Source organism: Cryptomeria japonica, chromosome 5 (genome assembly GCF_030272615.1).
Source record: "Cryptomeria japonica chromosome 5, Sugi_1.0, whole genome shotgun sequence".
Classification (NCBI taxonomy): Eukaryota; Viridiplantae; Streptophyta; class Pinopsida; order Cupressales; family Cupressaceae; genus Cryptomeria; species Cryptomeria japonica.
Window position 1 is genome coordinate 744,300,603 of NC_081409.1, and position 72,089 is coordinate 744,372,691.

General features: G+C 35.8%; 1 protein-coding gene across 1 annotated transcript; it reads right to left on the reverse strand.

The window, feature by feature from the left end:
- Window positions 1-8,292: 8,292 nt before the first annotated feature.
- LOC131064101 (ankyrin repeat-containing protein ITN1-like) lies at window positions 8,293-50,116 on the reverse strand. The gene is made up of 4 exons (XM_057998126.2): window positions 49,417-50,116; window positions 49,232-49,321; window positions 48,687-49,135; window positions 8,293-9,185 (listed from the first exon to the last, which is right to left on the reverse strand). The coding sequence occupies exons 1-4, from the start codon at window positions 49,856-49,858 to the stop codon at window positions 8,343-8,345; spliced, it is 1,824 nt and encodes a 607-aa protein (XP_057854109.2). The 5' UTR covers window positions 49,859-50,116; the 3' UTR covers window positions 8,293-8,342.
- Window positions 50,117-72,089: the final 21,973 nt, after the last annotated feature.

Sequence of the window (72,089 nt, forward strand, 5' to 3'; positions counted from 1 at the left end):
AAAATAGACAGTCCTGGAAAATGCCTCATAGATGTTGTTGCATATACTAGATAGAATGTCCTATAAATTTGAGAGTAGTTGGCACTTTGGTGAGATGTTCACATATAAAATCACTTATTATTAAGTAAGACACTTGTTATTAAGTAATAAGAAAACATTATCAACATACCAAGGATCTTCTATGAATGATTGGAGAATGTATTGTTGGTAGTTGGTGTGAGGATCAACCTTTGTCATTATTTGTGATAAACCTTGTCCTATTACAAGCTTCATAGGCTACCTTTAAAGATCAAACTCTTGGAAGATTTCACTCACTTTGCATCAACATTGATTTAATAACTTGGTTTGGCACTATGGAAAATATTTTGCTTCTAAAGGTATATTGTATAATTTTTTTTACATCTCTAACTAAGGCAAAGGCCTACTTTTCCAAGGAAGAATATCTTACTTCGACATTTTTGAAGGGTGAAATCATAAATGTAATTTGTATCTTCTCCCTTCTTTTCTCTGTGTGGGGACTTTTGCACATGAATGTAATAGAGTGAAGTCCAATAGATTTAGAATGGTAGTAAATAGTCTATACTATCCAACACTAGTTCTTTAGAGATATATTACTTCATTTGAGTGAATGCATCCTTGTATTTTTTAGTCCATTAAATTTTTTCTTCTTTCTTCACCATTTCGATGAGTTACTTCATTGTCTCTACAAAACCAATGACAAATTTTATCACAAAGTCGATCATTCCAAAGAAAGAACTCATCTCTTTTTCATTTCTAGGTATCTATAATTTTAACAATGCTTCTAGCCTATTTAGGTCAATGGAAATCCCCTTTTTTAGATATCACATGACAATTAACTTTCCTTAAAAACCCCAAACACACACTTCTTAGGATTGAAATATATCCCATACTTTTAGCATCATTCAAATACACTGCATAGACGAGTGGGGTGATCCTTTGTATGTTTGAAAAGTATAGCTAGATAATCCATGTGAATGATAACACTTTTTTTAATTATTTCTTTGAATATTGTATTAGTTGCCATTTGGAAAGTTGCACCATGATTTATCAAGTCAAACAACATTCTTTGGTGGGAAAAAGTACCACATTTTGTAGTAAACATTGTTTTTATTGTATTTTCATACTTTAAAGGTATTTGGTCATATCCTGAGTAACCATCAAGAAATGATATGATCTATAATCCATTTACTATTTGTAATACCTCATCCAATTATGGGTGGGGGTAATTGTCTTTTTGAGATGCTCTATTCAGGTTTCAAAAATCTACACATAACATTCTTTCTCCAATTTTCTTTTAGGCTAGAACAAGATTTGCTACCTAGGTAGAGTATCTAATGGAAAATAAGACTTTGACAATAAGGAGTTTCTAGACTTCATTGAAAAGTAAAGGTTCTATGATTGGATCCATTGGCCTTTGTTTCTATGTAAAAGGTTTTGTATAGGGCTTGAAAGGGATGGTATGAGCGATAAAAAAGGTATCAAAGTTTTTTAGATCCTTATACCCCCATTCTATCTTACCAACCTATTTTTCAAGTACCTTTATTATTTTCTCTCCCAAAAGGGGTGTAGGTTTTTCCAATAAAAACATCATTTTCCTAACAATCATCTTGGTTGAGATCACACTTTTCATATCCACTTCCTTCAACATTGGTTGGTGGCCTCTCTTTTATCCTAAGTTCCGAGTCAAAGATTCTTTCTAGTGGGTAAAAGTACAAAGCTGTGTCACACTTTTATAAAGGAAATGGTAAATGTTGATTTAAGTTTTTAAATTGAATCAATAGAAAGTGAAATATATGTTTTGAATTTTGGAATGATGTAAACTAATATAATCTATATTCTTTTGTGTATTTTATATTTGTAATTTTTAAAAAAAATTTAAAAATGATTTGAATATAGTTTTGTATAAAGTAAACACTGTAATTTAGTTGTTGATAAATAAAATTGAAGTTACACAAGCCACTACACTTTATTTAATAAATTTTACCTTTTTTTCTTCATTTGTTTGTGTGTATTGATAACTTGAAAGTTTAGTGCATGGATATATTTTTTATTATTTTTTATAAATTTATATTTTTCAATAAATTTGAAAAGTTGTGTATACTAAAATATAACTCTTTCCATTTGCTGCCACCTTTGTTCATTACTTATCCAAATTAGAAAAGAATTATATCATCTTGACATCGAATCTTTCCTCTTGTGCATCATATTTTTTTCAAAATTTTTAAATAAATTTTACTATTTTTTCTAGTCAAGATAATCAATCTTATATTTAAGTGTTGATGACCTACTTTCAATAAAAATAAAATGTAAAATATAAAAAAATAATTAAAATATTAAAAGATATATTTTGAAATATTCACTTGTATATCTATAAAAGGGTATTTTTACATTTCCATTTTTTTTAAAGATGTAAGAGTTATTTTTTATTAAAAAGTAGCTTTAACTAGTAAACTGACCTTTTACGTAGCCAAAAGGCTATCAATAATTAAACACAAACCCAAAGGCTACAAATAGACCAAGTAGGGGTATAGATCCCAAATAAACAAAGTCAAACAGGTTAAAAAAACTTGTCAAACTTGCAACAACCCAACCCATCTGAAGAGAGGGGAGAAACACTCAAAACTTGATGAAGAGGAGGGGGGGGTGTTGGGAAAGGGGGGTAGATTTTCCCTTCCACCTATGACAAACAACCATCCGAAATCATTGTCATTAGAGATATTCAAAGAAAAATTAGGTGGGGAGGACTCCACGGAGTTACTGCCAGACTGCTACTACAAAACAACAATAGATTATTGTTGTAGAAAAACAAGAGTAGAACCACTAGGAGAAGAGTGAAGCTATGGAGCAAGAGAAATAGATGTTGGAGACATAGGGGCAAAAGATTCCATGACAATAGTAACATCAGCAGTAAGGGGCACCTCATCTCAGGAGGAGACATCATCCTCCAAAGAGGAGTCGACAGAAGTAGACCCAGATGTATTAATCATCAAGTGATCTTCAGTAGCATCCTTCCACCAAGTAGCAACACCTCTATGGTAGGAGAGACAACAATTTGAAGCTAACTGAGCCATTGAGAAGAATCTTCAATAGCAAAAGAGGAGGCCATCATAATCTAATGATTGAGTCCATGGCCTATCCTCAACAATCAAAACAACATCCCTAGGGAGGGGTAAAAATATGTCAATGTCAATTAACATACAGGCAAAGGCTAAATGACCCATGAAAGTCATGGCACAATCAACCTTCAAGAAGGTGCCAATGGAGTTACAGATGGCCTCAAAGAAAGGTCCTATAATTGGAGGGGAAGATTAGGAAGGCAGATCCAAACCAGATCAACAATAAGAGGTTCAGTAAGGGGGTTGAAGGAAGTTGTCGAAAGCTTAATAGAGAGAGAGTGATCTCCCCAAGCCCACAACTTACCCAAAACCAAATTGCGATCAAGAGTAGAAGTAAATGAAGCAATAAAAAAGCCTTTAGCATAAGATAAAAAATCAATGCCATGAGAAACTAAAGGTTTCCAAGAACCACTTACCCAACAATGAAGGTTTGGAAGAGAAGGCTAGAACCTAGTAAATATACAAACCAAAGCACGATGTTGGTAAAACAACATTTTCCACAACCTCCTTTCCACAGACCACAATAGGGAAAGTCTTGGCACAAGGAAGAGGATGAATACCCTTGTGGAGATGAGAAACAACTCTAGCCATACAAGCAAATTTATGCCTAGGAGGAACGACATCAAGGATCTTGGAACTATGCCCTGGTCTCAACACCCACAATAATAGTAGAGGAAGGAGTTTTTACAATAACAACAATAGATGAATGACCCCCTGGACCATCAGCATTACCAATTGGAGCCATAATATGAGGAGATGAAGTAGCCACAGCTCCTACCGAAAGAGTTACAAGAGAGGAGGGGGAATCATCCACTATATGGGGAGCACCAGTAGCCACCCAACCCATAGCAGGCACATTTCTCCCATAATACAAAAAAACCACAAAGCCAAGTGCAAGTGCAATCACAGACAAGGAGGAGTTTGCAATGGTCAAAACATAGTGAGTAGGATAAGTCATTTGAAAAATCTCTCACTTAATATGTTGCATAGGGAAAAGAGTAAGAGTTGTTGAAACATTGAGTTTTTCAAAAAAAATTAAAATTGGTAATTAGACCCAAAGTGATATAAAATATATATTTAGTAGACACTTCTAATTGAAAAAGTTATGGTCCATATATAGCTTATCTATAATGAATCTATATAGACCGTATGTTTGACTAAAATTAATTTTTAAAGTTATAAAAATTAAATTCACTTTTGCTGATAAGCTAGCCTAGACTAGTGCAACCATCCTCTTTAGGATTATATTTGTTCAAAGATTTATAATTCCTTCTATATCTTCATCTTCTTTTAATGCATCTCTATCTTCTTTCTCAATGATTTGTTCATCGAAAACTTCAGTATTGGCTAAGAAAGTGAGGATATGCTTATCATCCTCAAAAACTTAGAAAAATTGACATTATCAGGAACATTTGGTGTGGGATCCAACTCTACTAAGAACCACCTAAATTTAGATTTAGTCATTGGTTCTAAACTTCTCACAACTACAACTAAGGCATAAGATATATGATTCCATCTTTGAGGCATGATATCTATGTTGAATGCATCAAAATCCTCTATCAATCCCCACACCCTATTTTTGTAAGTAGTCAACCTTTTGTCATGGCAAGTATACTGACTCCTTACTTGACAATAAGTTTTGAGTCTCCTTGGACCCTTAGGCATCTTTTGTTCTACTTTAGGTAAACAAGAGGCCTCTAACCAACACCTTGTACTAAATAAAATTGTTGGTGCATCCAAATTGTAATATATATGAGGCTAGGAATGCTTTTCCTGTTAACTTCTTTCTTTCAATTTGGAACCATCAAACTTCAAAACCAAAATCTCTACTTCGCCTATCTTGAATTTGACTTTCTTTGCATGAGTACGTTTTCCTTCTTTCTTTTATGATGGTTCGATGATCTTATCATTTACCATTATCTCTTCTTCTAATGATGGTAGGACTACTTCAACTCTCTTTTACGATGAGATAAATTATTCTTCAATTTGCATGATCATGATCTCTATACGCTGATCAATAATTGGTTTCTTAGCATATGCAGTAAGTTGGTCAACATCTATTGAAGTTAATTCTTTCTCAATTTCTCTTTTAGCTACACTTTCCTCTTCTTCTTTGGCTATGTAGTAGTCAGTTTTTTCTTCATGAGGAGGTTTCATCATTCCAGTGATTACAATTTAATGAATGCCATAGGTCAACACTAATTGACCTTGATGTGGTATCCTACACCATTAGGTAACAAAAGGTCACTACTTTTTACAATGTTTTCCAATAAGTGAATGCCACGAAAAAACCTTGTAGAGAATTCCTCAACCCTTTTGTCCTAGTCAAACCTTTCACTGCTTGATGATTCTAAACTAGAGCAATAGAGAATTTTGAAATTTCATTAATTCGAAGACACTTGGTCCTATTTCAAAAAAGGTGACTTAATTATGTTTGTTGTATTCATTTACCATGTACTTGAGTCTAATGTTCACTATCTATCCCAATTTGGATAGTACTTTAGGAATGTCAACAACTTGGATGTTGATGTGTCATGCTATATAGAAATATACACCAAGCCATATACATCCTTTAACTATCCTGTCATGTTCACCTTAGTTTTATCAAGTTCTTAATGGGGGTCATAGCCAACATTTGACATATGGAGTAGGGCATTATGTTCCCAGATGCCCCTAAATCTATGAGGCCTAATTGTGTAAATTCTTTCCAAAAAAATTTATTCCTAGTTAAAATGAAGGGGCCTCAATCTTCGCTTGATGCATCATTGTGTTTTCATTTTTAATTGTAACAACTTGGGCTTCATTAATCAAGAGGTTGGGTTGGTGTAAATTTCTCAATAATGTTCATCTCCGTATTTTGGATTGAATTCTTAACTTATTTTAGAATTAAGAAGATTGATCTCTAATTATGGATGATGAGAGTATGAGAGTTAGAAAAGAGTTAGATGGCTCACTTAGGGTTGGATGCATGACTATTTTGGTCAGGGTTCTTCTCACCCAAGTATTTAGTTGGAATATAGAACATCTATGATACATCATATGCAATAGGCTATGTAATTTTTTATATATAATAAAACAAGGATGTATCTTCTCCATGATAATGTCAATGGAGTAAAAAGATAGGTGGGATCCTTTTTTAATTGCTATCTTATTCAATTTCATAATTAATTGAAAATGTTAGTCTTTTGCACTAGTTAGTTTTAGAAATGGACAAGGGCCTAAAAATAAAAAATATCCTATGAGGTAGATTTGAATACATGTCAATGTGATTTTATGAGTAGGAAGCATGAATAAAGGTGGGAAGGCTTCTAATATGCTTTGTGAGTTAAGATATGAAACTGTAAGTATAATTGAGTGCAGTGGAGTTTTTATTTCTCCCCCACTCCAATATAGATAACTTGAACATTTAATTTTGGTATGGTAGAAGGATGAAAAGTTTTATTTTTTCTTAATATCTATGAAACTCATATGATAATGCTAGTTATATATTTTATATGTATATGGAATAGGATAGGTATTGGTTTTTATATATTAATAGATTGGAAGTATGATTGGTTTGAAATAGTTATTGATGTCAAAAGTGAACTTCAAGTTATGGTGTTTTAAATGAGCTTTATCAAAAAAATATAATAGATAGGATATCATGTCAATAGTCTAGTAAGTTAGAAATTTTCTATTCATTCTTGGTATAAGTGGTATTTGAAATGTTCTTAAGATTATGGATTTTATAGATTTGTTATATAAGGGTTCTTTTTTATTTGGAAATATTAATAATGGTAGAATAATGAAAAAGATGCAATATTTGTATATGATGTAAGGATATTTGGTCCTAGATCTAGAAGTGATCTTGGTCGAGGCCTCATAGAATATATTTATTTAATAAAAAATCTCTTTGGATAGAACTAGTGTACCCCATGGTTACTAGTATATAATATTATACTCTTTATATTGCTCCTAAGTGCCTTAACCAAGGTGTAGTAGATTTTTTTTAAATTGTAAACTAAGAAAATAAGATAGAAATAATTTTATATATAAAATTCAAATTAAATTTAATCCACATATAAAATTTTGCAATCATTAGTTTGACATATTGTTAAATTCTTTATAATTTGTTATAATCATAAATATATGAGAAATGCTTCAAAAATATATATTTTAGTGGCCCCAAAAAGTACAAAAGTGGCACAATATTGTTACCCATAAATTAATCTTTGAATACCAAGGCATAACTATAATTCACAAAAAAATGAGTTTTTAGGTTGGCTGACAATAGCTAGTGAAAATATATGTGAAACTTTTAAGTGCGAGACAATGAATGAATCCTTTGACATGGGTGCTAATGTAGGCTAATAAATTGTGTAGATGAGAATAAAATAAGGTTGTATACATAAAAATAAATTAAATAAATATGGAGCAACAAGGGAAAGATATTAGATCATTAACTAAACTTAAGACAAGAATATACTACTTATGATCTATAAGTATATAAATGCATTCTATCAAGCTAAATTTAAAAATAAATACAAATTACCAATTTATTTAAAATACTATACTATCAAAAAAATTATTTATAGTAAATGTAAACAATTAAAGACATATTTGTACTATTTTTTGACCAGGTAATTAATTGTATTAGATCATTAGCTAAAATTAACACAAGAATATACTACTTATGATCTATAAGTATATAAATGCATTCTATCAAGCTAAATGTAAAAATAAATACAAATTACCAGTTTATTTAAAATACTATACTATCAAAAATTTTATTTAAAGTAAATGTAAACAATTAAAGATATATTCCTACTATTTTTTGATCAAGTAATTAATCGATTCATCTTTTTTAACAAATTTAAATAAACCACAAAGAAATGTGTCACTTGTTTCATTTGTTTCTAAACTATTTTTAAAAAATCATTAAAAGTTACCATGTAAAAAGTTATGAAACAATTAATTGATACTAAGAATTAAATTTGACAATTGATTAGATCAATTTCATACAATTTTTTTTATAACCTTTACCTATTAAAAAATATCCTTAAAATTCTATATCATATCTTATTATAAAATTATATGAATAAACAAATACATGTAAAAAAATCCTAAATAAATATATCCAAAATCTCTTCAACTGTTATAATCTTCCACAAATTTTAATTGTGTTTTATAACAAAATTATACAAATATGGCCATCAAATTGAGGCCTTAAATTACATGTGTTTCACCCACAAGGAATCTCTCTCTTGCAAATGTAAATATAAGAATAACTAATGTGACCATAAACAATGGAAAACACACGGCGAGTTTAGAAAATTCAACTGTCCTCTGCCGCTTAAAAAGATTATAAAGAAAAATCAAAAGCGGCATGCCAACATAAAATGCTGAGATGATTGCAACATCAAGCTCTCGTGTCAAAAGCGATTTATACTTGTAGAAATCTTTTTTATGCGTACTTTTCAAATTCTTATAATTAGAGGGTACTGTGATGATAATAGTGGCACTCAGGAATGCTGCTGTCGTCCACCAGATTGAGACTATCAACGTCACGACTGACACATGGGACAATGCCAAAGTTCTTGTTAAAGAAGTGTCTCCCAACAATTGTCGAATCAACCACGCGACAACCACTGTAAAGGAAGTGATGAAAGCTGCGATGTCAGAGAATATGAAAATTTTGAAAAGTTTATGAAATACCATCTTGGCAGCCCCATAGTGTATACTCTTTTCGTCATCCTCAATTCCCCCAGGGATTTGAAAGATGGCCGCAAATGTGACGGTGGCAATGAGCGATGCCACTACTATTTGTGTATTGACAATATCTCTGTCTCCCCCTTCATTCGAATCATTGGCATCACTTGGAACAGAAGTGGTATTAGATTTTGGCATGACACTGAATCGAATGCCTCCTGCATCTTCGAGTTTCTGTTTGATGATGGCACAATTGGGGTTGTGATGAGAAGCTGCAGACGCTATGTCAAGTGCAGTCAGATTATCATTGTTCAGGGCATTCACGTTTACACCTAGACGTGAGACAAGGTATTCCACCAGCTGCACTCACCAATACTTTATATCTCTAACCATTCAAATAAGCCTCCTCACAAAGCCTATTAAAATAATTCATTGGTGACCCCATTTATTTTATTCCTTGTGCCTACTCAAAGCAATCAAAGACAACAATCTTGAGAAACACAAAAAGTTTACAATGGTGTGACAACATATAATTAGGTTCTTTTTAGGTGCTTCAATTGAAAAAATATATTATATATTCAATATTTTATAGATATGAGGAAATATAAAGGAATAGAATTAAATGTACTTAAATAGAAGGATATAGTAATAAATCTTGTAAATATTTTTTTAATCAATTAATAATAGCTACTAAAATGGACAAAAAAGATCAAATTAGAAATTGATTTTAAAAAATTTAGAAGACAATTTCATGGGTGTAGAATCTATTCAATAGTCATTGGAATGATTCAAGACCAAAATGCACTAGAATTGATGTGGGGATGGAATATATGGGAATAAGTATATGGATAACCATAATAAACTGATAATCAAGATGAATGCATCAAAATATGTTGTATGTAGATAAGTGGAGATAAATGTTTTCTAATCCATGGTAATGGAAATAAGTAATGCTACGAGGGAATGATCTTAACATCACACAACATTTTACCATTTAGTGATATATATAATTGCATTAATCCATTCTCTCAAAATTGGCACAAATCCTAAATGAAAAGTAGCATGGGAATATAAATTTTATCATTGAATTTTCCTTGCACTTAGAGGTCATGTGAATCCTAGAATGTTCATTTACAAAGTAGGTAACACTTAAAAACATGCATCTAAAGTAAATATTCAAATAGAGAAAGGATATTGGGTCCATGTAAACAACCGACCCATCTAGATCTCATTGTGTAACTATACAAATTCTTTATATGAATAAGTGTCGAGATTATCATTTATAAAAAGTTTATTACACATATTCATAGAAGGTAAGTTGATATAAAGAAAAATCCCTAGAGTCCATCTTAGGCTTAAAGCCCAAAGCATAAAGCATAGAAAAAAATATAAAGCTACTAAGTAGCAATAATAGTAGAGGTGGGGGAGGAACATTTGGGTCATCTAGATTTCCCCATATGTCAAAAAGGTATGAAAATCCCATGAGAGAGTGTCATCCATCATCATCCCTTTTCCTTCTTTTTTTCTTCTTCAATAGCATAATATGGTGAAATAACAATTGCTAGTCAATGAAACATATATTGTTCCAACTAATGGGAACCACCACTAGTAGCCCACCCAAAAGTTCCTCCTACAGGTGGTAGGGAGGTTGAGTATCTATGGTCATCTTACAACCAACCTTGATAAACATAGTCCCTTCTCATAGTTGAGGAAAAAACCTCAAAGTAAGTGTCTTGGGTACCTTGAGAATAAAAATACTTCCATGATGATGCTTTTGAGGAGGTTAGAAAGCCTTGGAGGGAAAGGGAGATACATAAAATCTAGATATAGTTCTCAAGGAGAACCTATAAGTCAAATGGCTCAAGTGAAATTTTTTTGGCTTGCAAGTGAATCTTCAATAAGACATTAAAACATACCATAGTTTTATAAAAAAGTGAAACATGTCAATCAACAAAAATTTTAGAAAAATGGATAAATTTTTATCTTTCTATATCATAAAAAAAATATCCACCCTAAATGCATGCTAGATCTAGCTAAATTTTTGAGGTTTTTGAGGCCAATCCCTTAAAATAGCCATGTACAATGAAAAAGGCTCTAGAATAAAGAGCTTGAAAAATCATGGATCAAGGTTTATAAGTTCTAAGCTTTTCAGTAAAACCAAAATAGGTTCTTAAGTAACTTCAACTACCTATTGAATATAGAAGCCTACGGAAAAGGATACACCTATATATGGTGAAAAGTGAATAATGGAAACAACAATATTGAAAGAATAAATGAATTCAACCACAAAACCCTAGCCTAGAAACAACAAAGATCTACCATAACATATGAAGATTACCTAAGACAATGCAAATCAACAAAATTAAAAAGATTATACCATCACATGTCCACTAGAGTTTGAATCTCCATTCTTCCTATCTCCATTGATCTTGCTTGATATATTTTCTCTTAGATTTTATGTGTGTACAAGAGCTCAATAAAGAACGGAAATGTGGTTGATAACCTGATCGCAAAAATGCTTGATTGCATAAGATTGATTAGAATGCTTCAGAGGATTGATAATGAAAGAAGCATCCTCTTATATAGAAAACACTGTAAGAAATGGAGGGATAAGATTAAGAGGTGTAAAAAATAGATGGTCGGCTAGGATTAGAGGTTAGGTAAAAGAAATAAGAAAATAATGAGAGGATAGGTAGTGTAGGAATTAAGAGATGAATGACATGTGTCATGGGTAGAAAAAGGTAATGATTTAATTAAATAAATAAAGATTTATTTAAATAATAGAAGAAGTGGGATAAATTAAATAAATAAATTATTTATTTAATTTAGGGAGAAGACAATTTAAATAAATAAATGTATTTATTTAAATGAGGAAAAAGGCTAGAAAAGGATAAATGAATTAATTAAAATAAATAAAGATTTATTTAATTAATAGAAGAATTGGGATAAAATAATTAAATAAATATAAATATTTATTTAAATAGAGAGGACAATTTTAGGTGTCTATATTTTGCCCCTCTTTGAGACAATGCATCTTGTCAAGTTGTTTCAAAGAAGATAAAATAAACTGATACATTGCCCCAAGATTGGAATGATATGCCCCCTTGAGAGATTGGATGAAAATGTTAGAAAAGATGGCAGACAATCTCTCAATAAGAAAGAAAGGCAAGACAAGGACTGACAAAATAGGATAGTGACAGAGTCATGTGATGTAGAAGTCTGTCTCGGGAGACTAGGGCTAGGGTATTCTATAAAATAGACTATGAGGGAAAACATCCTTATTGTCATCCACACACCTAAGAGATCAAAGTGTAGAGAGTGTAGAGAGCACTCAACAACGATGACATTGGTGCGCAAATTCGATTGCATTCACTAATATCAAAGGCCAATGGATGCAGAAGAGCCAGTGAGTACCACAAAACCTCCTTGGACCTTGGTGCATTAATTATTGTCATAAATGCATGTTCGGTAGGTCAATAAATGCATATTAGGTATGTCTTAGAAACTTGTCAAGCGGGGCAAAAGTCATGAAGGTGTGTCTGTGTTGGTGCTAGGCACACCTAGGTAGGTTAGGTGTATCTATGTCGAGTGTAAATGCGTCTATGGTTTCAAAGGCATCCATGGAAAATGCGAGTGCGTTTGTGAAATGTTGGCATGTCTGTGCAGGGCAGGCACATATATGCAAGACAAAGGTACGTCTGTGAAATGTAGGCACATCTGTGAAGTATGTAAGCATGTTTATGTCACGAATATGCATTTATGTCTTTAAGGTCAAATCAACAGTTATGTGGTAAACATATTCTATTGATTGGATAAGCTGCTGAGAAGATACACTCAAATAGGACCTTTAGGGAAGACTAGGATAACAGATAGGACTAGGATTAACAATTATGTGATAGAACATACGTTGCCAATCAAGAAACTACTCAAGAGGATACACTCAAGAAAAGGCCCTAGGATAGGATAGAGCAAGGCACTTTGTGATAAATAGGGAGTACCATAGAAATTGACAATTCTGTGATAGAACATACATTGTCAATTGGATTAGGCTGAAATCAACAATTTTGTGATGGGACATATGTTGTCAATTGGATAAGGCTGAAATTGACAATTCTCTAATAGGACATACATTGTCAATTGGATAAACTACTCAAGAGGATACACTCAAGTAGGTGCCCTAAAAGATAAGATAAAAGCAACACTTTATGATGAACAGGGAGTAATACTAGGATAGAGTGCCATATGATAGATATAAGCACTAAGATAAAAAAGGAAGCACTTTGTGATGATGTAAACCAAAAAATCGAACCCTAGGTGGTCCCCCACTCCAAGGAGAGAGAAAGGAGGTCACTAGGATTGACGTTTTTCACTTAGGAGAGACTTTACATTCAAAAGAGGGGTTGAAACTCACAAGATCCAATCCCACACAATGCAAGATTGAATTCTAAATGAGTTTCAAGGGTTGAGAGAGCAAGGATACCCTCTTTTGTAAAGAATGTAGATAGAAGCATTGAACTAGGAGTGTATGTGAAAGTAAGAAAGATTCACTTGTAGATGGAGATAGAGACACGGGATGAAGCTACGGACCTGAAATTAGTAGTAAAATGTCGAGATGATGCTGTCCTACAAGTTTGAGAAAAAGTTGATGGGACGATGGCACCCGAAGTGCACACGGTCCTCCGAAAAATTTGTGAAACGAAGGGGGATCTGTTCGTCTCTGCACAAGGATTCCAGATCTTCAATTACAGCTGCGTACCTGCAACCTACACACAGAAAAGAGAGAACGATTGGGGGGTTAGGGATTAGGGGTTTGCCTTCAGGTCAAATCCCAGTTTTGGAATTAACCAAGAAATGAGAATGCTGTAAATGTAAATGTTTGTAATGTAATCAAGTACTAATACCTTGTTGTAAGAATGTTTGTATTCTTACATGCGAAGGTGTAATGATGTTGTATGTTGTATGTTGTATGTTGTAGGTGATCTCCTCTTCAATGGTTGAATCCTTGTCTTGAATGCAACACCTAGCCTTGAATGGAGACCTAGAATGCTCAATTGCTTGAAGGAATGCTTGAATGCTTGAATGTTTGAATGTTTTAATGTTTGCCTATCGCTTTTGCCTCTTGCACACATATGTTTTTTCTTCTTTTTCTGGGAGGGGAAATGTAGTTTATATACTTGTCAATTAGGGTTAGGAGACTGATTTTTCTGACCTTAGGCTGACCTAGAAGCATTATTTTCCAAATTGCAAACTTGAAGACCCGATGCCCAACAAGAGACCGGGCCCAAAATAGGGCGAGGGACTAGGGTGCTGGGCACCATGGTCCCACCTCCTGGGACAGCAGGGTGCAAGGAGGATCAGGCCAAGGTGTAGAAAGATGCAGTTTTTGAGGTCGTAAACATGTTTCAGGGTCTCCATTCAAGTTCAACATTGCACCGCCATCGTGAGGACCCAAATGCAGTCGAAATTACAAGTGTCACAATTTTACGATGCTATATTTAGCCCCCACTTTAGTGGGAGTATAAGCGTACGCCCATACTTCCAGTAAAGTACAAGGAAACAACATTGAAAGACTTTCACCACGTCAAGGAGGCAAGATACACCAAGCCCCCAGTGGACTAAGGATCTTACGACTTCGATTGACAAAGTAAAAGGGAAGATCAAGAGGGAGAACCATGACTGACAGTAGTACGGTTCCCTCACTATGAGTCATGCAAGAAAAAATACCAAAAATTTTCAAGGCAAAGCTAAATTCACCAAGAAACAAGTATCCTGAAGAGATATGGATGGAGTGTATATCCCCTACATTAAAGTGATCGCACATGCCTCATCGGGGGTGATTGCTTTAAGGTAGTGATACACATAAGAAATGAGAAGGGAAAGGAGCATGTTATCACAAAGATTTAGCCCCCAAGTGTGAGATAAACCCAAGGATAATAGACACAAAACACAAATCATGAGGTGACTTTGCTTTCCTTGGGGTCAGTATGTTGTATGATAATTCATGTATATCATATGTATGTATGCATAATTGTTCTTCATTCCCCAATCAAGGAAGGTCACCTAGAAGAAGGGAACACATGTGTCTTTTGAGTCAACATGAGAGAGACCAAAAGAGATCTCAATGCTTTGCATCATCCTCAAGTAGACAACACTAAGGACAACAAATAGAAGAATGAGAATAACACATAGAAGAAGTAACAAAAGATATCAAGAGAGGAGGAGAGAGTCTGTTGTGCTAATGAACTAGTCTAGCACGTCATCCACCCCCCGATCTTGCTGATCAATATTTCGGGAAGGCGGGAAACACTCTAGAGGAGGAACATCCAACACAGCAGATGGAGCTATCACAAGATCCAAACAAGGGCTATGTTCATGTTCCAAGCCACGTTGTTCTTGTCTAGGAGCTAAGATAAGTGCTTTAGAAAATTCGTTAGATAAATAGTTATCAATATCAACATATTAATATTCACTATCAGAAGCAAGAGAAGTAACATTTTCATCATGAATAACATTTTCATCTCTATCATCATCAAGATTTATAAAAATAGGATCTTTAACCCGCACAAGATCAAAACCATCATGCATCTTATGCTTAGGATATTTTGGCTCAATTTTTGGCTAAGGAGAAAATGGAATAATACTAGCTGAAGGTGTTTTTGGGGATTGTAACGTTTGAGAAGCAGCTGCACGAGCTCTAAGATGACGCTTTCATCGGCGTTCACGTGCAGAACGATTTCATCTAGTCTTAGTAGGAAGTTGAGAAGATTGAGGAGGAGGAATGTTCTCATCCTTATCACTTGGATGTTTAGGTTGTGGTCTCTTAGGTTGGATAATAGGAGAAGAGGAAGGTCTCTTCTCTTTATAAGAGGAAGGAGGAGGAACTGCTCCATATAAAGGAGGAATATTTGGTTTAGGAAGGAGACCAAGTCCATCATGATGAGGAGGTATAGGTCTACTTTTAGAAAGTTTATTAGACATAGACATAGTCACATCCATAGGAATGGGTTGGGAATCTTCTTGAGGAAAGACATTAGTTTTATCTTTCAAAGGAAGAACTTCCTTCTCAAGAATGATAGGAATATCAAGTTTGGGTGTTCGAGGTTCACTTAGAGATAGGATCATATCTTTTTTCCACTTTTGATAAGATTTGAAAAGATGATCACTTCGCGGTGGAAGAGATTGGAATTGTTTAGGCCAAAAATAATCAATAGGAATGCTACAAGTTCTTTCAGCTGGTTTAAAGAGACTATGATTGACAATAACAACTTCACCATTATGGGGAAATTTCAAACACTTGTGAATAGGAGAACCAATAGCTTTCATGGAAGATAGCCAAGGATAGCCTAGCTTCACACGAAATTGTTCGGATGATGGAATAATAGCAAAGCTCACATCAAGGGATTTGTTATGGACCTCAATAGGTAATGTAATATAACCAATTGCAGGAGAAGAAAATACATCAAATAATTTCACAACCACATTTGTTTTGTCATAGATCACTTGATTCAATTGCAAAGTAAAAAGAAATTCTTCAGTAATAACATTAACCATGCAAGAAGGATCGATAAGCACTCCATGACAAGGTGTATTCTTGACTTTTGTAACTATATATAAAGGACCATCAGGTGCCCTGATAGTTTCACTAGAATCAAATGTGATGGAAGGTTCTTTAGGGATTTTCTGCTTCTCTACAAAGTTAATCAAATTCGGAGTCATAGACACAAGACCATCAGGTGAGAAAGAGGAATCATTAGTCTCAATCACATTAGAGGTATGAGAAGGTAATGGATCAGTAAAAATCTTAAGATTTTGGTTAGGAAGAGCTACAGATGTGTTGCCTTTATTATTCACACCTGAAATAGAGATAGTATTATTATCAATCAAATCTTGAATTTTACCCTTTAAAGCAAAACATTTTTCAGTATCATGCCTAGGTTGACGATGAAATTGACAAAAAGATTTGTTATCAAAATAGGGTGAATTAATCTTTGCAGGATCTATTTGCTTTATAGGAGGGAGAGTAAGCACATTTTGTTCCAATAACTTATTCATAATACCATGCAATGATTCATTCAAAGGAGTAAACTCTCTTTCTTTCTTGAAAAACTTAGAAATAGGAGGCACACCTGATGTTGCATTCACATTATTGTTGGTGATGTTTTCATTGAACTTAACGAACCCTCTGTTTGGTTTAAACTTCCCAAATGGTTGTTGACTACTATCACCCTTATCACTCGGAGCCATAGGATTCGCTTGTTCCATTTGACTCATAGTCAGTTGATAATTGTGAAGAGTTGCACACAACTGTTGGAAAGAAGTAAACTCAGAAAACAAAAGTTTTTCTCTAATATCTTTTTGTAAATTAGAAATAAAGATTCTTTGAATATCATTGTCAGGTACTGGAAAAGAAATTTGAGCACACAAATGCTCATATCTACCAATGAAATCAGTCACTTTTTCTTTAACACCTTGTTTACAATGCATTAAATCAATCAAAGTAACTTTAGGACTTATATTGTTTTGAAATTGTTGAATAAAAGCATTTGCAAGTTGTTGGAAAGAAGTAATAGAATAGGAAGGCAAGGAGAAATACCATTATAGAGCCTTATCTCTTAATGTTCTAGTAAACAGTTTTGCAAGTAACCTTTGGTCATGAGCAAAATCGGTACATATTGTTTGAAAGGTCTTAACATGTGTTAGAGGATCACCTTTACCATTATAAAGCTCCAATTGCGGGATTTCAACATGCTTAGGGGGAATAGCTCAAACAATGTCAAGAGAAAGTGGGCTTGCAACATCAAATGTGGGCACACTAAACTTAGATTGATTCATAGAGGCAATTTTGTGGTTGTAATGAAGAGACAGTTTGTGCAAGATTGTTAATGGTCACTTCAGTCGAAGAGTTCACATTAGACATGTTAGATTGTGATGGAGGTAATATGTTATTGAAAGAAGGTATTGATTGAGAGTAAGGTGGCAGGACACTATGATAGTTAGTCATAGGAGATGATTGGAAAAAAGGAGCACTACAAGGAGGAATGGAATGGTTGACTGAATTGCCCCCTTGCGTCATGTTCATTTGTGGAGATGTAATAGGGACACTCATTGAAGGAATGAATGAAGAAGTTAGATTGAATGAAGGAAGAGGGTTGATTGAAGAGGAAGGATTGCCCCTATGACTGGTGATCATAGGTGGAATGTTTTGTATTGAAGTAGTCATTATGTTTGATGTAAAAGTAGGTATACTAGCAATAGAAGTTGTGAAAGGGATAGAATGATTGACTTGAGTAGGAGGTTCTGTATAACCTAAAGTTTCTTCACAACTCTTCATAGGCATCACATTCAAATATACGATGTGTGCAATACTACGCAAAATATCAATTCCATTCTTATCACTTTGAACCATACATTTTAGACCCTCAATGAATGAAAGGGCTTGACTATCGGGGTATTCTTGAGACATCCATTGCTGAAAATCATCAAATTGGTTATCCAATTTTGAAAGTTGTTCTATAGAAACTTCATGGAGAGCTTCTTCATCATTAAGAGGATTAGAGGAATTACCCGTGTCCTCATTAAAAAGGCCATTCAAATTAGGTTCCATCTCCTTGGTAATTAAACCTTGGAAAGACTTAATTCTAAGGCTTCGTCTAACGGGAATAGTGTAAGTAGGGCTTATTGTTGTAAAACTCATGCACTAGAGAGAGAGAGAAGATTTTGAATTTTGAAAAATAAAGTTGGCAAAATTGAACAATGAGATAATGATTATCCAATTTGAACTTTGTGAAAGAAGAGGGAAACACAACTTCCAAGAAAGGTAGGCACAATTGAAAAATTAGGGCCAAGGGGGGTAGCTCTTAATTTTAATTGTTATCTTGAAAATTGAAATCTTGAATTTTGAATTTATTTTCGAATTTAGAGGTAGCAAATTTCAATAAAATCAGTCAATCTCCTAGATTTAAGCTGTTAAATGCAATCATGACAATCTCCCGAAATTTCAAAAAAAATGTTGGGGACCGTGGCGAACGGAGTGCACACGATCCTTGCAACTTTTTTCAAAATTTTCAGGGATGAAGGTTATGATGATTTTAAAGCTAATCTGAAAAAATTGAGTGATTTTATGATCTGTAGATAGGCCAAATTAAAGTTGCAATCTCAAAATTGAATCCTACCAAGATTGTTGAAAAATGCAAAATTTGAATTTTGAAAAAGAGAGGGAAACTGAAATTTTGAATTTTATGATTTTAGAGGGAACACTAAAAGCAATGCAAGCTTTGAAATTTAAAAGTTGACTCAATTTCATGCAAAATTCAATTTTGAAAGCGGAAATCAAAGTTGTTGCAATTAAACACTTAATTTCAAAAGTCACAAATTGCAAAAATTTGAATAAAGCACTGAAACTTCGAATGAATGCTAACACACTTTTTAGATTTAGGACAGTAAGAAACACAATTTCAATTTCAACAATTTTTGAATGATTAGAAGCCTTAATCCAAGCAATCACTAGACCAACTTTGACTTTAATTTTGAAAGTGTTAGAATTGATTAAATCAGCCAAGATTCTGGATTCTAGCAGAAAAAATACAGTAAGATCTAGCTCCCGAAATTTCAAAAAAAATGTCGGGGACAATGGCGCTTGGGGTGCACACGGTCCTCGCAATTTTTTTCAAAATTTTCAAGGATGAAAGATATTATGATTTTGTTGTGGAATCCAAAGTTACAGCCGATTTGGAGGTGTTTTGATCAGTGAAATCATCGGTCAAAGGTTGAATCAAGAGGGTTTAAAAATTAGGGTTTTGACACTTAACCACTTAATTTTCAGAATTAAGGCACAAATATGAATTGATAATTTGCAATAGAAGGGTAGATCTGAAACAAGCATTAACAATTAAACATTTCACAAGCTCAATTACTAAAAAGAAAATTTAGGGTTTTTATGCAATTAACCTCTAAGATTTGCAAAAGATCAAACATGGAAATGTATTGAAGAAATTTTTTTAGATCTAACCATGAATAATTAGAATTAGGATGTTCACGTCAAGTTCACCAAAATGTAAAGTGGAAAATCGAACCCTAGGTGTTCCCCCACTCCAAGGAGAGAGAAAGGAGGTCACTAGGATTGACGATTTTCACTTAGGAGAGACTTTACATTCAAAAGAGGGGTTGAAACTCACAAGATCCAATCCCACACAATGCAAGATTGAATTCTAAATGAGTTTCAAGGGTTGAGACAACAAGGATACCCTTTTTTGTAAAGAATGTAGATAAAAGGATTCAACTAGGAGTGTATGTGAAAGTAAGAAATATTCACTTGTAGATGGAGATAGAGACATGGGATGAAGCTACGGACCTAAAATTAGCAGTAAAATGTCGAGATGATGCTGTCCTACAAGTTTGAGTGAAAGTTGATGGGACGATGGCGCCTGGAGTGCACACGGTCCTTCAAAAAATATGCGAAACGAAGGGGGATCTGTTCATCTCTGCACAAGGATTCCAGATCTTCAATTACAGCCGCGTACCTGCAACCTACACACAGAAAAGAGAGGACGATTGGGGGGTTAGGGATTAGGGGTTTGCCTTCAGGTCAAACCTCAGTTTTGGAATTAAACAAGAAATGAGAATGTTGTAAATGTAATCAAGTACTGATACCTTGTTGTAAGAATGTTTGTATTCTTACGTGCAAAGGTGTAATGATGTTGTATGTTGTATGTTGTAGGTGATCTCCTCTTCAATGGTTGAATCCTTGTCTTGAATGCAACACCTAGCCTTGAATGGAGACCTAGAATGCTCAATTGCTTGAAGGAATGCTTGAATTCTTGAATGTTTGAATGTTTTAATGTTTGCCTATCGCTTTCACCTCTTGCACACATATGTTTTTTCTTCTTTTTCTGGGAGGGGAAATGTAGTTTATATACTTGTCAATTAGGGTTAGGAGACTGATTTTTCTGACCTTAGGCTGACCTAGAAGCATTATTTTCCAAATTGCAAACTTGAAGACCCAATGCCCAACAAGAGACCGGGCCCAAAATAGGGCCAGGGAGCAGGGCACTGGGTGCCATGGTCCTGAGGGACTAGGGTGCTAGGCGCCAGGGTCCTGAGGGACCAGGGCACTGGGCGCCATGGTCCCACCTCCTGGGATAGCAGGGTGCAAGGAGGATCAGGCCAAGGTGCAGAAAGATGCAGTTTTTGATGTTGTAAACAGGTTTCAGGGTCTCCATTCAAGTTCAACGTTGCGCTGCCATCGTGAAGACCCAAATGCAGTCAAAATTACAAGTGTCACAATTTTACGATGCTACAGATGATTAGGGAGTACTACTAGAATTGACATAGTTGATTTGCTTGATTGTAGGAGGACCTACTGATGCTGGAGTCATGGGAGAGATTCCCTTCGACTCAAGGATTATGACCAAAGTTGACATTGGAGGATAGAGTAGTAGTTGAGGCCATGGGCTTAAGATATATTATGTATATGCCTAAGTTTTATGTGAACATGGGATTGCTAACTGCATTAGCTGAGACATGGCACTCAGAGACATGAACATTTCATTTACCGATGGGTGAGATGACAGTCACCTTAGAGAATGTGTACAGGATACTATGGATACCGATTGATGGGGAGTTAGTTCCTTACGATCAAGAGGGATATCAGGAGGCATTGAGATGAGTGTTACAGGATCTAGGATAGGAGATGAGAGTAGGACATGTGGCCTGAGATACCATGACAGCGATAGGATTGGCTCTACCAGCGGTGCTGATAGGAGTTATCAGTGGGTTCCTCTGTCTAATCAAGGTGACATGAGGGTTATTTGTGGGATGGGGGAGGACTCTGGAGATATTGGTGATAGAGCACACCAGTTTTGCATGTGGTTCGTGTCTACTGGCACACTTGTATTATGAGCTACATCAGTTTGTGTATGATGGATCAGCAGGATTGGGATGCGGAGTGACATTGCTACTGGTATGGGCATATGAGCATCTTTTGGTTACACGGTTGATACACTATAGAGGCAGAGGACATGGGCATAGTTATGTGCATTTGTATGATGTCATTACTTACCAGCCATGGATTGGGAGGGCTAGAGTACTAGCGTCGAGTGATTGATGAGGTAGATAGTGTGGTATGGAGGCCTTACCGAGATTGTGAGGAGTGGGAGGATGATGCAGTGGAGCTTCCATACATGTTAAGGAGTAGGTACCTAATTGGGCGGATACCATATGTTATTGAGTGACAATTGATTGACAGAGTATGCAGGCAATTTGGTAGGATACATCGGATGCCACGTGGCTCAGGGATGTATGCCCGAATAGTGAGAGATCAAGCGCATTTAGGTCCATTACATTCTTATGATCAGGAAGTGGTACAGATGTAGGAGATGGTTCCCATGCCTTGGGACATTTGGGCAGATGAGGAGGACGTAGGGATGGATGTTGAGTATAGCACATATTGGGCAGAGCATCCATTTCCACAGCTGATAGATCTAGGAGAGCCGATAGAGGGTGATGGTGGGGATGGTGGAGACGATAGTGGGGATGGTGGAGGTAGAGGTAGATGACAAAGGTGAGGTGTAGTAGAAGAGAGGAGGTTAGCTCAGAGGAGAGATGGAGGAGAGGAGAGACTGACTCATGTTAGAGGTGGACTACCTTTATAGGTGCTAGCAGTACAAGTTCTAGGATAGGGACAGGGACAGGGATAGGGATAGCCACAGGGACAACCACAGGGACAGGGGGAAGAGGGAGGAGAGGAGGAGGATGAGCTACTATCCTTGAGAGAGATCTACCAGGGATAGGCAGATGAGATTCAGGACCTAGAGAGGGATGGGGCGAGGCTTAAGAGATAGCTAAGGGACACTGAATGGGAGAGAGATCAGGCTATTCAATGCTACATAGAGGCTGAAGTAGCACTAAGGGCAGGTAGGTAGGCAAGAGAGGACACTAGGGCCATATATGCCTATGTTCTACGAGTAGGGGAGGAGATAGCCTAATAGACATACTTGTATTATGGAGCTATACCATCGGATCAACGAGCTAGGAGCTTCCAAAGACCATTGTGAACTACGATGACCACTAGAGGGAGAGACAAGAGACAAGCATCTAGTGGTGGGGTCATGGGTCCTCCACCACCACCAGATAAAGGGGGCATGAGAGATGATCCTAGGGTGGGGACTTCCAGGGCTCAGACTCCGTCAAGACCAGCTAGCTCCGAGGGAGGGAGTTCATCATAGCCTTAGAGGGCTCCCTATGTATCAGTTTTTGTACCATTTTTGTATGATGATTTAGACACCTTTGGGTGATTATGTAGCCAGATGATTTTGACATCATTGTATCATGACACTTATTATTTTTAAGATATATATATATATATATATATATATATATATATATATATATATATATATATATATATATATATATATATATATATATGAGATGATTCATCCTTGCAGCAGCTATATGCATATGTACCTATGTAATGTCACTTCTATGTGATACATGTGTTTCTATGTGATGCTTATGATATGGATGCAAATGATGAAATGCAATATATTTTTGTTCTTTAATGTTTTATATGTTATGAAAATGCAAATGTGTGAAATGTAGATGAATGTGATAATGCAAATAACTATTTACATGATAAAAATGTAAAATGTACTAACATGTGTTGTGTGCATGATATGGTGCAATATTGATATCTATATGTATGTATGGAATGCTAATATGTGGTAATGCAAGTGCAATCTACATGAAAGGAAAATATTTTTGGCATGTCATTATACTCAGTCATGTGATAGCGGGCTACATGGACTGAAGAAGGACAATGGAGGTCAATCAAGAAAGGGGGATGAAAGATAGAAGATATGGAAGTGAAAGAGCTTCTTGTGCTTTATCATCATTGAGCTTTATTATGGCAAATAGGTTATGAAAATCTAGATATAGGTTCGACCTAGAAAGTCATTGTACCCGTTTGTATGGAGATCAAACAATTAAAAACAAGGAATGCCCCAATTCATACTAGACTCACAGTGTCCTCATATCCTTGGACAATTCAGAGCATTACTAAGAGATAATCCACATACATAAAAACAAAAGGTGGACATATCCCATCCTCGCCTTTCTAGTCAAAGACATCTTGGAGATAAAATCTCTAGTCAAAGACATCTCATAAAAGCTAAAAGACATGTCACCAAAAGATAAAATCAAAAGAAAACCAAGACTCGACACCAACATCCACTGTAGTCCTCAAATTTAGTGTCTCTTGTCACTTGTATAAGTTGATTTGATTTTAGTCACAATGTTTACTTTCAGAAAAAGGATAGATAGCACTGAACCATAATGCTGTCTAAGTCTATTGAAAGATTTAACTTGTTGAAGCCCATTGTTGGTGTGTCTCATCTGAAACGGACTGAATCCATGAAACCGATACTTTATTGCGGAGAAGATGAAACTTTACTACGGATTTGTGATGCAAGTGCTACTTTATTACGGATTGTGTGTGGATAGACTAAAGAAAACTGGAAGAAACTATACTCCTCGGAACGTGTGATGCTCTCAGTTCCACACCCATCACTAGACCTAGGATTTGCCTTAGCCACATATAGGAGCTGATTTATTATGGATGGAAAGGAGTGAAAAGGGAGGTTTATTATGAATGGCTAACCAATCTTAGGTAGATCAACAACAAGCCATGATGGGAATGGGTATGTTTGTTATGGATGAATAGGCTGTGAGTGTGTGCAAAGTGAAACGATGAGATTGAATCCTAAAGGAGGGAGGAGCAATCTCTCTACGCATCGCTTTGGTAACCCAGTTTTCACCATGGTACTTGCCCAGGGTGCCACCGAAGTGGTTTTCACCATTGGACAAATTTATTTCTCTTCTTTTTTTGATTTTTCAATTTTTTTGTGTCACAAAGTGCCTGTTTGCCAAGTTTTCACCAAGTAATGACTTTTTTAATATTTTTTATAATTTTTTGATTTATTTTGTATTTTTAATAATTTTTTGATTTATTTTGTATTTTGTATTTTTGATATTCTGAAGAGCTATGTGTAAAACCTGTGAAGGTGCATGTTGTTGATAGGATATTCCAAAGGTTCTCCATCTGGTGTTGAAAGCTGATATGCATCGGATCCATAGACTGCTATGATGACATAGGGACCGAGCCAATTTGGTTCAAATTTTCCCCCCTTCTCTCTATCTTGCTGATTTCTAGGATTCTCCTTGAGAACTAAGTCACCCACCTCAAATATGTGAGGCTTTACCTTATGATTGTACTTGCATCATTCCTTGACTAAATGATGTGTAGCTCAAGTGACTATCTTCCTTGATAAAGGAACTAAGATAGAATTACTAGCATGTGGACTACATTCACCCATATGCATGTCACCTAAAGAAGTTTGGGCATCCCTGGCAACAAAATCTCTCGAGGAAGCTCCATTAAAGGTCCATAATGTATCATAATAAAGAAAAGGATGTGCGAAACAAGTGGATGAGGAATGAAGGCTTATGATTGGGAAAAGAAGTGAAAGTATCATGACATGATGGAGACTTAGGATGAACAAGTATGCTTTTTGACTTGAAATTTTAGAACTTTTGCCCCCAGTTATTTTGATATTATTAGAGATCATCTCTTGCTCTTTTTTCTTCATAGTATTTTTATCCTTGACTTTGATTTTTGCAGAGTCCAATAGCTTTTGATTTTGATTTGGACTAAAGGCCTTTTCTTTTTTTTTGACTTTTATATTTTTCTTTTCAAAGCTTGATTTTTCATTCCCAATGAGTAAGGGATTTTTTGATTCTTGTTGATCCAAGTCTGGGAAAGGAATGGAAATGGAATTAGTGGATGAAATGGTAAGGCTATAGGAGTTCTCAAGAGGGTTGGTGATATGCTCAATAGATTCTTTTTTGGAACCACTCTTAGGACTATTGGTATCAAGAGTTGTCTGCACGACTAGAGGAGATTTGCATTTAGACTTAGTAGCCACAATACTAGGTGGTTCACACCCAATATCTGCTATCAATTTTTTATTAACAATTTGAGATAGACAATTTAGGCCAATTGATGCAAATGATGAAATGCAATATTTTTTTGTTCTTTTATGTTTTATATGTTATGAAAATGCAAATGTGTGAAATGCAGATGAATATGATAATGCAAATAACTATTTACATGATGAAAATGTAGAATGTTCTAACATGTGTTGTGTGCAGGATATGGTGCAATTTTGATATCTATATGTATGAAATGCTAATATGTGGTAATGTAGGTGCAATCTACATGAAATGCAAATATTTTTGGCATGTCATTATACTCAATCATGTAACCAATTTGCAATCATCAAAACTAAACTTATTCAACATCTCCTTTACATACTTGCTTTGAAAGATAAAAATTCCATTTTTTGATTGAATAACTTGCAAACCAAGAAAGAAGGGTAACTCAACAATCATTGACGTTTCAAATTATTTCACAATCTCTTTAGCAAAACATTTACATAAATTATCATCTCCTCCAAATATAACATCATCAACATAAACTATAACAATTAAAAACTTATCTCCATCAATCTTGAAATAAAAATTATTGTCTGGTGTACCTTTCTTGAAATTCTATTGAATCAAATACCTATCCAATCTTGCATACTAGGGCCTCGGTGCCTGTTTAAGATCATACAAAGCTTTCTTCATTCTACATGCCATATCCAGATCCTCTACCAATCGGTGTCTATTTAAGACCATACAAATGTTTCTTCATTTTTCATGCACACCATATCTAGATCCTCTATAAATATGAAACCATTTGGTTGCTCAATGTAAACTTCTTCTAGATCTCCATTACAAAATGTCAGTTTGACATCCATCTGTTAAACTTTAAAATTCTTGTAAAAAGACTATTCTTCTCTTTTCTGATCACACATTTGGTGCTACTAAACAACAATTAATATCCTTTTGTACACATTGGACTAAAACTTAACAATCTATATCTTAATCCTTTAACATAATAAGCATTGTCAATTTTATGCTTACCATCAATAGAAACACTTCCAATGCCTCAACTATCTACACCATCTTCTCTAGAAAACTTCACTGATCCTCCATCATACTTCTTGAATTTAATAAGCCTATCTTTAACACTAGTTATATAATTTAAACATTCAGTCTACAATCCATGTACTTGGTTCTATCTTATCATGCAATAAAATCTTTACTATTCTCTCTTCATCTGGTTCCTTCAAAGCATCCTCCTTATCTTCAATTGTTAGAAATTGGGACTCTTCTTTTGAATCATCATCAAATTTATCTTCTGATGTATGATCGTCAAGAGAACATAAGCCCTTATTCTCCCCTTTGTTAAAGTTACATCTCGTAAACTTGTTTTCTTCTCATCATCATTCGGTCTCTTATAGTCTTCTCTATTGGTACAATTAGAAGCATAATATCAAATTCTACCACAAGAATTTTTTTTTAGAGGTAACTTACCTTTTTATTTTCTAGTGCCTTGTTGTAATCTTCTCACCAAATTAGCTTCATCTTCGTCTAGATCTCCACTGCATTTTGGATCATCATGCCTTGAAATATTAAATTTCACTTCTTTCTTTTCTCTTTTCTCTTCTTCCATTTTTGAAATCTCATAGGTTGCTAAAGTACCAATAAGTTGATCAATAGTATAATTACTTAAATCATTTCTCTCTTCTATAGAATATTTTTGTGGCTTGTAGGATTTAGGCAAAGTCAACAAGATCTTATGAGAAACATCACATTATTCCAAATGTCCACTCACATCTCTAATGCCTTCAACAAGATGAGTCACTCTATGACTATAGTTCTCAACACTTTTGTCTTTGGATCACCTTCATATGCCAAACACAACTATGAATACTCATACTTCTACTTAAAATTTATCAACCTAGCCTGCTCTGTCTTCGGATCACCTTCATATGCCAAACATAACTTTTCCCATACAACTTTTGCTTCCTTCAATCATTTTACCCTTCCAAATATTGAATTACTTATGCAACTGGAAATTATTTCTCTAGCCTTCACATTAGTCTCCTTCCATTTCATCTCATTTGGAGTCCGAACACCACCCTATAGAGGTGTATATTTGGTTTAAATGATTTCCCAAATTCCATTCTACAATGTCTTCAAATGTGACTCCATTCTCTCCTTCTAGTACAAAATGTTTGTACTATCAAAGATCAAAACTTTGTAATGCACATCCTACTACCTACTAGATCTACCTAAAGTGATTAAGCTTACTCTAAAGGAACCTTGCTTAGATACCAATTGTTGAGCCCAAAGTAGGAATCAGAGGGGGGGTGAATCACTCAAAAATAAAAATTAAATGTAGCACATAAATAATTAAACTTCAACACACATCCAACAAATGAACACCAAGCATAACATTGAAAAACAAAAATAATTATAAACTTTTCTTTGAGAAGATGGGTAGGAATGAGTGAGCTACTAGGAATGAATGAGATAGGGATTTTGTGGGTGAAGAATTAGGTGAAGAGGGTGAGAATGATGATGCATATGGGTTGGGAGAAGGGATTTTCTTTTCAGCCTTGCTTGATATTTAGCCCTACACACTAGTTTTTCTTTTGGTTGCAGTTTTTTGAAGATCTGGGTTGTCTACGATGGGGAAGGAGGTGATCTTTTCCTCCTATTTTACCTTGATCTCCTTGGTAAGGGTTGGGAACTACAATATTTTTGTGGGTGTTGGAGGTAGGGCTATGTTTGGTTACAGGAATGTGTGGTAGTGTTGGCGGGTGATCTTGGCTTTGCATGTGATCTAAATGCTTTGCAGTTTTGGAGACGAAAGTGCTAGTCTTTTGGGGTTGGGGTTTTCAATTTCTTTGTTTGGTCTAATACAAGTTTCTCTCTACTTAGGTTTTGTGGGGCTTCCACTCTTGTGGGTGGTTTGGCTACTTTGGATGGTCTGTTGCTGTTGTTCATTGGTTTTTTTGTGTGGACCCTTTGTTCTGTCCTAGTTTTTTCCTTGGTGAGGGTTTTTCATTCTATGTATGAGGTGTTTTTCTCTCCTATGGAGGTGGAGTGGCAACATGGGTTATGGGTTGTATTTGAGCTCTCTAGTCAATTGGCCTACTCTGTTTCTTGTCCTATTGAGGTGCCCCTCTCTCCTATTGAGGTGGAGGGTAGGTGTGGGAGAGTTTCTCAGTTGTTGTTGTTCATGTTATTGGTTGAGGGAGCTGATCAAAACCCTCATGGTTTTCTTCATAGATGGTTCTGGGTTTACGATTTTTCTCCTATTTCCCAAAATGGTTTAGTGGTTGGCGGAGCCTGTTAAAACCCTCTTGGCTAGAATGCAGTTCTAGGACAAAAAGTCATTTTCTAGGCCTCAACAGGTTGTGGGAGCCTTGTAAAACCCACTTTCTTGTTGACTTCTGTCCCTTTTTGTCCTATTGAGGTGGAGAGTAGGTGTGGAGGAGCATGTTGGTTGTTGCAGTTTGTGTTGCTGGTTGAGGGAGCTAGTCTCAACCTTTACAGTTGGTTCTAGGTTTACAATTTTACCACTGTGAACCAAAATGATTTATTGGTTGTGGGAGCCTATAAAACCCTCTTGGCCAGATCATGCATATAGGAAGTGCAGTTGTTTTATGGGCCTTAGAAGGTTGTGGGAGCCTTGTAAAACCCACCTTCAAGGTTGAGGGAGCCTGGAAAAACCCTATGTTTTTAGGCTTTTTTTGGGACTGGCTAGTTGCTAGCAGTTTTCAAGGGCCCAATCTGGCCATTGTTTGTGTGGTCTTTTGTGTCTAGAAGCTTCTATTATTAGGATGTGGGAGCATTGTAAATCTAATTAATTGGGTTATGGGCTCCTGGAAAAACCCTTGATTTCTGTTGAAGGTTAAGGGAGCCTTAACAAAATCCTTGTGCTTGTGAAAGGCTTTGGCCTTCTACCTTTCCATCTAAGTTTCATTGATTTCACTTTGTTGCTAGGCTAGTCTTAGGCTACTAATTATCTTTGGGATATCTTTTGCAGCTGTTTGTTTTGGGTTTTGGATCCTAGTAAAATCCAAGGGTTTCAGGTCCCTTCAAAATCTATTATAAGGGGTTTCAGGTCCCCTCAAAACCTATTTATCCTAGTCAAAAACAAATGAACACCAAGATTTTCTACATGGAAAACCCAAGTAGGGAAAAACCATAATGAGAAATTGCCCACAAAATATATACACTATGTATATTAGATTACAAAGAAAAGATCAAATTTCTCCAGACTTGCTAACCAAGGCTAACTGATCATGGTGTAAGATACAAAGGAGGACTTCCCAAACCTGAAGCTAACTGTACTCATGGGAAGATACAAAAATGGTGTGAAAAGAAGGATTTCCTAATCATGAAGCTATCCTTGAACTCTACATCAAGTGACCAACATCAGTACACAACACACATACCTCAACTACCAACACTCTATCTCATATCTCTTTCATAGTCTCAGCACAACTTGCATATCATTCAAGCATAACTTTTCTTCTCAACACATCACTGAACCTCACTAATTATCTTTGCATCATGCATCTACATTCCACACCTCATCACACTTCCTCTTTCACATAGCTTAATCATACACATCCTTATATACAAGATAGATCATCAAAACTTGAACCAAGTTGGCTTGAAACAAAATATACTTTTTGGACCAAAAATACACATGCTCATCCACTCCAAGAAACAGAGAGGACCAAAACACATCTCCCAAAAATTAATTCACTAGTCTGGAATCATCAAAACATAACCAACACCATATCCACACACTACACATCCATATAAGCAATTAATGGTCAAAACGTATTCTCCAATGCAAGCAACTCAAATTCAGATCTCCACACACTACACTAAGACCCATAACACATCAAAAAATCTCCCACAACTCATATCAAGATCTAAGGATAGGCTAGACATAGAATATCACAACTAGCAACTAAAACTTCTACAACACATAGAGAATAGAAAGATATTTCTAGACCACTAAACAATCATATCCATGATACCAAAACTATATCCAACAAAGATAACCATAATAAATAATGTCAACACCACTTTTCAGACCTAAACACTTCTGAAACAAATAATGAATACCTACAACATCAACACAACAAGATATATCTACACCACAAACATTCCAAACCAATGCCATTCCAAAACAACTAGTTTGGCATTAACGACAACCATAAAAACACATCAACACATACTTCTAGCAATATGGACCCCACTTATAATATTTCTAACATGTCCTTAAAATTTAATGTTAATTTAGTGAACCATATAAGCCAAAATTACACCCATGACTATACCGAAAGTTTCATGAACTTGATTAGAAAGGTGAAGCTTGTCTTTAAGTTCATTCCATGTCAAGAGACTTATTGATGTTCTAGAGAAGAAGTCTCATAGGGTTTGAATTATTTTTTATGAATTCTCAAGGTATACTCTAAAGGAAACCTAACTATTGCGAGATTTTCATATATTATGCTAGTTAATGGAAATCCCATAAGAAAATATAGAACCATTCCAAAAAATATAAGGTTTTAATTCCCAAGATCTCCAAAGACATTTTATCACTAAATTCCCTTGAATTTTCATATTGCTCTTCATTATCGGATGATTTTGGAGCCTATTCCTATTCCACGTAGTCCAACCAAAAGAGTGGTGAAAAGAAATACAATTTTTTGCATCTTTTATATGCTTCATCACCTTGAAGAGCATGTATAATCCACTTAGTGAACAAATCCAAACCCTATGTCAGGTAGATAAAAATCCTAAACCTTTGAAATCCCAAGGGAGGTGCTTAAATTCCCAAGCTACTCTTGGAAATACCTTGTCATTTTTTTGAGGAAATATAGGGAGGAAATAGAAGGAGCCAAATATGAAGAGCAAAAAATTAGGATGGCTACAAGAATCTTGGAGAAAACCTAAAAATATCCTAGTCAAGGTATGTGTTTGATGATCTAATATGTCATCTTTTATTATTCTAGTAAGAAAAGGTTACCATAAGGTTATGTGTAAATGTTTGAAGCAGAACGAGATGCCCAAGTATTTGAAAAAATATCAATGAAAATTCTAATTCGAATAAAAAGAGTTGAGTGAAGAGGGCACAATGAGGAAGGATTATTTATAATGTTAAAGTCTTATACCAATGAAATTATAAATAATGTTTTTGCCATAAATATCTAGGAACTTAATATCAATGAGTGCTATATTTTACTCCTCTTCTAGGAGAGTGAGGAATGAATCATTGAAGTGGCCATTAACAATATGATTTATCAGTAAAGCTATAATTTTTTACTATCCCATGAGACATGGAACAACACAAGATATAATTAAATCCTTGAAAAATAAACATATAGAGTGATAGAGCCAAGGAAGAACCCTAATGAATAGATATTAAATTTCCACATGCACTAGAATTATAAATACCAATATTAATGCAAGATAAGTAAATTTTAGAGAGAATGATAACATATTGAATCAAGCAAGGCCCAAAACCTAGAGCTTGAAGCATGGCAAGCATAATGGCCTATCAATATGATGATACTTCGGTAAATTCAATATTTTATTAATAAATACTTCTATTAAGAATGTATTAGCCCATTTTATACATTCCCAAGCTGTAATAGTTGTTAAACACATTGGAATACTAAGAGCAGGGGATGGTGTGAATCAATGTTGTATCAAAACTTAAACCCTTCAACATAATTTTTAATCCAAACCCTACTAAAAACACATTAGTAGAAATGAAAAGAATTCAACATAATTTTCCACAAGAAGAAACTATATTTATATGGAAAACTCCACAAGGAAAAAACCATGGCGAGAAAGCTACTTAGAGCTACTGTCCAAATACTAGCCTAAAATATATAATATGATTAAATTTAAAATTTATGGGCTCCAACCCAATAGAAGAAGCAAATCCTTGAATCTTGGTTTAATGGTTACAACCAAATCAAGTTCACCACTCCCTAAGATAACATGACCTATAGAAAGATGCTACAACCTCAGAATAACTTGTATAAGTGATAAGATTCCTTTGTAACAACTTTACTAGATGCTTTCATCTCGTTGCCTCCAACAAAATTCCATGGTTATTTAAATGTAGGTACCTTCAGCTCACTACCTTTGGTATGCATTAATCCCTTCTTATATTTAAAATAAAGCACACCTTTCAAATTATTTAAAAAATCATTTATATCCTCTGCAAGCAATGACATCCTTTCTCCCAGTTTGCCAAGATGAAGCATATAATAAAATGTGTATCATCCATGAGGTCAACCCTAAAAACATCCACAATGAAAAGAAAACATATTCTGCCCAATCCAAAAGATAAACATAACCCTTAGGAAAATTATTCATGCTAGCAAAAACATCAAGGTAGTGGTGCAAGTATTCCAAGTCAGCTAGGATGAAACATGTAGACATGAAATGTGCATCAACCAATGAGGTCAGCCCCAACCACTTCCCTGAAGGAAAGAGAATTAATTGTGGACCAAGGAAAGACATAAGAAGTGCCACAAACAATTTTACACACATTTCCATGTGGTTGCAACCATTAAATAATTGGTACAAATATCATAGGTCATCCTAGAGAATATTTAACCTTTCATCCATTTACTCTAGACCACTAAAATAATGGAAATATTAGTAACCAATATGCAAATCACACACAAGAATCACATAAATTTAGACATCATTCTTATAGCCATCTTTCACACTATCATGTTCAATTGAGCTAGTACAAGTAAAGAAATACTAAAACCCAACATCACTTGCAAATTATATAATACAGTCTTGAGATATAGCAATTAAATTCATACTTGTGATAAACCTAAACAACTAAAACTTGAGAAGAAGTAATATAAAAATAATACTAGTTCTCCAAACCACAAGGAAAAAATATTAAGTGAAGATAAATGTAGAGAATTCCTCTAACCCATCCTAACAAACAATGATATTCTCTATACACTGCACGCCATGGAAATGACAATATTAACTTTTGTGACTAGAAATAAGAAACATACAAAATGTTCATCCTCTTTTATCTTACTTCTAAACCACAAAACCATCTCTTCAAAAGTAGAGAAATGTAGTACAATATTCTAACCTAGAGACACCAACCTTGGAATTGTATACTTGAGTTATTTTATTATTATTACCATACAATTGCGTAGAATCAAAAATTGCATACCCCTTTGCAATTTCACCTACATCTTTTATAACAACTTTAGTGTCCATTCCCTTGCCATTTGAGTAGGCTCATTTCAGCCCTTGCATCAACCTTTTCCCTCTCAACATGCTTGAGACACTTTTCAGCAGCTATCCTTCAACTTTTGTGTCATGTTAGCCATGTGTTTCGCTTGCCACTTCTATTTTTTTAGCATGATTTGTTTGTTCAATAATGCATCGGGCTGACATTAGCACATCACACATTAGTCTCATGACATCTTAACATTCAAGTATCAGTTTTGAGCATGTGTTTCCACTTGTCATCTATCTTGCTAAGTGGAAACAGCTCGGAATCCTCTAAACGACTCACCGAACTCCTCTTTTCCCTCCTCTTCTCTCTTTTTAAATCTATCTTTTCTCTCCTTTCAATCTCTCTAGTTCCTCTAGGAATTCTCTCTTGTTCTCTTGGCTCTCACATCTTTCTCTTATTCTCTTACTTGCTACAACAATCTCTATTTTACTACAGTGCTCTCATGCTCTCACAATAAGCTTTTTCTAGTTCTCTTGGAATTCTCAAGCCTCTTTGGTAATAATAAATTTCTATCATTCAATCTATCTTTTCTTTGAGCATCTTAGGATTTATCACATCCCCTATCTATTTAATCATTTTATCATTCTATCTATTTATCTTTTGATCTATTTATCTATTTGGGTTGTTTGTGGAGGTGGAAACACCAAAATGGGAGTTTGACTGAGGCAGACTCCAAAACACAACCCCCAACATTTTCTCTATCTTTCTTGTGTGTAGGTTTGTAATAACAGAAAGGATATTATCTTGCTAGAGGCTTCAATCGTTGACCGGTTGTAGGCTTCCCTCAAATTTTCTTTACCTTATTTTAACTATTAACATTCTATACCTTTTACAATATTTATCACAATATTTTTAATTTAGTTATATAATTGCATTCACGTCCACTATAAAGTCTGTGTACTCTATCCATATAGGATGATAGCGTGCCACACTAGTATCCCAACTCTACACATTCATCCCAAAGATAGAGGCTTCACAGGATAGTTCAAAGGTCTTCTCTATGGCATGATCATCTAGTTCTATTGTTTGTATCTCCTAGCTCATATTTGGTGCTAGTAAAAGTGAGGTATTGGAGGGATAATTTGTTCTCTTGGACTCATCATCCTTGAGGTGACAAATTTCCTCCATTTCATTTTGGTGAAACTGACATGAACACTTCTTATGTATCATTTTCAAAAGCAGTGTTTATCATTCCTTTACTCATGCATTGCCCCTTTAAATTAGTTAACTATTTCTAAAATGAATTTGTTATCTTTTTTTATTAGTTCTATTTCTAATATTATTCAAAGTGCTAATGATGTTCCTTTTCATACTTTTGTTGGTGAGTTAGCTCTACCTATGCCACTTTATGCCTTTGATCCTTCTCGTAATAAATCTTCTATTTCAGAGGATATTTTGTTACAAGAGAATGAAATCATTGATACCTTTTTTAAGGTTTCTCTACCATCTCTTCATTCTAGTGCACTCTCTTCTAGAGATGATGCATTAGTGAACTATGAGTCTAGACTCATATCTAATTTTCCAAACGTTGATTTTGAGAAAACCCTTCATCCAAATCTTCTACATATCATAATGAGTCTGTGAATGTCATTTATGTCTCTATTGCCCCTAAAAGGCCTAAGAGACCAATCATTCATGTGACTGTAGCTAGTCCTTCTCCAAAGAAGGTAAAATCTATTCATGGTGTTCCTTTTGAAAGTGACTTACCAAATCTTTTTAAGACATATGCGCAATCTAAAGCTCCATCTCTTTCCTCTCAATAAAATACATTTATTGGTGATGATTGAGGCTCCTTAGACTTTACAAGATCCTTAATTGGAGAATATAAAGTCAACCCTATCCACCATAACTTTCCAAAGTTTCATTCACACTCGTTATCAAAGATGATTATTATTTTGTATTACGAGATCATGTGAACACCAATGGCTACACCATTAAAGGTGATCCTCCCCCTTTGGAGGAGTTGCAATCACTTTATGGTTCAGGATTCAATATTGCTTCCAAGTATAGATACAAAGGAGATGGTCTTGGGTGGTTGGGTCAAGGAGTTAATGTCCCCTTTGAATCAAAATTACACTCCTTTACAGTAGGTTTAGGTTACAAAGATTCTCCTTTGTCTTTAGTAGGTGTTAGGCTTGAGTAGTGGAGAGTAGTTCTACACCTTAAGATGTGGAGTCCTTCCTTGTAGGGTCATTTTTTTCATTTGAAGGGTCATACCCTAACCTTTTGGACTTGTCCTTAGGTGTAAGGAGGCCTTTGCATCAAGTGGTATCAGAGCATAGGAGTGTTCTTTGGATAGAAGAAGAAGACAAGATGTCAGAGGAAGAGGGATCCCAAGAAATCCCATCAAGGATGACCAATGTTGAGTCGGCTATCTTGGTAAAGAAGTTGATGGCAAAGAGAAGAGAATTTAGGGCTGAGAATCAGGCCTTGACAGGTGAAATGGACTAGTTGAAGGACAAAGTGGAGAGGGGAGAGAGAGAATCTAGAAGTGTTGAAGAGGAGATCCCCTAGGTAGGAAGAACAAGAGGTTCCTGCAGACGAGAGATCCTTGATGAGTGTCCTCAAGTCCATGGAAAGAAGAAAAATGGATGTGAAGTTGGATCTGCCAGTGTTTGCCGGTAAGATGGGACTGGATACAATGATGGAGTGGATAGACTCCTTAGACAAATTCTTTGAGAGTGAAGACATACCAGAGCACCAAAGGGTGAAGATGGCCCAATCCAAAATGAAAGGGGCTGCACTGACTTGGTGTAAAGAGAAAAGTGGCTACTTTGAAGAAGATGATGGATTTGGTGAAGGAAGCCTATGTTCTAGTGGACTATGATGTCCAATTGCATAAGAGAAGACAAAACTTGAAGTAGAAGGAGATGGACATGAGTTCCTACACAGAGGAGTTCATGAAGTTGTGTGTGAAGACCAAGGTAAAGGAGAGTGAAGATGAGAAGGTGGCGAGATATCTCAATGGATTGAGATTTTCCATCCAAGAATATTTGAACCTCCACACCCCAGAAATAGTCCAAAAATGTTTTCAGTTGACACTTAAGGTGGAGGAGAAGGAAAAGAGAAGGCATGAAAAAAATAGCAAAGGCAAAGGGAGACAAAAAAGAGGGGGAAGAGGCCTTTTCAAAGGTAAAGGAAATGGTTTTGGATACCAAGGTGAGTCTAATCAGGAAGGCACCAAAGGAGAGAGCAGTTATAGCCAAGGAGGAGGCTACAATCAAAGAGGGAACTTTAGGGATAAAAGACCATTCTCTAGAGGAAGATCCCAAGGTAGAGGACCTCCTAGATGTTGCAAATATAACCAAGAATGGAACATGGCCAATAGATGTCCAGAGAAGGCTACAAGCTCCATGGGAGAATGGAGGAGCAACTTGGTGTAGGAATCTAATTGTCAAAGTGTGGCAACTGCAAACACCTATCAAAGTGTTAATGCTCCTAATAGATATGGCTACCTTGAAAGAGGAGAAGCTCTGATAATGAGGAGAGCAGTAATCACCATGAAGGTACTTGACAAGGAGCCCCAACAAAGAAAGTCTCTTTTCAAAACTACCTGCAAGGCAGGACGAAAGGTATGCAAGGTCTTGATAAACTTTGGGTCTACTGAAAATTTTGTATCACATGAAATGGTAGAGAAGCTTAAACTGAGAAAGTTGCCTCATCCTTACCCCTATAAGGTCTCATGGCTCACCCAAGGTCAGCAAGTAGTGGTAGAAGACCAGGCATGGGTGGAGTTTCAAATTGGATCATACAAAGATAGACTGCTATTTGATATAGCCAAGATGTATGCATGTCATCTCTTATCTAGGGGACCATGGTAGTTTGATTTGAAGGCTTACCATGATGGGGTGAGAAATGTCTACTCAATCACCAAGGATGGTAAGGTGATAGAACTCTTACCTCTAATAGAGGAGGAGATGGAATCAAAAGTGAAAGATGCCAAAGTGTCGATGGTAGAAGGAAAACAGTTCATGAAGGAGATTGCAGAGAAAGGTGCAGTTTGCTATGCCCTCATGCCTAGTCCCAATATGACAAAGAAGGAGTAGTTTGCAGAAGAGAAAGAAGGAGGATAGAAGCACATGGACCCTGTGGTCAGATAATTGCTTGATAAGTACAAAGGCATCATCTCAGATGGAATGCCAAGATCCCTGCCACCGGTGAGAGACATCACTCATTGCATAGATCTGATCCCTGGATCTACCCTACCAAATAAAGCAGCATACAAGCTTATCCCAGATCAGAATGCAGAGATGGCAAGACAAATTGAGGAGCTACTAGAATCAAGACTAATTGGCAAAAGTCTAAGCCCATGTGCAGTATCGACAGTCCTTGCACCCAAGAAAGAAGGCACTTGGAGGCTATGCATAGACTCAAGGGCCATCGACAAGATAACTATAAGGTATAGGTTCCCAATCCCTATGATAGAGGATTTACTTGATTTCTTGGGGAGTGCTAAATATTTCACAAAAATGGATCCAAAAATTGGATACCATCAAATTAGAATAAGGCCAGGGGAAGAATGGAAAACAACTTTTAAAACCAATAAAGGGTTGTATGAATGGAAAGTCATGTCATTTGGGTTGTCCAACACCCCTAGTACCTTTATGAGGTTGATGAATGAGGTCTTGGTGGAGTTCATAGGAAAGTTTGTCATAGTATACCTCGATGATATCTTGATCTTTAGCCACTCAAGCGAAGAGCACCACAAGCATATAGATATGGTCCTCAAAAGGTTACATGAAGAGAATCTAATGATAAATTTGGAGAAGTGTTTGTTCATGTAGGAGGAGATCATCTACTTGGGCTTTGTAATCTCACAAGGTGAGTTGAAAATGGACTAGGAGAAGGTAAGTTCCATATTGTCTTGGCCTACACCAAAACTATGAATTATGTCCGAAGTTTCCATGGCTTAGCAACTTTTTATAGGAAGTTTATAAGAGGATTTAGTCATGTTTGTGCACCAATTCTTGACACCATAAAGGGAGGACAAAAGTGTAGGTTCAGTTGGACAAAGGAGACAAATGACTCATTTGAAACTCTAAAGAAGAAAGTTGCAGAACAACCAGTCCTTGCCCTGCCAGACTTCAACAAGATATTTTAGGTAGAATGTGATGCAAGCCACATGGTTATTGGAGCATGTATCAGTTAGGAAGGAAGGCCTATTTCTTTTTTTAGTGAAAAGCTAAATGATGCCAAGAGGATATACTCATCCTATGACTTGGATATGTATGCTTTAGTCCAGTCATTGAAGAAATGGAGGCACTATTTATTGCCTAAGGAGTTCATAGTTTTAACTGATAATCAGGCACTCAGTTTCATAAACAGTCAAGAGAAGTTAAACCACTGGCACATGAAGTGGGTGGAGACCCTACAAGCTTTCACCTTCAACCTCAAGCACAAGAAGGGGGTCAAGAATAAAGTTATAGATGCCTTGAGCAGAAGGGTCTTAACCATAAATCAAATAAAGATGGAAAGTGTTGGCATTGACAACTTGAAGAACATGTATGATGTTGATGAAGACTTTGGAGAGATCTACAAGGTATGTGAAACTTTTGGTGACTGATATCATGTTGAATTTTCTGAATTTCTGATACAAGATGGATTGCTATTCAAAGGTGGACAATTATGTATACCTAAGTGTTCAATGAGATTGAATATCATTAGGGAGAAACATTGTGGAGCAATGGCAGGTCATTTTGGTCTTGACAAGACCATTGACCTAGTGAAAAGACATTACTACTAGCCTAAGTTGCAGGCAAATGTAAGGAAGTTCATAGAGACATGTGTAATTTGTCAAAAAGCCAAGGGGAAATCCAACAATGCAGGCTTGTACCAACCCTTACCCATTCCTTCTAGGCCATGGGAAAGCATAAGCATGGATTTTGTATTGGGTCTGCCTAGGAAAAGGAGAGGATTTGACAGTGCTTTTGTAGTGGTGGACAGATTTAGCAAAATGGATCATTTCTTGCCATGTAAAACCTCTTGTGATGCTTCATATGTTGTAGATTTGTTTTTCAAATAAATAGTCCAGATACATGGATTGCCACTAAACATAGTTTCAGAAAGGGGTGTGAAGTTCATAGGTCACTTTTGGAGGACTCTTTGCAAGAATTTGGGAAATAACCTAGCTTTCTCATCAGCCTACCATCCTCGAATGGATGGGAAAACTAAAGTTGTCAATAGGTCTTTGGGAAACTTATTAAGATGTTTAACAAGACAAAATGGAGAGAAATGGGACAACATACTGTCATAGGTAGAGTTCTCATACAATGACACCATAAATAGAAGAATCAGGAAGTTTCGTTTCCAAATTGTGTATGGCATCCACCCAAGAGGTGTATTGGAGTTGAGGGAACTACCTAAGGAAGAATCCATTAGTGCAGATGGTGAAGTTTTTGCATCAGCCATAAAGGAGGTACGTGATCAAGTAAAGTCTCATCTCTAACAATCTGTAGAAAAGTACAAGGCTCATGCTGATAAGAAAAAGAGAGATGTATAGTTTGATGTTGGGGATTTAGTATGGCTACATTTGAAGAAGGAGAGACTCCTGAAGGGAAAATACACCAAGATCATGCAAAGGAAGATTGGACCATGACATATTTTAAAGAAATGTGGACATAATGCTCATGAAGTCCAACTTCCTCTTGATCTTGGATTGTCACCCATTTTCAATGTGTGTGATCTTACACTTTTCAAAGGTCATGGTAATGAAGTGGAGGAACCAATGCAGGTTGTAGCAGACGATGATATTCCAAGGCATGACTCACCAAAGTTGGGCAAGATTATAGACACTAGAATCACAAAGAGGACAATGAATAATGATTACATGGTGTATTTGGTGGCTTGGTAGGACAAACCAGATTCTAAAGTAGTTTGGATGATAGATAAACAAATTTCCAACCATGGTGTAGATCTTCAAACTTTGATCTCAAGTGGGTTTGAGATCTCTTCTCCCGGGGAGTATGGTGTAGGAGCATCTCTTCAACAAGCAAATCATGCAACTGATGATGAAGATTAGGATCTTAGGATAATTTTGCAAGTCTTTTGTTTATACAAGTTTCATGTATTAAATAAAGACCCCACCATGTAAACCCATGTCACTAATTAAGCAATTTGATAAGCCAATTAGGACAATGTGGTCAATAGGGGTATTAGAATGTTTGGTTTTGTGTTTAATAGGCTTTAGGATATTTTAGGAGTGTTTTGTTGATCCAAGTGTGTGGATCCCAACCTTAGAGAGTTTGACAACATTTTGTGCAAAATTGCAACTTTTGAAAATGCAACTTTTCAGTACAAAAGTGCAAGTTTTCAAAATGCGGTTGGGGGAAGCCTTTCAATGACTCAAACCTCCTCCAAATTTGGTTGGAAAACATTGGAGATTTTTATAAACCTTTTGGACACAATTCCAAAGGTTTTTGTTGTTGTGGAAGCAATAAAACACTGAAATACTGAAGTTTTCCCTAAAATTCTGAGTTTACAGTGATTGTGCATGCTTGTACGAATTGAGAACCCTCCATTTTTCTAACTGTAACCTGAGAAACCAGGGTTTGACTAGGGTTTCACCAAATAGTGGCCATATCTCACATCTCCTACCTCTAGAAGTTATTTCCTTTGGTGGAATGCAATATTGGTCAGTGTACATTAAGGTTTTCATGGGTTTTTTCAAGGAAGGCCTGGTTGTGAAGCGCTTGAAGTGAATCTAGGTAGGCATCTCCATGTGACTACCTTGAGCAAAATTAGGATAGTCATCCTAAAATATGATAGTGGTGGATTCCAGGTGTGTAACCATGGAATTAGAGTTTATTCACCATTACCCACATTCTCATAAAGTTGGTTTTGCTTTTGGGATACCGGTAAAGGGGGTTTCTTTGTAAATTAGGCCTAATCGCCCTAATTAGGACTCTATGCTTCTAAGGGGTTTAAAACTTTAGGTTGTAGATCTTACCAAACCATGTTGGGGATGAGTGTACAAATCCATAAAGGGTATCTGGAATGGTTAGTATTTTATCAAAGTGTGTGGAAGATTTTGGAGTTAAAGCCAAAACACCAGTATAGAAGGGCTACTAGTCTAAGGGGTAGGTTTCCAAAGGAGGTATAAGGAATGGATTCCTAAGTCCAAAACCAATGCTTGGAATAGTCCTTAATAGTCATGAATGGAAAAATTCCAAAATTCCTAAGAGTAGGAGTCACCAGTGAGGCATGTTAGAGAAGTTGAAGACTTTTACTCATCTTGAGTAGGTGTTAGGCTTGAGTAGTGGAGAGTAGTTCTACACCTTAAGATGTGGAGTCCTTCCTTGTAGGGTCATTTTTTTCATTTTAAGGGTCAAAACCTAACCTTTTGGACTTGTCCTCAGGTGTAAGGAGGCTTGGGGGCATGCTTCCTTGGCTTGGAGATTTATCTGCTTCTTCTATAGTATCCTTTCGGTATCATGATGTTATGTTCAGTAGATTTCCTTTAATGTGCATATTCAAGTTCATTCTTAAGGATCCTAAAGTGGCGAAAAAAAGTAGAGTCAAAAATTGCATACCCCTTTGCAATTTGACAAACATTTTTTGTAACCACTTTAGTTTCCATTCCCCGAGCATTTGAGTAGGCTCATTTCAGCCCTTGCATCAGCTTTTTCCCTCTTAGCATGCTCGAGACACCTTTCAACAGCCATCCTTTAGCTTCTATGTCATGTTAACCATGTGTTTCCCTAGGCCTCTTGTAATTTTTTAGCATGATTCATTCAATCAATAACACACTGCATGGACGTTAGCATGTTGTGCGTTAGTCTCACGATATCTTAACATTCAATTATTGGTTCTGAGTTTGCCTTTCCACTTGTCACCTATCTTGGTTAGTGGAAATGACTCAGAATCTTCTAAATGACTTATCAACCTCCTCTTCTCTCATTTTAAATCTATCTTTTCTCTCCTTACAATCTCTCTAGCTCCTCTAGGCATTCTCTCTTGTTCTCTTGGCTCTCAGAACTTTCTCTTCTTCTCTCACTTGCTATAACACTCTCAAGGTCTCATTATAATATTTTGTGACTTCTCTTGGCTTTCTCAAGCCTCTTTGGTAATAACTTTCTATTATTCTATCTATCTCATCTTTGAGCATCTTGGGATTTATCACATCCCCTATCTATTTAATCATTTTATCATTCTAGCTATTTATCTTTTGATCTATCTATCTGGGTTGTTCATGGAGGTGGAAACACCAAAATGGGGTTCTGACTGAGGAAGACTCCAAAACACAACCCCCAATATTTTCTCTCTCTTGCTTGTGTGCAAGTTTGTAATCGAAGAAAGGATATTATCTTGTTGTAGGCTTCAATCATGGATCGATTGTAAGCTTCCCTTAATTTTTCTTTACCTTATTTTACCTATTAATATTTTATCGCTTTTACTTAATTTATCACTGTGTTGTTAATTTAGTTATATTATTGCATTCATGTCCTCTTTACAGTCTCTATACTCTGTCTGTACACGACGATAGCGTGCCACATTGGTGTCCTAGCTCTACGCATTCATCCCAAAGATAGAGGCTTCATAGGATTACTCAGAGGTCTTCTTTGTGGCATGATCATTTGGTTTTGTTGTTTGTATCCATTGGCTCACCTTTAGCACCATTATAAGTGATGTACTGGAGGGCCAATTTGTTCTCTTGGATTCATCATCCTCGAGTTGACAAATTTCCTTCACTACAAGTTGATATTAATGACAATATATGCAATAATCTATGAACCAAAGCATGTTTGAAATCCAACAACGAGCTTCATATAATCATATATTTGACAACAAACCATTAACATTAGAACATCACACATTTAACATGTCCAACCATGAATTTTGGATCATCAGCTTCTTCATCACACTGTCACCATATTAGAAATAGTCTCTTTTCTTTCTTTAACACATTTCTCCATTAGGAAATGAACACCATAAATTGACATCAATGGAAACACATGATCACCACAACTATAGAAATCTCCTCATTTGTCATTCACATTATTAGGCTCCACATCATACAAACATGGGTTGACATCAATGACAACAGATTATCACCATATCTGCACCAATAATATTATACCCAAATTCAATGAATGTAGTTTTCTCATTTCTTACAATTTGGAGGAGGTGATGCATCTTTAATGCTAAAGATTTTTAAATTATATTATATGAGACACTGAGCAAGGTGATCATACTCTAAGTACAAATGTCATCTAGGTCTTCAGATAGGTATAAATTTCATATTTCCTTTGTTAATTACTTTTCCTAATGAGTTGGATTAGAAGGCTTCAAGATAAAATTTATACAAGTCCTCACCAACACAATCCTAGGGGTCTTGTAAGACTCATAAGAGAAGACATCACAATTGAGATTCTTGTCATTGGTCATTGTTTGAACAACCTCCTTGAGATCAATAATAAATAGAAATTGATGAAAAAATTCTTATTATGTGGAGGAAATTTCAAAAATATTAACCTAGGTACATTCTTGGAGGCCCTGGTCCCATTAGAGATAGATTTCCCAAGTAGTGAAAACTTTCTCATAATTTCAAATTCAAAATCTAGGAGAATTTTTGTAAGCTCTGAGGATATTTTGTCCATCCAATTAATTTTTTGATGCCATGAGAAGTGTGTCAGGCTTAATAAGCTTGAAACAACTCTTTATAAGCTCTATTATCAACCTTAAGTTAGTACAACTTGGATTTTATTTGATTGCCTTTGGAAAATTGGTTTCCAATAATCTAGTTTTGTTGTTGAATCTCCACCAACCTCTTCTACAAAGTAGGTGAGGAGTCAACTTTGAGAACTATAGTAGACTTGCGAAGCTCTGAGGTTTTGGCCTCATATGCATACCTCTAAAATATATATAATTACTGCCCATTGGTCTGAAGAAAATCAGATCTATGCCAAATGACTCTCTTCCACCTAGAAATCTACTTTGATGCGATGGGAAGTGTGTCAAGTTGAACAATATTGAAAGAACTCTTTAGAAAATTTATCATGAACCTTAAGCTAACATAACTTAGCCTTTATTGTAGTGCCTTTGGAAAATTGGTTGTCAAACATCTACTTTTGATGTTGAAGCTTTCTCACCCTATTATGTAATGTAAGGGAGAAGGAGTCAACTTCAAGAGCTATAGTAGAATTGTGAAGCTCTAAGGTTTTGGCCTCATATCCATACCACTTAAATACTGCTAGTTAGTGCCCATAAGTATGAAGAAAGTGAGGTGTATACCAAATGGATCTTTTCCACCAAGCAATCTAGCTAGTTGGTTAAGTGAGTTGCAATTCAAGGCTCTATAGTTTCTTGATGTCGTATTTCAAAAAGTTGAGTTTTATAAATTCTAGGAATTCTCACTCACCATTGAACTTTGAATCATATGTGAAAGTGGTTTGATAGGGTGACATTTAGTAAAGGCTCCATCAAGAGTGAAAATTAGCTAGTAAAGGACCAAAAATTAGGTCAAATTCATTACACAACCAAGGTGTTTGAAGACCCAATCAAGACCAACTCAAAAATTATTCCACGTATACTGCTAGGGATGATTATGAAAATGACCCATATTGGGATTGAAAATATCCAAATTATTATACATGTAATACCACACCTCTCATTCGCCAACTACCCGATGAAGGAATGATATATTGGCTAACAAAACACTAAATATGTATGCCTATCAAATATTATAATAGTAATCTCACTTGTTGTTTCACATATATACATTTCATTTAATTTACCTAAGTTAAACTTAAACAAACTATTTTTCTTTACAATAATTTATACATATAATTTTATTTATAATTACAATCTCCTTAAATATACCATAGAGATGATTTAAAAATTAAAATAATAATATATTCTAATTAAAATAGATCAAATTATTGAAATACTATTTTTGTTCTGATTAATAAAAAATGGGAGAGGGCCTGTACCCTTAGCATAACTTAAAGGAACTCACAAGTAGTGAGACCATGAAACTCCAAAAAAGAGAGGACCAATTTTTTAATGGTAGGGCTTTTGACTGGCATCTAATCGATGGCAACAAGGGTCCCAAAAATAGGATTCCATTCTCAGAATAGAGGGGTTTAGGAAAGCACCCCAAACCATAACCCAAACAAAAAACCTTACACTAACCAAGTAGTCAAGGAAACAAAAAAACTAACAACAGATTTTGAAATGCATCCTCCAACCTTAAGCCTTAAGGACCACCAAACAATAACCTTAGCACTAGACTCCAACCAAACAAGGAGAGAGATGACTAATAGCAGGCTTTGATAGGCATCCTGAAACCTTATACTAGTAGGGCCACCTTGTACAAAGACATTCTCGGACAAGGAAGGAACCTACAAAGATTTCCAAATAAATCTAGTTTTGATAGGCACCTGGAAACCTTGTAAGGGACATAACCAGCTAACAGCAATAGCTGAAACAAATCCAGTAGCAAATAACCAACTATCTTCATTAGCTGAACCAAAACTAAGGAAAAAAGACTCGCTACTAACATAGCTGAAATCAGAGATCCACCTCCATAGGACCTACAGGGCCAAAATCTTTCTCAGGAACCACCTCCATGGGATCCTATACAAGATTCATAGTAACATCACAAACAGTTTTGTCAACCTCAAAAGGATCAACATCAATAAAGACAAAAACAAGGCCCTCCAAATGATTCACCAAGCCCCCAAAGAAGAGCCTCCACCATGAGAGGGGACATAGCAAGGAGAGCTGGTACGAACAATGAGAGCCTCCCAATAGAGTAGAGGAAGCCCATCCCAAAAGAGAGCTCAAGTCTTATCAATAAATACAGAGAGGAGAGAAAGGAAGATTTCGTCCCCGTCCATAACCATATGGATACCCCAACAAGCCAAACCAAACCACAGAAAAAGAGCTTGAACCGAAGCAGCCACTGCAAGAGAGGCCACAATCCCACAAACTCATAGCAGAGGTCCACTCACAATAGCCACCAAAACAATCAGAATAAAATATAACTTCGCATCCACAGGGATAGCCCTCAACCAGGCACAACCACATGAAGTGGAGAAAGGTCCCCAATGCTGAAGAGTCGTTGACATAGACGCAACAGTCGTGACACACTCCCCTTTAGTAGGAACACCACTGACCACCACATAAATAATGTTGTGCACCCACATGGGGCTTGGCCACAATCTGATCTGAGCCAAACGTACCATGACAGTGAAAGAAGACGACCTTGCCTCCAAATTAACTATTCACTCGAGGGCCAAAACAAACCTTGAAAGAGTTTTGTCGACAAGTGAGCCAAGGTAGGACACTCCATAGACGCCCACCGAAAACACAAAGCCTTGAATCCCACTGATCATGCAAGTCTCGACCACGAAGCAAAGCCCAATATAGAACGCATCAGGGATAGGACCCCGAACCCCAAAAATGGTAGGGGAAATAGAAATGAGGAGGCTAAGGCAAGGAATAGCAGCATAGAGCAGACCACACTAGCCGGAATATGGAGAGAAATGGCCATAGACGAACGGATCACAGGCCAGAGAAGAACGAAGGAAGCACCAAGAGCATTAACCATTCCAAATACAACAGATATGCCCTAGAACAAGAAAAGAGACCCTCGAGAGTCCACACAGACACCAACGAAAACAACAACGGCCATAAACTCTAACAGGTGCAGGGCCAAACCAAACAACTTCGTGAAAGCACCAGTCTTCTTTTCATCACCATCACCATCAACATCACCCTCATTCGCCTCCTCTAAAACCTCGCCTCCTCCTGCTCTCCATCAAAATATTATTTTTGTTTTATGAAGAATTAAAGAATATTATTACCTTAAAATGATTAAGGAAGGAAACAAGACTAGCCCATGTTTCAATTACCACTTTTGAAAACATGAAAAGTAAAAGCCTAGTAAAATATTACACATGTATTGATAGTTATCTAGTTGTTGTGCATGCGTAGTGAGCATATTTTTTTGTATTGTCATAGGGAGTTGTGTAAATTGTTTTGGTAGCCATAGCACACAATAATGACAATTTCAAATAACTATTTTTCGATCTTTTCGCACAAACTCTTCATAGATTTGTCATAAATATCTATAATGTGAAACAATAATTTTAAGTTCTTAAATCACATAAAAAGAAACTCAAAAAAATTATAAAAATATGATATATCATTTCAAAGCTTAAGATGCAAGAAATTAAGATGGGTGACTTAAATATTTTCCCTAGCATAAGATTGAAAATTAAATTATCTTTTAAAGAACGGTAATGTTCAATACAAAACGTTGTGAAAAAGTAAATTAACAACTTCGTACTGTAGAAGAAAATGTGAGGGGAACGAGCTAAAAATACAGTCGAGAGTACATTAGTTTAAGAAAGTATTTGGTAGATTTATGGTTTAAAATATCACTATCGACCGGTCAGAAATCCCTAAAATTAGCATTTCGCTAAATGTGATTCCATTATTCTAGAGACCTGTAATATAAGTTCTCTCACTTTAAGGAATCAAAGATTTTGATGAAAACATGGATGAAAGCCTAGCCCTGTCTATAAAATGTAGTCTAAACAGAGGAAACCGGATAATCAAACAGAAAAAGACAGAGAAAGCTAAGGATGTCAGACCTGCGGATTCACTCCATTTGTCGCTGCCAAATGTAATACTGTATTGTAAAAACAGTCATGATCGCGGCTCACTAACTCCGCAACTCTTAGAGGCGATCTGGTTAGTAGCAGAATCTGCACTATCTGAAATTGATTATATTCCACCGCAAAGTGCACAACAGACTTATGATCTGAACTCCGGCTTTCGACACAGTATGGCCATCTTGACATAAACACATTGATTATGTCCCAATGGCCCTTCATGGCTGCTACATGTATTGCAGACCTTCCATACTCATCCTTCGCTGTCATTACGTAGTATTTCCATGCAGGAGAATCTAGCACTGCATATACAACCTCAGGATGTCCTCCATGGACGGCCTCTAACAGATTACTACGGACTGTGAAAATTTTAGGACCCCAAAGTTTGAATGGTTTGCTGAGATTATTAATCGTGGCCTTCGCTACGTCTGCCTCACATTCACATTGCCTAATGTCAATATACTTCGTGCAGTCTCCAAAACAACAATTTTATTCTACTTGGAAAAAACAATATGTATATTTACCTTCATATGTATCCCATTCAACCAAAGCATGTAATCGACGACTGAACGGTCGGGGTATGATGGGTTGATTAAGTATGGCCCTCGCTATACCTGCCTCACATTTACATCACATAAAATCAACAAATTGGATGCAACATAAAAACTTAATAATTACTTCAACTTTAATAAATAATTTGCAAATTTACCTGGATGTCTCCCGTAAGCTGCCTCTCTAAAAGATTTACTCATTTGCCATGCGTCGGTGTAGGGAAATGCTCCAAGCAAACGGTGAACAGATTCCAGACGGCCATACCTGGAAGCTATTATCAGAGCTGTCTCTCCAAACTTATTGGATCGGTAGACAGAAAACCTCCTGTGTCGAAGGAGAATTCTGATTAGCTCTGGATTGCCACATTTAGCAACTTCATGCAGTGGTGTATTGCCATCCTTGTTAGGAGCTCCAGCCAAAGACGGTTTCAGTTGAAGAATCCAGTCAACAATGGACATATGACCTTCCCTTGCAGCAATGTGCAGAGGAGTGTCTCCTTGGAAAGTCACGCCAAGCAGAACTTGTGGATCCTGCCAGTGTAATCTTTGAATTTCAGTGAGATCACCAGTTTCCAAAGCAAGGAAGAGTTCCCTATTCATCCTTTTCTCTCTTTTACTCCTTGCCTGAAATTTAACCCCAACAAAAACTCATGAACTACACCGTTCAATTTGGTCTAAAGTGCAGTGCAGTGTATACGTGTCATCGGACGAAGTGTGGAAAAGTCCACCCACGAGAGAGAATAATTGATGACAAAATTAAATGGACAAAGAAATAGGAAGTTACATATTTCAAGGTAGCAGGCTTACAATTTTCAAAAGTTGTCTCCTCAATATCTGTAACCGTGCGAAGAAAATGGGGAGAAATGCGTTGCTTTGTTTTGCTAAGAAATTGCAAAGTTAAATATTCTTGAAGCTTTATGAGTTATCAATATATTAAAAATATTAAAGGAAATAAGGGTTGCCGTGCACCTTAATCTTTTCAAAGGATGTATCGACAGTTTAAACGTAAAGATATAGACAGACCTTAAAATTTAATGAAATTCTGTTTCGTTTTTCTAACTAATGCGTTTTATTATACATATTCAAATATAAGATATTATAAATCAGCAGTGTAAAAAAAAATATTATGAGAGTCAGAAGATAAGATTTTATAACAAATTTGTAGATATTTCCTATGACTGCCGACAGTTTTTTTTGTGTGACTATTCAGATCAATCATCAGAATATCAAAATAATTAAATGTAAAAAGTAAAATGTGTTGGTGCTTTTATCCATATTAATGCCTAATCCTAAGGCTCAATAAAGTAGCCAGATTTATCAAACAAAAAGGAAACCTATTTTAAAATTGGAACAGCAACGGTTAAAATTAATGAAGCAAAGTCAAAGGACCATCCATTTTGGCCAAGAGCTGCTATTTGGGAATATTTTGGTTTAAGGATAGCAAATTTCAAGATCTTTGCGGACAGCTAATGTTTCCTTATTAAAGGCGTTGGAATCTTGCCACCGACTAATTGGAATCTTTATGCATCTGTCTTTAGCGCAATAATTATCAATTCTTGTCATGGCGACAATTCCACACTAATATATTTAAACAGTAATTAAACATAATTAGTCAGTAGCATTCTTGTCTATTTTCCTTCTTTTTAAAATTTGATGATATTAATTAATTTAAAATATAATTTGAATTATTTTTTAAATTTTATATTTTATATTAAATGAAAAGGCAATTTTATGTCTTTTCTTCACCTAATTTTATTCTATTATTTTAATGGTTTTAAATCATGTTTTAATTTTTTCTTAACTACAAAATTAATATAATAGTTATATTTTTTATCTTATCATATATGCTCAAAAATAATATTGAAATCTATTATTGTCTTCATCATAGTTATATAGTGATTTTGTTTTGTGAGGCTGGAGGGTAAACTAATATGAAAATTGCATTACTATCAAAAAGTCAAGATGTGTGAAAATTACTTATAGTTATTATCTCTGAGTGAATTTTTTTTATAGTTATTATGGTTTTTCCTTATGTAGTCAATAAAAATTGATTTATGTTTTATAATATATACTTGTCTTATTCAAACAATTCAAGACTAAAATTTCAACTATATTAATTATTTATATTTAACTAAAATGACGTTGATTATCAACCAAAAAAATATATTTTTATTTGATTTTGGTTCTTATTGTGTGAGGTGAAAAATGATGATGACAAACTATTGCAAAACCACAAATATCCAACCATAAACAATCTTAGTTCTACCATGAAAATAGAGCATGAAGCTAGAATAAACAATTTGGAGGAGGATATGGATGATCTAAAGGGTAATCTCAGGGGTTTGGTGGAGATTACTAAAGAGGCTATGAACAACAATACTAAGGCCTCAAAAAATTGAATGAGACAATTGTAGTTCATAGAGCTCATCCACTCAGTAGTATTTTGCCATCAGCTGCCAAGTCCAAAAAGAAAAATCTAGATATAAATTCACAAGGAGCGGGAGTGCAGGTGTCTACTGGACCATCTACCAAGACGAGGAGCTTGTAGACATAAACAAGAATATAATTGAGAAAAATTTTGAGCTTATAGAAGCTCCTGGTTAGCTTTTAGGCTAGTTTTTTTGTTGTTTTGCCCAAGTTTTATGTTGTATCTTGTTGTATCTCACTATTAGGGTGTTGTTACTTTGCTGGTTTGATACTGTTTTGATCATTTTGATTTTGGATTTGGGTTTAGGGTCTCTGTAAAACCTGTTTTATCTTAATAAAAGACAATCCTAGTTCTACAATAAAATATTCATCATACACCAATGAAAAAACCTAAGAAAATGCAAATTAACAAATCAAAACAATAATTTCATTTGCATGCCAATTAGGGTTTGATCTCCATTGATCTTGTTTGATTTTTTTGCTCTCATATTTTGTATGTGCACAAGATCTTAACAAAGAACGGATTGTGTTTGTAAAGTCGCTTGATCGCAAGAAAGGTTGATAGATGCATTAGTTAGGGTTGATAAGGATGAAAGAATCCTCTTATATAAAAAACACTTGAAAAAATGGAGGGATAAGATTAAGAGGTGAAAGAAATAAATGGCCAGCTAGGATTAAATGGTAGGTATAAGAAAATAATAAAATAATGAAGGGGATAGGTAGAGGAAAATTAAGAGATAAATGACATGTGTCATGAAGAGAAAAAGCTAATGAATTAATTAAATAAATAAAAATTGATTTAATTAATAGAGAAAGTGAGAACAATTAAATAAATAAAATATTTATTTAATTTAGAGAAACGATAATTTAAATAAATAGAAATGTTTATTTAAATAAGGAAAGGCTAGAAGAGGATTAAAGAACTAATTAAATAAATAAAAATCTATTTAATTAATAAAAAGATTAAGATAAAATAATTAAATAAGTAAAATATTTATTTAATTAAGCTAGGACAATTTTAGGTGTCTACATTTTGCCCCTCTTTGAGACAATGCAACTTGTGACATTGTTTCAAAGAAGATAAGATAAGATGATACAAAGTTACCCCAAGATGGGAATGATATATCCCCTTAAGAGATTGGATGAATTTTTTATAAAAAATAAGACAATCTCTCGATAAGAGAGAAAGGCTAGAAATGCAAAGGATAAAAGGTAAAACTATGTAAATACAATGATGGCTCATATAGGCTTGGCCTTATTACATATGTGTCTAGGTAGGCTGAAATCAAGAGTTTTGTGATAGACATACATTGTTAATTGGATAAACTGCTGAGAGGACTCACTCAAATAGGTGCCCTAGGGAAAGAAAATTGAAAACAAGGCTAAAATCAACAACCATGTGATAGACATGCATCACCAATTGGATAAGATATTGAGAGTATTAACTCAAATAGGTGCCCTAGCTAGGATAGGATAAACCATCAAATTGATAAAATCCGGCGAGTGTTGTATCAAGATAGGATATAGTGCAATGTGACAAACATATAAACTAGGATGCAACATCATGTGATAAACATAAGAAATGGGATAGGGTCTGATGAGAAGCACTATGTGATAGACATAGGTATTACTACATCTGCAAGAGGGGGTCATTGAAACAATCCAGGGGTTGGGCCTTTGAGTGCTCAGATTTTATCAAGGCTCGCTGGCTCCAAGGGAGGGTCTTCGTCATAGCTTTCTTAGAGCTCATTTTGTATCCGTTTTGGTATGATGATATAGACACCTTCAAATGATTTTGTAGCCATATGATATTTTGACATCATTGTATCATGACAAATTATTTTTTAATATATGAGATGACTCATTCCTTGCGGTAGTTATATGCATGTGTTCCTACGTGATGTCATGTTCTATATGCCTTATGATGTGATGATGATTTATGGAATGTATCTATCGTGTATGATGCTTATGAAATATGTTCATGTACGATGCAATATGCTTATGTGATGATCTATGCTATGGATGCATTTATAATTTTATGATGCTTACATTCTATGATTATGATTATTATGAGATGCAATCTTTCATGCAATGCAATCTATGTGGATGATGTTCTGCCTTATATTTTTTGTACTTTTTATGTTAATATTATGTATAATATATATGTATATGCACTAATTCCAATGGATGCATGAATACGATGCTTATATTATGTACTAACAAGTGGTGTGTTCAGGATGTGATATTATTATGATTTCTATATGCATGTGACGAGATGAACTAACATGTAAATTGATGCAGATGAACACTACATGAGATGCAAATATTTTTGGTGTATTATTATACTCAGTCATGTGATACCAGACCACACAGGACTCAAAGTTGACAAAGGAGGACAAATGAGAAAAGAGGAATGGAAGGTAGAATATATGGAGGTGAAAGAGCCTCTTTCACTATTATCATCATTAAGCGTTATTATAGAAAATAGGTTATGACCATCTAGGTATAGGCTCAACCTAGAAAATAATTATACCTATTTGCATGGAGATAAGATAGTCACAAATAAGGAATGCCCCAATTCACAGTACTAGACTCATAGTGTCCTCATATCCTTGGACAAGCCATAGTATTACTAAGAGACAATCCACAGCCAACAAAATAGGTCAACATACCACATTCTCGCCTTTCTAGTAAAATAAATCCTCGAGATAGAATCTCTAGTCTTAGACATCCTAGAAAAGCAAAAAGCCATGCCACTAAGACTTGACACCAACATAAATTACAATCCTCAAGTTATTTGTGTTTCTTGCCACATATGTTAACATGTTTGATTTGGTCACAATTTTGTTTTCCTAATAAAGGACAGATAATCCTAAAAATCCATGTTGTTTCCAAAGTATGCTAAAAGATTTGGGTATGTGCAGGATCATGGTGGGCCAAACAGGCCCTTAAGTGGCAATGAAAATCAGAAAATAGAGTTAGGAAATTTGATGTAAAAATTTGAATAAGTTACCAACATTATTTCAAAAATATGTAACAATAAAATCTGTAGAAAATTGAATGTAGTTTCTGAGCTATTAGTTTGTTTTTGAAAAAAAAAAGTCTATTTGACAAATATTTGAAATTTCAATGTAGTAGTACTAAAATTTCAGGAAAAAGATAAGAAGTAGGTGTCTGTCTGACCACCCTAATCATAGTCAAATCATAATAATTTTTTGTAAGATTTTAGATATAAGTAGAAGACTCATGTTTGGATATGACACATATTTTTTTGTAATTTTCTTTGAAATAAATAATTAATTATGATTTTTTTATTACAGATTTTTAAAAATATAAAAAACTCATGTTTGACCACCATAACTTGGTCAAAACTTTACAAAATTCAATTTTTCTTTCTTTAATCCTATAGTATACAAAGCATAAAATGTGACACATTTTTCATATTCAAAAAATGTGACACTCTTTGAAAGTTATAGATATTTTTCAATCAACCTATCAATCAAAACTTTAGTCAGAATATCACCACTTTTTTGCCCCTCATGATCCTACACATGCCCATTTGATTTGTTGAAAGGCCACTGTTGTTTGCATCTCACTTGAAACTGACTAAATCCATGAAAATGATACTTTTATTGTGAAGAAGAACAAAACTTTATTGCGAATCAACGATGCAAATGATCTTTTATTGCAACATGTGTGTGAAAAGAAGGAGGAATGGAAAAATGATCCTCCTCAAGACACGCGATGCTTAGGGTTCCACTTCCATCACTAGATTTAGGGTATGCTCCAAGTAACCGATTGGATGTATTTTATTATGAAAGAAAGAGGTTGCAAGGTATGGAAAAAAGATTTATTATGGATGGCGAACAAATCTTAGGTAGATCAATAACAAGCCATGATGGGAATGGGTAAACTTATTATTGGATGGTAGGCTATGAGTGTCTGCAAAGTGAAAGGATGAGATTGAATCCTGAAAGAGGAAGGAACAAAGTATCTACACATGGTGTCGATAACCCGATTTTCACCATGGTACTTGCCCAGAGGCCCACTAAAGTGGTTTTCACCATTGGACGAATTTATTTCTCCTTGCTTTTTCCAATTTTCTCCTTTTCTGTGTCACAAGGTACCTGTTTGCCAAGTTTTCACCATAGTGATGATTTTTTTGTTTTTCTAATTTTTTTTGTATTTTTGATTGAGATACTCTAAAACTATGTGTTAAACCTACGAAGCTGCATGTTGTTGATAGGATCTTCTAGAGGTTCTCCATCTAGTGTTGAGAGCTGATATGCACTTGATCCATATGTGGATGTGATGATGTAAGGACCAAGCCAATTTGGTTCAAACTTACCCTTCTTTTCTCTATCTTGTTGATTCTTAGCATTCTCTCTGAGCACTAAGTAACCCACATCAAATGTGCAAGGCTTCACCTTGTGGTTGTAGTTGCATCATTCCTTGACTACGTTCACCCATATGCATGTCACCTAAAGAAGTTTGGGAATCTTGATAATAAATTCCCTCAAGGAAGTTCCATTAAAGGTCCATTGATGTGATGTATCACCAAAAGGAGATGGATGTGTGGAACAAGTTGATGAGGAATTAAGGCTTATGATTGCGAAAAGAAGTGAAAGTATCAATCCATGATGGAGACTTAAGATCAACAGGTATACATTTTTACTTGAAATTTTAGAACTTTTCCCCTAGTTATTTTGATATTATGGGAGATCATCTCTAGTTCTTTTTCCTTCATAGGATTTTTATAATTGAATTTGATTTTTGTAGAGTCCAATAACTTTTAATTTTGATTTGGACTGAAGGACTTCTTTTTATTTTTGACTTTTAGAAATGTAATAAGTGTATGAAATGGTAAGGCTACATGAGTTCTCAAGTGGGTTGGCGATATATTCAATAGATTCTTTGTTGGAACCACTCTTAGGACTATTGATATCAAGAGTTGTTTGCACCACTAGAGGAGATTTACGTTTAGAATTAGTAGCCATAACACTAGGTGGTTCACCCTAATTCCTTAGCATTGTAAATTACTTGTAGGATATTCCTATTGACTAAATGTCTTAGGGGATAGTTGGAGTTGATCAACATGAAAGATATAGTCACCACATCCCATGTCTTTAACCTTGAATTTACCTTTGATATCTACTTGCTTTGATGTAGAAGCTTTCAATGATTCTGGATTAAAATATGTTGATGAAGCAATAGCCTCTCGATTGACTAGAACTATTATTTGTGATCTTGGTTATAATTTGTTGTAATACATGAATGGGTTTGGATCACCTTTGACTATCACTTCAACTCCATTGTGAGGGAATTTAATACATTGGTGATATGGTGATGGTACTACTCTCATTTCATGTATCTATGGATATCCCAAGTGTATTTTATATGTAAGATCTAGATCAAGAACTTGAAAAACCACATTCTTCGTGATTGGACCAACTTAGGGTGACTGGTCCTTTCGATGAGAATTCTTTGTTATCATATGCTTTGATGGTGATCTTATTTCTTGAATTAAAAGTTTGTGTAGAGTATCCCAATTGTAATATTGTTTTCAATGTACAAATGTTTAGACCTACTCCTCCATATATCAAGACTCATTTGATATGTTTTTTTATGAAGAAAGACTTCAATAAGAAGGGGTACATTGTGTGGTTGGCATACAAATGCATCATCACCTTCCATAAATGTAAGGAAATATGGAGAGGAAAGGCATCCCACCATGGCTTCAAATTGGTCTACATTTAGATCTGTGGGTACAAAGGTTTCTCTCAATGCCTTATCAAGTATAGCCTTATGTGAAGGAGATATTCGTAAAAGCTCAAGGACGGAAATGATGGTGGGTGTCTTCCCTAACTGATCTACAAGGTCATACTCATTTTTGGTAGATGATGAGGTTGTGGTCTTGGATGAAAAACCTTTCAAGGTGAGTTTACCTTGATAGGCTATGACATTGCATTCAGGGGGTGGTGAAGATGATGGTCCACTTCCTTTCAAAACAAATTTACTCCTTTGGGTAGAACCTTTGGGAATTTTGTCCTTTATAATAATAGTAGAAATGTGATTGTTCACTAAAATTTGGTTAATGGTAGAATCATAGTTATAGGACATCTTGGCATAATTATCTTGATTATCTATTTCATCTTTTCCCTTATCATTTTTAGGGAATGGTTCCTTAAACATCACATATTTCTTATTGGAGGTATGACCATCAACTTCTATGTCACCTTGGTCAGTCATATCTTGTATGATGTTCTTCAATCTATGACAATTACTAATATTATGCCCTTTGCTCTTGTTGTACTCACAAAACTCATCATCATTCCATCATGCATATTTCACTTTTGGTTCATAAGGTTGATTGTTTGGTATTGTTATAAGCTTGTTTGCAACTAATTTCTTAAATGTTGTCTCAATTGGCTCTCCCAATGGAGTGTATTTTCTTGGAGGCTTTGATGGCCTTTGAGCATTCACTTGATTATTTGAATGGGATGAGCTCAAGTACTTGGGAAAGTCATCTTTGGTTTCACCATATTTGCATCTACTACCCCATCATTGATTGTGTTCATGTTCTTGTTCCAAAAGAAGGGTTTATCTTCCCCATTTGATTCCTCTTTGTTATCCTTGAATAGCTTAAAGGTGCCTTGTTCAATAAGGATGTTCTCAACTACCAATCCCTTTTCAATGACTCCCTTAAAAGTGGACAAAAAATATTTTCTCAATCCATATCCAAAATCCTTATTGACATTTTGGGTAAAAATTTCCACCATTTGTTTGTGTACGATATCATAAGAGCATCGGCTAGAAAGACCTCTCCATCATTATAAGAATGAAGCAAAGGACTCCATTATTCTATTTGGTATTACACAAAGTAGTCACTAACACATCTGTTTCAATATTGTTTGTGAGGTGTTGTATGAAATCTTCTGCTAGATCACCCTGTGACTTGATTCCAGGTGGAAGCTTGGAGAAACATTCCATATATTGTCCACTTAAACTTTGTGGGAACAACCTCATCAAGTATGTTTCTTCTCCTACTACCTTAATGCAAGATGTGAGAAATTCTCTTATCCCCCTTTCGTCTATACTTATCAAATTTTGTTGTCACAAAATGTGGAGGAAATGGAGGCATTGAAATAATTCTATCAAATCGATAAGCACATATGTCTTTCATTATATACTATTGCTTTGGTGCATCATTGTCTTCCATTTGTTTTTGTGAATCCTTGATTTGTTGTTGCAAGTCATTCTTAGGTGGTATCTTATCTCTTTGAGTTAGTCCCATGCCTAAGCCACTAGGTGGAGGAGGAGAGATATAAAACATGTATAGATGATATTGGTCATACATGTTTTCATATGGAGGGGGAGCATAGTTATAGCTAGCATATGAACCAGTTGGTATGGTAATATAATAACGAGCACTAGGTCAAGGTCAATTATACATGTCATGGCTATAAGGATAGGAGGTATCATAAGAATGATCATAGATATTGCCCCCAAATCTGACATGGTTTCTCCTTCTGTCATGATTTTGAGTGTTCCCTTGAGTGTAGTTTTATGTATTGATTCGATCTTGGGTGTTATTATGGGTATGAGTATTGTTGGACATTACTACTACAAGGATATGTTGTTGTCATTGATGTCAACATATTCCTATATAGATTGGTTTATTGGGATCATGGTTTGGTAAATGAAGTATTTCTAGTATCATTATATCTTTCTATATTGGTTTTAGTGACCTAGAAGCTTAATTAATCATATCATGTGATGCGGTTTAGAGTTTGGTTTCTCTGATCATATTATTGATGATTTTGCTGAATTGGTGATATTCTTCATGTCAAGTGGTATTCTTGGTGGTGTAGCATGTTGTGGTTGATCTTGGTGAGTTTTCAATGTTGATGCATGTTTGGAGATTTGGTTTAGGTCCATGTTATGTCATGAATATCATTATATTGGTCCAGAGGTCGATCTTTGTATCATGTGATATAATTTTGTAATTAGGTGTTATGGGTTTACCTGACCTTGTAGTCAAGGTTGATGATCTATATAAATGGGTGTTATAGTCATGTAATATGTGCGTCGATGGTGTGTCTTCATTATCAGAGAGAGGTGTATGTGTGCATAAGCAAATTTATCCTTTCGTATGGTGTATTATGTAGAGATAGGTCAAGGGTGAATATTTGAGCTTAATTGAAACTGTCATTAGGCATTAGTAGATGCTATCAGTGCAGTTAATTCTTTCCGTATTGTAGTCTAATCTTTATTGTAAGTCAGTGAGACTTCCCTAAAGGTTGCAACTTTTTGGGTCAACTTATTTAAAGCAGTCAGCTCCAGGCAATGTGCCTGAATGCATGTGCATTTCCCATTATAATATTTACACATACTACTACAAAGTATCATCTTATTGTGTTTAGGTTCCCACCATGGTTTTTCCCTTAACTGCCTTTTCCACATCAAAATCTTGGTGTTGTGTGTTGTGCTATCAATTTTGCTATCTTTGTTACTATAGTTTATCAAATTTCCATTTGAGGTTAAGTTTGATAATCTGGTGAAAACTAAATCACCCCCCCCCCCCTTCTCAGTTTTCCTTCATTGCTATTGCCAACAATTGGTATCAGAGATAGATCCTCTGAAAGAAGCTTGACCACTTAAGGAGATCTGGGATGGCAACTGAAGGTGTTACCTTTAAGAAGGAGAATCCAAGATTTGATGGAAGTAACTATGATATATGGAAGAACCAGATGGAGGTGCACTTGAGATATCTTGGAGAAGATTACAAAGCATGCCTATTTTGTTCCTCAGAATGGACTAGTTACTACTGTTGAGATCAAGGATGTTGAAAATAACAATAGAGCTAAGGAAGCATTGTTGAGTGCTCTGACTGATTCTGAGATGACAATTGTGATGGGACTTCAGATTGCACATGAGATCTAGGAGAAGCTTGAGACCTTTATGAAGGATATAAACAAGTCAAAGTTGCTAGTTGCAAAGTTTGAAAGGGAAGTATGAGATGCTGAAGATGGGAGAAGATGAGAACATAAACACTTTGATGGCTAAGGTGAATGAACTTGTCCTAGGTATTAGATGTGTCGGTGGAACCCTTGAAGAAGATGAAATTATTGCTAAGGGGTTGAGATCATTGCCTCCTACTTACAAACATAAGGTAGTTGCTATTGATGAGATCTAGAGTGTGACTACTAGTACATGAGATATGTTGGTTGTGAGGATTGTTGCATTTGAACCGAGTTAGTTTGGTGAATCATATGGCAAGCCTACAACAACATTTAGAGCATCTCTATCCAGAAAGTAGAAGTATGATCCTAATGAATGTAGATGTGTAGGGGAAAAAGTGACACTAAGCAAACATGCCCTAATCTCACTTTCAATCACACACTTGTGGAATACGAAAGAGCCTAGAGGTATCACATAATTGGCTACTTCTTTTTGTGGAAGAGAGAGCCACAGGCTACCTATTAGGATTTCTATTCCTTTGTTGCAAATGATAGATAGAATGATGCAAGTTCAACTATTAACCGTAAAGTGCAACTATGAAATAATAACAAGATTGGAGAATTGAGATTAAACAATGGAAAGCTGTAAACACAAGGACAAGACAAGAATGCATATGCATACCCAGAGTTAAAATCTGAGTGAAAATGTTCAGGATGGGGGCACGGGTGCCACTGTCGTGATTTTGCCCCTGAAACTGCTCTGGAAACTGTTGTTTTGCAACTTGAAAAGCTGTCAGAAATGCTGAAACTGCTGTTTGACAGAGGGACCAGGGCACCTAGCGCCACTGTCCCAGGGACCAGGGCACCCAGCGCCCCTATCCTGGCAAGACCAGGGCACCCCACGCCCTTGTCCTAGCTTTTTGGGTTGGAATTTGGTGTGAAGTTCTGTCTCGGTCCACTTTCATCGGATCTGCAACTTGCGGCGTCCTTCGAATTCGGAAATCTGCACTTATATCTGAAAAGGTATGGTGGGCGGCTATATAGGGTTTTGCCTTAGTCAAACCCCGCTTTGGTGATTTCCGCCTCCATGAATAGCCAAGTTGTATTGTAAAAGTAGTGTGTGTGCAGACCTTGTGTGTGTGCAAGATCCTAAAATGCAAGTAAGCAAACTAGAGCAACCTAGAAAGTAAACCCTAATTGCTTATAAATGATAATGTAAATGCTCCAAACCAAGATGCAAAGTGATCTAAAGCATGAATACCAATGATATAGTCAGGCTTATGCAAAGACATGAAAACAACATGAAATCATACCCAACCCCAAGGGAGGGGTACAAGCCAATCTTCAGTCGATGATCCCTTATTCCTCTTCAATGCCTTCAAAGCCCTAAATGGATGAATGAAATTGATGAATGCTTGATGGATGGATGTTGAATGTTATTGAAGTCTTCAAAGATCTGCTCTTTCACTGCATAGAAGGTCCCCTGAAACCAAAATTCTTCTCCTTTCAAATGAAGAAAGAGAGCTCTTATATATGAAACCCTAGGTCTTAATTTCAACTTTTGGCCGACCTAGAGATTGAATCTCCCACCAATTTCTTGGGGTTAAGCTTTATTTTATGATTGGATTGTGCTTCTAAAATTTCAGGAAAAATGTCCGGGACCATGTGCACTCCGGGCACCTTGGTCCTCTCCGAGCGCCATGGTCCCGACAACTTTTCACCAAATTTTCAGGGCCGTCGGATATGATGATTTTAGAGAGAATCCCCAAGTTACAGGTGATTTTGAGATGTTTTGACCCTCGAAATCAAGGCCCCAAGTTCGAAATAGGACCTAATTAGGGTTTTTGATTAAATGATGTATTGGAGGAATAAAATGAAAAGGGCACACTTTAATGAAAGGGCCCAACTTTATGATATGGGAGATGATAAAAATAGAACCTTAGACCTAATTAATTTAATTAATTAAGTGCTAAAGGGGAAATGCAATGCAAAATGCAAAATGTGCCAAGGCGGGTGCTAAACTAGGTGTGAGATTGTACCACCCTAGTAAGTGCGTACAATTTACGACGCTACATTTAGCCCCCAATTTAGCGGTCGTATGAACACTACGTCCATATGCAAGCTAAAGTACAGAAAAGTAAACATTATTTGAAAAAGGATATATCCATAAGTTTGTCGAACGAAGCCCCCAGCAATATCTGCAGTACTCAGTTAGGAACCACAACCTACAAAACCACATGTTAGATCACAAAATCACCTAATGCTTACTAAGGAAGGTGATGAAAATTCAAGGGTAGCTATATGCCCCCCCCTATTTCAGCTTGCTAATTTTAGTGAGTTGAAATAGGGTATCATGTTTACCACTTCGAATTGTTAAAGAACATTGATGACAAATGCTCACAAGAAGATTTGATATGAGATCAAAAACTAATGGAGAATCATTTGGTAAGAAGAGGACTAAATCTCAATTCCAACACAACAAAGAGTGTGAGGATTTGAGAGTTCTCTAACACAAGATGAAGGATGTAAATGGAAACAAAATGCAAAGAAAAGAAGAGAAAAGAAAAAAGCATGAATACACACATTGGTAATCCATGAGAAGAATAGTGAGAGAGAAAACATGGACTTCTCACCCCTAGATCTTGTCTAGGTGATCCATGGGAAAAAGGACATGGAAAACTAGCCCCTAGAGTCTGTCTAGGTGATCCATGTAAGGGAGGAGAGTGAGAAAGTCTAGCCTTATGCCGCTAGTTCCACTCAACCTCATGCATGTGTGTGTAAGGGAGGTTAGAAGAACCTCATAGGAGTCTATGCCTGAGTATGCTACAACCTGTATATGTATAGTACAAAAGCATGACATCTCGCTCTAAGAGTTCGTGCTCTGGTTCCGAGAATAATCACCTTGCATAAAAGAAAAATGGAGACATCTCGCTCTAAGAGTCTGTTCTATGGTTCCAAGAATGACCCATTGCTCAAAAAGTGTAATGTATATGTCATAAGCAAAGTAGAACAAGGATACCTACCTTCATCACAAAAGAAGATACCCCAAAAATGCAACAATGTCATAGATCCAAGCAAGAGAGTTTTGCACTCTTTAAGCAAGGATAAGATAGTTGAAAAGGGATATCTTGTAGTATGTGTAAAGGAGATCCTTAGAGGAGAAGAGATCTTTGTACAAAAGACACCTATCCCCAAGAGGAATTGTCTTAGACAAATATAACATCTTCTAGAATAAGACAAAGAAGAGAATAAGAATGCAATACTTCCTTCTTTTGCGAGGTGAAAGTGATCCTTAATGAAGGATGGCGCTCTTTTTAACCCAATTGGGAGAGTGAATTCATTATGGATGTATTTTACCAAGTGCAAAAGAGGTTGTAGTCAAGGACTTACACCTCTTGTAAGAGAGAATCCTTCAACAAACAACAACAAATGCATACAAGGAATAACATCAAGTAATAAAGTTCACACCATCCACAAAATAGGAAAAAGTGGATCCTTAGATAAAAATAAGGAAAAAAATCATTGCCTCCCAAGGATAAGGACAATGAGAAGGACTTACACAATCTTCTAGGGAGAGATTTAGACATAAGTAGAATTTACTTCATACTCACATGAGTTCATGCAAGCAAGACATTAGTGTATGTAAAATGCTCCTCACAAGAAGTGGGTAGGATAAGAAAGAGAATACACATCTTCTCCCATATCTAGGAAAAGAGGATTCTAAAGAAAAGATGATCAATATTTCCACACTATTACCCCAAAGGGAAATTTTAATCATAAAAAGAAGAGATGTATGAAATCACTCTTGTCCCCATAGGAACAAGAGATAACAGAAAAATTAGGCTATTATGTTGCTTTAAAAATATGATTGCACTTGAAATTGTACCATCATGAATGACAATGAGCTACCAATGTCACATAATGATGAGCAACATAATAGCCATTAATGTTATTTAAAGACATGATAGATTGAATGAGGTATTTGAATATGACATGCTAAACACTCAACCATAAGTGAGATCAAAAACATGTATAAAATGATAAAAATTGAAGAAGAGAAGTCACAAGAAATCTTAGAAGAAGGATGAGTGTAATTTATTTGAGCCTTATCCCTGGAGGAAAGGACTTTATGATGAATAGGAGATAAAGATTCATAAGTGGATTTAGAAATTTGAGGGGATTCATAAAGAGATTTGTTCATTGCCAAGATTTCCTTATGAGGGGAATGAGAGTTTATAGAAGTAGAAGATGATTTAGTTGAAGTGAGATCATCATCACTACTAAATATAGCATTCACATTGAGAGATGGTCTTTTAGATGCTTTGGTGGGCTTAGAAAGATTATATCCAAGTCCAAATGAATATTCATTCATGTTATGTTGTAAAGGAACTTTAATTCCTTGTTTATTTGTGCCACAACCATTTCCACTATAGCCACTCTTAGCCAGAATATGAAAACCACGACCATAACGATTAGCCATTTCAGAAAGAGAAGGTGGTTTTTCATAAGACAAAGAATCAAATTCTTCAAAATTAGAGGTGTGAGGAGAAGAAGTTTGAGAAGCGGCCACAAAATTATTGTTCATAGGTTCAGGTAAGGTTGATTGATCTTTAGTTTCTTCCTTCTTTTTAACTTTAAGCTCTCTAGGAGGAACCCTATACTCACCTACAAAGGTGGGATTAAAGTCAAGAGATCCCCAATCGTCTTCTGTGAGAACCTTCTCAGGATCAAAAGCCTTTTCATGTGTAGATTCAAGTTGAGAAGAATCTTCTTCAAGAACTTCAGACTCATCCAAAGAATTTTGATTATCAGAGGGTGATGATTCATCCATAGGTATCTTGTTTAAAGAGTCATCACTAGAAGAGGAAGGTTTAGAAGAACTCCCTTTGGAAGTAGATGTTTGCAAACAAGCTTGAAAATTAGTATCACCTATCAAGGTATATGTCTTATTGTTATAAATAAATTTAACTTGTCTATGCAACATAGAGGGGACAACTTGCATACTGTGAATCCAAGGTCTCCCTAATAACAAGTTGTATGTTAGATTTCCCGACATAACATGGATAGGAGTAGGCAAAGTAACAGGTCCCACTGTGATGGGTAAGGTGATAATACCTAATGAAGACTTAGCCACATTATCAAAGCCTCGAATGGGATGAGAGTCAGGCTCAATAAGGGATGTATCCACATTCATCTTATGCAATAGATTAATGCTACACACATTAAGGCTAGAGCCATTATCTACCAGTGTTCGTCTTATAGCAGTGTCATTTATGATAACCACAATCATCAAGGGATCATATTGATGTTGAATTTCACTAGTAGGCAATTCATCTTGAGTAAACACAATTTGAGCTTTAGGATTCATCACAGAGCTAACCAAAGACACTATATTACTAGATATATTAGGTGGAGGAAAATTCAAATCTTTCAAGGCATCTTGTAACATTCCATGATGAGTGGAAGAAGTTTGGATCAAATCCCAAAGGGATATCTTAACAGGGGTAGCTTTAAGTTGTTCTATGAGATCATATTCCTTAACAATAACTTGTGAAATACGTGGAGCTTGTGGAAGAATTGGTTGAGGATTAGGAAGAGAAACTGGAGTAATAGGAGGAGGATTAGGTTGCCTATTGTTTCTTATGTTATAGGTATGAGCAACCACATTATAACTCTCTCTAGTTAGTTGCTTAGCATACTCATAAGGGCTCTTAGAAGAATAACCTCCTTGCATAGTAATAATAGGTTTCTTAGGAGTGCAAAAAGAATCATTAGCATAACCACCTTGAACCACTAAGATAGGCTTATTTAAAGGTTGAGAATATTGAGAAGGACAAGCACCTTGGACAGTGAAGAGAGGTTTGTTAGGTGTTTCATTCACATGTATCAAATTGATTGAGGATGGTTTAGAGGAATGAACAAAAGTGTTGGAAGAATTATTGATAGTCTTCTCTTGCACTAAAATCTTATCACAGATTAAATCAATTTTAGGAGAGAGACAAGGGGTAGGCATTGATGTTCTAGTAGGAAGAGTAATACTAGGAGAGGTCATATCATCCTCTATCATCAAAGGATCTACATGGGGAATAAACTCTCTAGGAGAAGGATCAACATTACTCTCTAAAGTCTCACTTTTGAGAGGGAGATCTTTGAAAGAGATGTTAACCATCTTGCTTTGAACTAGGGTATCCTTATGAGTAGAACCAAGTTGAGGAGAGGGAGATGCTTTATTTTTAGAGGGAGAATAATTGAGATTCAAGGAAGGTGAGAAACTATCAAGGGAGTTTTCAATCTTGATTTCATCCCCTTTGGCTAGGGTTCTCTCATGGGGTAGAGAATAATCTACACCTTCTTCTAATGGTTCATCCCAAATAGTGAAGTGGTTGAAAGGAATGTTTGAAGTATTGTCAATTTCAGGAGAGGAGATAACATTGTTTATTAATTCCTCATCCTTAGGAGGGAGAGCATCAATAGATGTGTTAAACTCATCCTCTTTCCTCAAAATATGTTCAATATGATCTTTATGGGAGAGAGAATTAAGGAAATTTCTTATTATTTCATCTTCTTTCTCTAAGGGATGCTTATGGGTAAGACAAACTTTAGGAGAAGGGTAAGCATTTATCATTAATTCATCATCTCTAGTGGGAATTTTGTTGGAAAAGGAAATGACATCACTAGGAAATGTAGGGATAATGTCATCTTCTTGCACAAAAGGATCCTCATGAAGGGAGTGTTTTTTAGGAGGAACATGGACATATTTCTCCAAAGATTCATGCTTAGGAAGGAGATCTTTGAAAGAAGTGTTCATAACCTCTTGTTGCACTAACATGCCCCCATTGGAAGGACCAACTTTAGGAGAAAATAAGTTAGTGTCCATCAATACCTTTTCACTTAGGGAGGCATCATGTAGGGAAGGTGAAGTAACATTAAGAAAGGTGTTTATGATATCATTCTCTTCCTCTAGGATAGCTGAATAGGAAGGGCACATTTAAGGAGAATTGTCAAGATCACTCTTAAAGTCTTCATCCTTAGAGCATGGGAGAGTCTCAAAGGGATTGGTAGCAACTCTTTTAGGCACTAAAATGTTGTTATATATGGGGGGAGGTTCTTTAGGAGAAGGAAAAATTGAAACAAGGGAAGCTAACCGATTATCACATCTATGAAATGAATGCATCATGACAACAATCTTCCTCTTTCAAATGATAACACATGCAAAATAGAAGGAAATGTTTAATTTTAACCAATGCAAGCACTTAGAATTTAGATTTAGAAAATGAAATTTATGATTCAAATGAGTTCCTAAATCAGATTTGAAATTATTGATCCCAAATAAGCTATCCACAAGTTCAACTTTGAATTGAAAAATTAGGGTTTTAGCAAAAATTTCCTCTAAATTTTTGAATCTTGCAAGAAATTAAAACTTGTAAATACAAATTTGAATTTGAAATAGCATAAACACTCAAATTTGAAAACATAAATCAGAATTAGAGAAGATTGGATTTCACATCGGGTTCACCAAAAATGTGTAGGGGAAAAAGTGACACTAAGCAAACATGCCCTAATCTCACTTTCAATCACACACTTGTGGAATACGAAAGAGCCTAGAGGTATCACACAATTGGCTACTTATTTTTGTGGAAGAGAGAGCCATGGGCTACCTATTAGGATTTCTATTCCTTTGTTGCAAATGATAGATAGAATGATGCAAGTTCAACTATTAACCCTAAAGTGCAAGTATGAACTAATAAAAAGATTGCAAAATTGAGATTAAACAATGGAAAGCTGTAAACACAAGGACAAGACAAGAATGCAAATGCATACCCAGAGTTAAAATCTGAGTGAAAATGTTTGAGACGGGGGCATAGGCGCCACTGTCCTGATTCTGCCCCTGAAACTGCTCCAGAAACTGCTGTTTTGCAACCTGAAAAGTTGTCAGAAATGCTGAAACTGTTGTCTGATAGAGGGACTAGAGCACCCAGTGCCACTGTCCCAAGGACCAGGGCACCCAGTGCCCCTGTCCTGGTAGGACCAGGGCACCCCACGCCCCTATCCTAGCTTTCTGGGTTGGAATTTGGTGTGAAGTTCTGTCTCGGTCCACTTCCATCGGATCTGCAACTTGCGGCGTCCTTCGAATTCGGAAATCTGCACTTATATCTGAAAAGGTATGGTGGGCGGCTATATAGGGTTTTGCCTTAGTCAAACCCCCGCTTTGGTGATTTCCACCTCCACGAATAGCCAAGTTGTATTGTAAAAGTAGTGTGTGTGCAGACCTTGTGTGTGTGCAAGATCCTAAAATGCAAGTAAGCAAACTAGAGCAACCTAGAAAGTAAACCCTAATTGCTTATAAATGATAATGTAAATGCTCCAAACCAAGATGAAAAGTGATCTAAAGCATGAATACCAATGATATAGTCAGGCTTATGCAAAGACATGAAAACAACATGAAATCATACCCAACCCCAAGGGAGGGGTACAAGCCAATCTTCAATCGGTGATCCCTTATTGCTCTTCAATGCCTTCAAAGCCCTAAATGGATGAATGAAATTGATGAATGCTTAATGGATGGATGTTGAATGTTATTGAAGTCTTCAAAGATCTTCTCTTTCACTGCATAGAAGGTCCCCTGAAACCAAAATTCTTCTCCTTTCAAATGAAGAAAGAGAGCTCTTATATATGAAACCCTAGGTCTTAATTTCAACTTTTGGCCGACCTAGAGATTGAATCTCCCACCAATTTCTTGGGGTTAAGCTTTATTTTATGATTGGATTGTGCTCCTAAAATTTTGGGAAAAATGTCCAGGACCATGTGCACTCCGGGCGCCATGGTCCTCTCCGGCCGCCATGGTCCCAACAACTTTTCACCAAAGTTTCAGGGATATCGGATATGATGATTTTAGAGAGAATCCCGAAGTTACAGGTGATTTTGAGATGTTTTAACCCCCGAAATCAAGCCCCCAAGTTCAAAATAGGACCTAATTAGGGTTTTTGATTAAATGATGTATTGGAGGAATAAAATGAAAAGGGCACACTTTAATGAAAGGGCCCAACTTTATGATATGGGAGATGATAAAAATAGAACCTTAGACCTAATTAATTTAATTAATTATGTGCTAAAGGGGAAATGCAATGCAAAATGCAAAATGTGCCAAGGCGGGTGCTAAACTAGGTGTGAAATTGTACCACCCTACTAAGTGCGTACAATTTACGATGCTACAGTAGAATATCAAGATATGAAAGAGAAAGGAGAGAGATGGAAGAGAAAAAGAGAATTGGATGAGTTTGAAGCGTTGATTGCCTAGAGACTACCTAAAGGAGATGGTAAGTATGATGGAAAATTGCCTCTAAAATGTTTCTCTTGCAACAAGATAGGACATTTTGCTTCTAGATGCTCAGAGAGAATGCCTAAATATGATAGGCATGATAAATATGATAAGCATGATAGGAATGATATATATGAGAAGCATGAAATGTATGATAAGCCTTAGAAGCCTAACTAGAAGCATAAACAGCATAAGAACTGTTATTATGTTGCTGATGAAGGTGTTACATATGAAGAGTCAAAAATAATTGAAATTGTGTTTATTGCTATTAAAAAAGATGGACTGGTGCCTATTGATTCCACAAGATACACTAATGAGGAAAAAGATTTGGCTGCTAAAGTTGAAGAGAAAGATGAATGGGTGATTGATAGTGGTTGTTCACATCATATGGGTGTTTATAAAAGAAAATTTGTGCTTATCGAAATGTATGATGGTGGAATAGTAATATTTGTAGATGACAAAGTCTATGTGATCCATTATAGAGGTTCTATTTCCTTTGATGGTAAGCATAACACTGATGATGTCTTGTATGTTGAAGGTTTGAATCATAATCTTTTTAAGTGTTGGATAGATGGTTGACAAAGGTTATGATTTGCAATTCAAGAATGAAAAATGCAAGATCCTAAATGTCTTCAGTATAGAGATTGCATCAGGAACTAAGATTGAAGGTAATATCTTTCATTTGAATGCTAGTGAGAAAAGTTGCTTGATTGCTCAGATTGATGAAAGTTTGTTATGACATAGGAGAATGTGTCATGTTAATTTTGATTCAATGATTAAGATCAGTGCTACTCAAGTTGTTAGAGATTTGACTAAAATTGTTAAGCCTACTACTCGGGTATGTAAGGAATGTCAAATTGGAAAGAAAACAAGAATTTATTTGAAGAGTAAGTAGTATACATCTGATGGAATTCTTGATCTTGTACATACTGACGTATGTGGACATACAAGTATAAGAAGTGTGTAGGGTGACATATATTTCATGTTACTAATTGATGATTACTCCAGGATGATGTCGGTTTCTTTTTTTGAGTGAGAAATCATAAGAATTAGACAAATTCAAGATATTCAAAGAAAAGGTCGAGATTGAGACAGGACTAAAGCTGAAATGTCTAAGATCAGACAGAGGAGGAGAATTTTGTTCCGCTGCGTTTGATTCATTCTGTGAGAAGTATGGAATTAGAAGGCAATTATCTGCTCCTAGAACCCCACAACAGAATGGAGTTGTTGAAATGAAGAACAAAACTATCTTGGATGTTGCAAGGACCATGCTGATTGAAGGAAATGTTTCAAAGATCTATTGGAGATAAACTATTAGAATTGTTGTTTACACATTCAAATGAGTACATATAAAAGGTGATACCGGTAAGAGTCATTATGAGCTATGGTTTGGTCATGTTCCTACTATGAGATATTTCAGAATTTTTGGAAGCAAGTGTTATATAAAGAGAGATGAAGATATTCAACAAAGAGAAAATCTTATCGGTGCTACAATAAGAGACTGAGAAAGATAGTGGAAAGTGTAAATGTGAAAGTTGATGAGAATTGTGGAAAAGAAATCAAAGCATGCAGATATAATGATAATCAGAATGTTGTCTTAAAGAATCTTGTCAACAAAGCATCCAATCAACAATGGACAGATGACCTTCCCTTGCAGCAATGTGCAGAGGAGTGTCTCCTTGGAAAGTGACACCAAGCAGAACATCTCGGTCTTGCCCATGTAATCTATGAATTTCGTCAAGAGTACTATTTACCAAAGCATTGAAGAGATCATTGTTTATCGGATTCTCGTCATTCATCATTTTGTTCTCTACAATGTTTTGAGGGATGCAACAGCAAGGGTTAAATTCTTTGAAGCAAATTCGATGCATAGGTCACTTTGGTCAAGAGAAGCTAGCTAGGTGTGGAATATTTTACAGCCAGGAAAAGATAAATGAAGCTGTGAAGGAATCTTTTCTATGGTTGCTGATAGCTATACTCTTATTTTTTAAAGAGAATTTCAAACCTCTAGAGGGGACCTCATCTTTGTCGAATTTGCATATTGATTAGATAAAATAAGAATATTAAATATTGATTGGATAAAATAAGAATATTGGTGATGTTTAGATGAGTGTTTTAAAATTAG

What these genes read in the sequence shown, in the direction of transcription:
- LOC131064101 (XM_057998126.2), bottom strand. Translation starts at nt 49,858, where the DNA reads ATGAATAGGGAACTCTTCCTTGCTTTGGAAACTGGTGATCTCACTGAA. An exon ending in AGCTTACGGGAGACATCCAG is followed by an intron (nt 49,322 to 49,416) that starts GTAAATTTGCAA and finishes AATGTGAGGCAG; the next exon opens with GTATAGCGAGGGCCATACTT. An exon ending in TGAATGGGATACATATGAAG is followed by an intron (nt 49,136 to 49,231) that starts GTAAATATACAT and finishes AATGTGAGGCAG; the next exon opens with ACGTAGCGAAGGCCACGATT.